Source organism: Armigeres subalbatus, unplaced genomic scaffold, assembly GCF_024139115.2.
Source record: "Armigeres subalbatus isolate Guangzhou_Male unplaced genomic scaffold, GZ_Asu_2 Contig1345, whole genome shotgun sequence".
NCBI classification, from domain to species: domain Eukaryota; kingdom Metazoa; phylum Arthropoda; class Insecta; order Diptera; family Culicidae; genus Armigeres; species Armigeres subalbatus.
In genome coordinates, this window is record NW_026942116.1 from 82,523 (window position 1) to 147,948 (window position 65,426).

General features: G+C 41.2%; 2 protein-coding genes across 4 annotated transcripts; one reads left to right on the forward strand and one right to left on the reverse strand.

Annotated features, from left to right (window-relative positions):
- Window positions 1-29,961: 29,961 nt before the first annotated feature.
- Window positions 29,962-33,106, reverse strand: LOC134202682 (TBC domain-containing protein kinase-like protein). Its single transcript, XM_062677699.1, has 4 exons — window positions 31,841-33,106; window positions 30,880-31,682; window positions 30,547-30,818; window positions 29,962-30,481 (listed from the first exon to the last, which is right to left on the reverse strand). Exons 1-4 carry the CDS (start codon window positions 32,911-32,913, stop codon window positions 30,017-30,019), a joined length of 2,613 nt encoding a protein of 870 aa, XP_062533683.1. The 5' UTR covers window positions 32,914-33,106; the 3' UTR covers window positions 29,962-30,016.
- A 24,257-nt stretch (window positions 33,107-57,363) lies between these two features.
- Window positions 57,364-59,760, forward strand: LOC134202683 (protein zwilch-like). 3 transcript variants are annotated; one of them, XM_062677701.1, is made up of 5 exons: window positions 57,364-57,499; window positions 57,561-58,089; window positions 58,165-58,713; window positions 58,783-58,856; window positions 58,918-59,760. In XM_062677701.1, the coding sequence occupies exons 2-5, from the start codon at window positions 57,600-57,602 to the stop codon at window positions 59,707-59,709; spliced, it is 1,905 nt and encodes a 634-aa protein (XP_062533685.1). In that variant the 5' UTR covers window positions 57,364-57,499; window positions 57,561-57,599; the 3' UTR covers window positions 59,710-59,760. The 3 variants fall into 3 exon arrangements, with proteins under 3 accessions (XP_062533685.1, XP_062533684.1, XP_062533686.1); XM_062677700.1 differs by having other exon boundaries at window positions 57,380-57,491; XM_062677702.1 differs by having other exon boundaries at window positions 57,414-57,499; window positions 57,587-58,089.
- The last annotated feature ends 5,666 nt before the right edge of the window (window positions 59,761-65,426 follow it).

Sequence of the window (65,426 nt, forward strand, 5' to 3'; positions counted from 1 at the left end):
CGTGACGGTCTCGAATTTGGAAATTTTCATTTGTCACCCTGTATCCGAGTCTTCCCCTTAGACGTAGTTTACGTCAAAAATCCGACAAGAAATAAGATGGGTTTTGTTGATTCCGTGCCGATAGTTCGTACGAGCCAGACGTGTGTGCTGTGTCTCATCGCGGATTGTGTTCGGTAGTGCGAGTTGTATTGTGTGGTGCTATTCCTACCTACGGATCCAAGGCGATCGCTGTCGGCGAGCGAAGTAGCTGCTTCTGGCGACGCCAGTGAAGCAGGCTATTGTTACTGCTGCAACCTACAGCAGCAGGCGCAGATAAGTGGAAGAGATTGCTTTATTGTTCTCCCGTCACAGAGCGGAACTAATAGAGACACAAATTGAATTAGTTTTTTTTCTTGATATTTTTTTTTCTAATAAGCTATTAGTGGTAAGTTAGCATAAGCAATAATTATCCCTCCACCTTGCGAGGTGAGAATGGAGGCAGAGACAGTAGGAGGCAATGGGCCTCCAAAAGATAGTACTCGCACACGATTGTACCATGCGGCTTCGCCTGGGCCTTGGGTTGTTTACTTTCGGCAGAAAGTGAAGAGCCTAGATTTTCTGGGCATAAAACGAGATTTGACGCGTCGTTTTACGAAGCTTGAATTCAGCCAAATCAACAGGAACAAACTACGCATCACCGCACCTACATACCAGGTGGCGAATGAAATTGCTGGCGACAGGGCGTACAATGTTGAATAAGGTACACCGGGGCAACCCAAGCAGCACAACTTGTTTCACTACTGAACATTTCACTGTGTTGCAACTATTTGGAAAGAAACAATATTTGCCTATGTGCCATCAAATATAACTTTCTTGCAATCTAAAAAGCGCAAGAGGTGGAGCCTACGGAAACATCCTTCGATTGCAGTAAAATTACAATAATGTTGCAAAATACTACAGCGGAAAAAAATAAAATGAAAATATAAAACTGGATTCGATTTATGGATCTTGTGATTGATAGTCCTTCACTCTACCACAGCACCATTCAACACTTCGAAGGGACTGCATGTTGACTCACAATAAAAACCATACGATTATGAAGTTTTGTACTCGGGTTTTCTGTTACTTGATTTCACCATCACCGGAAAAAAATGTGAGTTGTCAAAACGTTGAACGATGCTAAATTAAACATGAAGGCACACTCAACTTATCTGCAACTTAATTCAAACAAACAAATAAATTTTGAAAGACGCATTGATGTTACATGGTAAAAAATATGCAACTTGATGATTTTGTTTCGTGTTTGCAACATAAAGTGCAGTATTCTTTGGTTGTTTGTTTTCAAATGTCAAACACGTACTACATTGCAATGTTAATGAAACATTGATCACAACTCGAATGTTTTTGACATCTTGATGCAACTTTTTCGTGCTTTGATGTTTTTCCAATGCCTTTAATGAAACTGAATAGAAACAAGGTGCTTTTTGGAAGATGTTGCGTGTGCTACTTGGGAGTTGAAATGCGGGGTAAGTTGAAACAGAATCTGTAATTCAGAAAGGAAATGACCGAATGTTCTGATATTTTTTTTCAACAAACTACTCGCCTAAACGCACCTTCTGACTTCCATTCTCGAAAGATTGCAGCTTTTAAAACCAATCCCTGCCATTGTTTATTTTTCGCTCTTTGCAAAATCCAAACCAACTATTTGACGTGCCAATAAAGCAGGTCTCAAAACGATGTTTGGAAGAGTTTTTTCATCAAATTTTCACGGGAGGTAATCATTCAATGTTGAATAAACATAATGATTATGAAAAATCGATGAAAGACCCGTTTTAATTTTTGTATTTTGGTTATTTGATATTGCCCTGCATGTTCAACTCATCGGGGCAAATAGGAATGCGTGGTGTGGGGCAAGTTGAAACAACGATTCAAAACGTCATCCTCGCAATTAAAAGTATTTTTTTTCCAAAATTCAACATGGCCGTAAATACATTCAAAAAACATAAATTTGGAAAAACATGCAAACTTCTGAACATAAATTTAATTAATTTCCGCCCATTCTGTCATGAATGCAACCTTCCACTAGAATAAAAAGGGGTCATGTTTAAACTGCAGTTTTGAGATTCTTAATCTTCTGAGCACTGACTCTCAGAAAATAAAACATACCTATGTAAACATTTTGTTAACTCCACCTTTCACTTCCCCAGCTGCCTATTTCTCCAATCGAAGAGTTTATGAGAGATATGATGGCTGGAATTAATGTGCATTTATGAAGAAGCCAAAACAGAATTAATCAACTGCGCAATATACAAGTGAACCAAATAATGGAGCATCCTGAATAGTAATCCGAGTGGTCATTAGTAGGAGAAAATCAATTTGAAAAAATTTTCAGCGTAGTGCGCTGCCCTTCTACGCATAATTGTCCCATGTTAGTTTTTGTGGATTTTGACTTTTCATCACAAAGCCTATTTCGATGTATACTTTTAGAAAATTCTAACGGATTTCGAACTTTGTTCGGAAAATCATTGAAAACAACATCAAGCCTATTTGTCCCATTGCTTAATTTCTACGCATAATTGTCTCGAGGTGATTAAATTCATCATTATGGCGTACTCTGTTATTTTATGGAGCAACACACATTGAAATAGCATTTCCTGTTTAGATCTTCCAATCTTAGCCTGTTCCACTGGTTAATAGAAAAAAATTTGTACAATACTCATTCCAAGCAACATAATCACTTCAACCACGTGAATGGTTCACTTCCATAGATAAAGCATGTGGAGACCAGTGTTGTAAAATGTCATTTGCATTCGTTTATATATTTTTTCCAGAACTTGTTAAGAAGTTAACTATCGGCTCCTGAGGTATGTCGAACTTCTTCTTCTTCTTATTGGCATTACATCCCCACACTGGGACAGAGCCGCCTCACAGCTTAGTGTTCATTAAGCACTTCCACAGTTATTAACTGCAAGGTTTCTAAGCCAGGTTACCATTTTTGCATTCGTATATCATGAGGCTAGCACGATGATACTTTTATGCCCAGGGAAGTCGAGACAATTTCCAATCCGAAAATTGCCTAGACCGGGACCGGGAATCGAACCCAGCCACCCTCAGCATGGTCTTGCTTTGTAGCCGCGCGTCTTACCGCACGGCTAAGGAGGGCCCCATGTCGAACTTATAGCCCTTTAATGTGCCTACAACATTGTCTAATAAGACATTGCTGTAAATATGTAATCTGGGGCGTGGGAGGCAAAATGTCATTCAAATGACATTATGTCAAATGACACGTGACATTTTGGAAAGTTTTCACTCTCCAGCCTAAGATGTTATATTTAGAGCAATGTACCCGTGGACAAAAATATAGCCCTACTCAAGCGTTATGAGTACATCCAAAAAAATATGAAGTAAATCAGCCTTCTGAAAAAAGTTATGAACAAATTAGTCAAATGACATGCAGATGACATTTTACAAGCCTGGTGGAGACATATGTCAATCGCAGCAGTCATTCACAAAATTATGCAATGAACGGGGCTGATATGCGTAGAAACCACAAAACAAGTGCTCTATTTCTCGGCATAACTGTCCCGCCAAACTATTTTCATGATCGTTGTCGCAATTTCTATTTGTGGGCGAAAAATAAGAATGATTTTAATAAAATTAAGTCTTCTGAATGGTTCTGTGATGTAATAATCTTATATTTCATTCAGGTTATACGTCAGCAATGAAAATTAGGATTCAATTTCAAATGCCATTTTCTCATTTGTCGTTTTTTGAATTTGGTACAAGCATGAGTAGAACGGCAGGCTGCGTTCTCCAGAATTTTGTCTCTGAAAATACGCTTGTGGCTTTGTTGTACATTGCCCTTATTCGCATAAGAGTCTCCTGTCACTTTCGCCGACTTGAGTAATATGCCGTTGAATTTATCAAACTTTTATACATGGAAAAATACAAACAAAAATATAATAAATTGAAAAAAATGGTATCTTTCCAAAGAATTGACATAATATTCTTTATCCGTATTTATTGCTGTGGGACAATTAAATGAACCATACTTAAGTTTATTTTTTGTGTAAAAAAGTACCTATCATAATCTGGAATATGATTTTTATGCGAGTAAATATCAAGATGAGACAACAAAAGTGGGATTTGTTTTCAAATTTCTAGAACAAAGCCTACTATATTATCAGTTTTTCTTAACCAGGAGACAATTTTAAGCTAATTTCTGAAAGAAAATCAAAATCGTCAAAAACTTACATGGGACTCTTATGCGAATCCTGGCAGTATTATAGTCCCCTTTTCAACCTCGTGCTTATTGAGTTCCACTGAGTACATACATTTTGTTATTAATACGGAAAAATTACCTTACGTTTGAATATAACGCAGTGTTTCAACTTGCCCCGATTCGCGGGGCAAGTTAAAACGATGCATATAAAAAAATAATTTAAATATAAAAAATATTTATAAAAAAGTTTGACAAGGTTGTTTATTTTTTATGTATAATATTTGGCCCGAGCTAGCAAACACCGCAAAAGGATTCAAAATATATCAAAGGGTGATTGTTTTACAGCACTTCGAATTTCAACTTTGAAAAAACCGTTTCAACTTGCCCCGGTGTACCTTATTTAGTTTATGTGCCCTCGCGGGAGGTCGAGATAGAAGGCGTAATCAACGCAGCGAGCTTGACTTGCAAGGATGTGCTTGCAGGGAAAGGTCGCCTAAAGAACGCCCTGCAATCTACCGTGGATATTATGGACTGCAAGGAATTGCATTCAGCAGCCACGGTAGATGGCAATAAGGTTTATTCCAAGTCAGGCTCGCTTCGGGTGACATTCGCCGGTTCGATGCTTCCAAAGTTTGTCGATATAGAAAATATGTTGTTTCCGGTGCGTCTTTTTGTGCCAAGGGTATTTAATTGTACCAACTGCAAACAACTTGGTCACACTGTCGAGTTTTGTGACAACAAACCACGTTGTGGCAAATGCTCAGAAAGACATCGGGAGGAGTTCTGCCAGCAACAAGCAACAAAATGTGTTTATTGTGGTTTGAACCCTCCCCATGGTTTGCAAGAATGCCCGGTGTACAGAAAGCGCACCCAAAAAGTGAAGCGCTCGTTGGTACAGCGCTCCAAGCAGTCGTATGCGGAAATGGTTAGGTCGCAAGACACATCCGCCACAGCCACTGCATCGACTGCTATTTCAGCCACCGTTCGTGTAAGTGATTATTATGATTCCATATCAATCGACGAATTGGACTATGAGGCAGCCGACATGGATGATTCTGCGGAGGTAAACGTGCCCGAAAAGAGGAAGCAACCGTCTTTCCCGGGATCGCGCCGTAAGAGAACAAAAGTCATCCATAAAAGCTTGCCAAAATCTGAAGGCAATGGGGGTTTATTTAAAATCCCTAAGCAATCTGTCCCTACTGCTTCTATTGATCCTAGTTGCAGTAAGACATTCCCGCCATTGCCTAAATCCGATGTTTCGAAGAAACATCCGGCTAGGAGAATCAACGCAAGAAAAAACAAATTCGCACTTCTAGAAAAAGTATTCCGTCCAAGCGAGGATTGATCTCCTTTAAGGACCTTGTGGACCGTTTTCAAACTTGTTCAATATTCCGAATTCATTGAGGCCAATCATTGACCTCTTTATTCCAACAGTTGAAAGTTATCTGAAGCAATTGACTGTTTCATGGCCCCTTCTTGCAGAAATTGTATCTTTCGATGGATAATACGGCCAATACCGAAGATACAATCACTGTACTGCAGTGGAACTGTCATAGTCTGAAAAATAAATTAGACGTGTTCAAGTTTTTGATTCGCAATTCCGATTGCGATATATTTGCACTCTGTGAAACATGGCTTTCTTCTGAAGATGAAATCAACTTCCACGATTTTAACATTATTCGCCAAGATCGGGATGATCATTATGGTGGCGTTCTTTGGGGATCAAAAATGCTACTCCTTCTACAGAATTCCCATTCCGACTGTTCCCGGCTTAGAAATCGTCGCATGCCAAGTAAATGTGAAGAATAAAGATCTTTGCATAGCTTCAGTGTACATTCCTCCAAATGCCTCTATTAATCGTCGACATTTTTGGAGCGCTCCTATCATCTCCAGTATTGATATTGGGTGATATGAACGCACATGGTATTGGATGGGGCGAAACGTATGACGATTATAGAGCGCCTATTTTCTATGATTTGTGTGACGATTTCAATTTGAATATTTTGAACACTGGTGAAGTAACTCGAATAGGACCAAATGGTCAACAAAGCCGTATTGATCTGTCTTTATGTTCAAATTCACTATCATTAGATTGCACGTGGAAGGTTATTCAAGATCCCCATGGTAGTGATCATATGCCGATAGTTACCACAATTAAAAGTAGCTATCAACAATCTGAGCCAGTTAATGTTCCTTTCGACCTCACGAAGAACATTGACTGGCAAACATTTGCATCGCCGGTATAGATTGGTATTGAATCAACTGATACTCTTCCACCTTTGGATGGTGCGTAAATGCGTACTAGAAGCTCAGAAACGACGCGTTCCAAATACATCTGTCATAAGAAGACCAGCCACTCCTGGATGGGATGATGAATGTACTAAGTTGTATTCTGAGAAATCTGATGCCTTCAAGGCCTTCCGTAAACATGGAAGGTCACTGATTTTTGAAGAGTATTTGAGGCTCGAAAGAAAGCTCAAAAATCTTCTCAAGGCAAAAAAACGTAGCTATCGCGAGAAACCTCAATGACAACACTTTGAAAAACGGCCCGCAACATGCGGAACCGCATTTCCACCAACGAGAGTGAAGAATACTCCAATCGATGGATATTCAACTTCGCCAAAAAGGTCTGTCCAGATTCCGTACCAGCAGAACCGCTATTTCGAGAATCAGTCACTGATCCCGGTTCTTTGGGTGGACCATTCTCAATGCTGGAACTTTCTATGTCTCTTCTTCCATCGAATAACTCTGCTCCGGGATGCGATAACATCAAATTCAATCTTCTTAAAAACCTCCCAGATATCGCAAAAAGACGATTACTTGACCTGTACAACTGTTTCATGGAGTACAACATTGTGCCACCTGAATGGCGACAGGTCAAAGTAATAGCTATTCAAAAGCCTGGGAAACCAGCGTCCAATCACAATTCATACCGACCGATTGCCATGCTATCATGCATGAGAAAATTATTGGAGAAAATGATCCTTTCAAGAGTCGACCATTGGGTCGAAGAAAATGCATTGCTTTCAAATACTCAGTTTGGATTTCGAAAGGGAAAGGAACAAACGATTGTCTAGCGTTGCTCTCTTCAGATATACAACTGGCCTTTGCGCACAAGGAGCAATTGGCTTCAGTATTCTTGGACATTAAGGGCGCTTTTGATTCAGTTTCCATAGAAATACTGTCAGACAATCTGCACAGTAATGGATTACCCGTTATTTTGAATAATTTCTTGTACAATTTGTTGTCAGAAAAACAAATGAACTTCACACTCGGCACTCTGACAACTTCCAGAACTAGTTACATGGGCCTTCCCCAAGGTTCATGTTTAAGTCCCTTGCTTTATAATTTCTATGTCAAAGATATTGACAATTGTTTGGAAGGACAATGCACGCTCAGACAACTTGCAGATGATGCCGTGGTCTCTCTAAGAGGTCCATGTGCAGCTGTCTTGCAAGGACCATTGCAAAGTACCCTGGATAATCTGACTGTTTGGGCCAGACATTTAGGGATCGAGTTTTCACCGCAAAAACTCAATTGGTTGTGTTTACTAAGAAGCGGTATCCTGCTCAACTGAAACTCAAGCTGTTGAATGATGACATCAACCAATCTTTATCTTCTAAATACCTTGGGGTCGTGTTTGATTCCAAATGCACCTGGAAACTCCACATTGAGTATTTGATACAAAAATGCCGGAAAAGGATCCATTTTCTACGTTCTATCTCCGGAACATGGTGGGGTGCTCACCCAGAAGACCTCATCAAACTCTATAGAACGACTATTCTCTCTGTTTTAGAGTACGGTTTCTTCTGCTTCCTCTCAGCAGCTGATTGCCACCTGATCAAATTGGAACGAATTCAGTATCGTTGTTTGCGCATTGCCCTTGGCTGCATGCATTCAACGCATAACATGAGCCTGGAGGTGCTTGCTGGAGTCACTCCTTTAAAGCACCGTTACTGGGAGCTCTCACTTAGAATACTCATCAAATGTGGAACAAGTAACACACTTGTTCTAGATAACTTCGATAATATGCTTGAACTAACTTGCCGTTCAAGATTCCTGAGAGTTTATCTCAACTACATATCGTCAGATCTTTGTCTTCCGTGTTATAATCCCCCTCGAGTTCACTTCACCAACGACAGTTCCTCAATTGTATACGATCTGTCCATGAAACATGCTATTCAAGGAATACCAGATCATCTTCGACAAATATCTATTCCTCACTTTTTCTGAAAAATATGAACATGTCAATTGCAACAACAGATATTTCACTGATGGTTCTCGCATCAACGGATCCACTGGCTTCGGTGTTTTCAATGTAACTTCAACCACCTTCCAAAAACTTCAGGAACCGTGTTCGGTTTATGTTGCTGAGCTGGCAGCAATTAACTTCGCTTTGGGGATAATTTCCAATCAGCCCGTAGACCATTATTTCATCTTCTCGGATAGTCTTAGTTCTATCGAGGCACTCCGGTCGATGAAACCTGTTAAGCACGCATCTTACTTTCTTTCAAACATAAGGGAGCAGATGCGTGTTTTGGTCGAAAGATCATTCAAGATTACCTTTGTTTGGGTCCCATCTCACTGCTCAATCTACGGCAATGAGAAGGCAGACTCGCTGGCAAAGGTGGGCGCACAGGAAGGTGAGGTTTATGATAGACAATTCACGAGCAACGAGTTTTTCCCATTAGTCCGTCAGAGTACTCTTCAAAGTTGGCAAAAGAATTGGACACACAATGAACTTGGACGGTGGCTATTTTCCATAGTTCCAAAAGTTTCTGGGCGAGCGTGGTTCAGAGGTGAGGACTTAAGTCGAGGCTTCATTCGCGTGATGTCGAGACTTATGTCCAATCACTATTCACTAAACGCACATCTGTACAGAATAAACCTTGTTGATAGCAACTTATGTAGGTGCGGAGCCGGTTATGATGACATCGAACACGTAGTTTGGTCCTGCTCGGAAAATGACGCCTCCAGAGAGCAATTATTGGATACCCTTGTGGCCCGAGGTAAACAACCCTTCAGGGAAGTTCGAGGTGTTTTGGGAGATCGTGATGTTGTCTATATGCAGGCCATTTATAGTTTTCTTTGTGCTTCTGACATCAAAATTTAATATTTTGTTTTTTTTTCTTCCGTCTTCAATTTTTTTTTTGTTTAGTCTCTGCCTTTTTGTTCCGTAGAGCTCCATAGCTCTTGCCATCCGGAAGATGCTCCCAGTCGAACCATTCCTCGAGCATGACGACACGCCACATCGTCACTGACGCCAAATGCCCGGATGAGAAGCTGAAATTTCCTTATCCCAAATCCTAAGCCCCGTCCATCCTTAAACATTGTAAACTAACCTCGAGTCACCACGAGTACGCTGGCTCCTTCCCCTCTCTTATTAACTGTATAATAAAATGATATTGATTGTATATATCACAAAGAACCATGGCTCCGTAAAGTGTTATACACGCCTGAACCTACCAAATAAACGAACTTGAAAAAAAAAAAGATGGGTTTTGCCCTTCGATAACCATAGGTTGTCCGGTAGTGCTGGCAGAAACATTGATTTCTTGCATATGGTTTGAACAATAAATTTTCGAAACGTAATAACATTTTTTGTAGACCTTCCAGCTACGTACCTCCTTCGGCAAAGTTTTTCGGCATCTTTCAGACTATATACTAACGCATTAAGTCACGTGATTAATGATAAATTGAAACCGCTAAGAGCAAAAATGTAAAAACGTACGTTTTCCCATACTAATCTCCATGTAAATTTAAAACGCGATGCGGCATGCGAGGTCGTAACCAATCGAGCCCATATTTTGCACAGTTGATTGGGGTTTGCGTTTTCCCATACAACTGCGCCCCACTCTAGTATATACTCTCATATGATATATAAATTAGACGAGTTGGAGATAGTAAATTTTCCGATTAATGGCCACCCTTTTCCCCATAAAGCCATGTCCATTTAGAATCCGAAATCATTTATTGTATTTCAGCGGCACATAAAGTGACCGCTGCAAGAATTCTTTTACATCGGTTTGTCTACCTAGGCACCCACTTGCTATGGTATAAATTTCACGAAGTTTCGTGCAGCGTGTCAAAAATTATTCCAGATGGAAGCCGAAAGGAGAGAAAAAAGTCTGCACACCCACGTTGATAATCCTGCTCATCGACGATGGAACCTACGTCAAAATGGATTTCGGACAGCTTCCTAGAGAAAAATTCTACATTGTGACGGCACGAGGAGTAGTTCTTGCGAAGTTTAAGTTTGATTTTCGGACAAACTTGCAAAAAAAAACGGATGATTATGGCAAGGGATATGCAACTGTGGGGCAAAGACCTAAGTGTTTGTGACGAATAAGACGATGAACTCGAAGCTGTACCGCGGTCGACCTTCCATAAAGCCCATAAAGGTCCCGTGAAGTTTTGGCCAGATTTGGCGAGTTGCCACTACAGCCGGGAAGTCATCCAGTGGTACCGGGATAATAAAGAAGATTTCATCGATAAAAACATAAATCCACGCAACTGCCCACAGCTCCGGCCCATCGGAACATTTTGGGCAATAATGAAGCGGAAGCTTAGGAAAAGTGTAAAAAGTGGAAAAACGCGTCCCGAGCTGTGTCAGATGACCAAAATGTGGAACAAATGTGCCAAGGAAGTTGACTCCGGAGGTGTGCAACTTCTGATGAGAGGAATAAAGAAGAAGGTGCGAATTTTCACTAGAAACAAGAATAAATTATTTGTATCAATAATTTTTCCTTAAAGTACAGTGAATTACTCTTGTTTTGATGTATTCTTTGTACGTCAATCCGTTACCGAGACACAAATGATTTTATCATTCCGGTTTCTAAATGGACATAGCTTTAGTGCGTTGGTTCCGCACGGTCCAGAACCACCCACGACGATTGTCCGTGAGGCAGTTGAGTTTTTTTTGTGTTGCGGATAACTCAATAGCCAACCGACCATTGGATTGCCGGATAGTCTCTTCTGTCCTCAGTTGGTCAGTTACTGGTGGCTGTGGATTTGGTTTCAAAGGTTTTCGAACTTAGGCTCGATGCCCACGTAGCGTCTTTTCAACGCAGCGTGCACACAGCGTTAAAATAACGCGGTGACGCTGCGTTAACGCTTTTTTCCGATACACACCTGCGTCTTTTTAACTCCGTGTGCACCAGAGTTGAAAAGACGCTATGTGGCTTCGAGCCATAGAAGGAAATAGTGCCAAGCACTAATATTCATGAGTTTCCTTTAATAAAAGTTCAAAATATGCAATAATTCCAATTACAACATTTTTGTAGCTTTTGGTAAAATTATGATTCAACAGATCTGAAAAAGTTGTACCCAACACCCCCCCCCCTCCCCCCGGTTTGAAATCCTTGCTACACCCATGGTTCGCTCTCAAGGACAGCGGTAATCCCCGAATGAATATCAGGGCAGCAACGATAGCCTAATGTATATCGGCATACAAACCTAATGAAGAGCTTAACCTAGAGGAGAGCTTGATCAAAGTGTAAATACGTTAGAATAGTTTTATTAGATGTCTGAACGGGATCAGTACAAAATGCCGAAACACAAAAGGCTGAACCACAGAAAGCCGAATCACAAAAGGCCGAAAACCCAGAAGGCATGAAAACCCGGAAAACCCAGAAGGCCGAATGATACAAAAGGCCGAATCTCAAAAGACCGAATAACACAAAAGGCCAAATCATTACAAAATTTTCAATCTTCCAACCAAGAGAACTTGGAATACTCAAAAATTAAGGTTTACTTTTATTATGCTGCCCCATAAAGAAAAACTTGTCCACGTGTTTTGCAACTACTAGCAGCGATGCACTATGGTCCAGGATACAGATTTACTATATTTTTTAGAAAAAACTGATGTTCTACAAAATTGTTCGGAATAGTAAGGTAATTATGGTGCTACCAAAAAATAGGGTGGCCCATCATATAAAACAAAAATTGAACATATTTTTGCCTTTCGCGTATACAGTCAAACCTCCATGTTATATGACTCGATATCGACTTAAAGAAGCAAACTATGCCATATAAAACAATATTTTCTGGGTTACTGTGATGGTCCCTTCAAACAGCTTTCCAAAGATTTACTATTCCTTATCTCGATATTTCCATGAGTCGATGGTCCCTTCAAAATCGACTCATGGAGGTTTGACAGTACTAAGTATACGTAAAGACTGTAGGATCACTCCAAAACCGAATTTTTGATAGAAGGCTCGGAGACCCATAGTGTTATATACCAATCGACTCAGCTCGACGAAGTGAGGTGATGTCTGTGTTTTTTTTTCTTTCTAAGCAATGGAGGGGAAATCTGCTCAACAGACATCCTGGGTTGTCTAGGAAGTGCGGGGTTAGGGGACTCGCTTTTTTAGAAGAACACCATGGTATCGTGCCAGCGCATTGCCGGCTTTCCAGGTGGCCTTACCACGCCCTATGTCCTCGGAATTGGGAATGGTCGACTTCGCGCTTGCTTTCCTCTGCACGACTGGTATCAAGAATGATGATGCCGCGTGCACCCCAAATTGACCTCTCTGCGATAGGGCCTATTCGCCAGCACACAGAGGGTCTTGCCGACGCAGTGCCTACGCCTGCCCCAGCCTTGACGACGACCCCTTTCCGTCCTCGGGCTCGGAACCCGTCCGATTGGCCGACGCCGCGAAAGCGACGATACCATGTTTTTCTTCACGCGGCCACTTATTCGATAAAAGGATCGAGTTCGACCACAGGGCATGACCATGAAGCCGACTCCGAACCTTTGGACCACTTCTTATTTGCGCCTGAACTAGCCATCCTTGAGTCCACGCGCCACCTTATGTGTAGCTTCGAGACGATTTGGGCGATAGCCGATAAAACGGCGTTCCAGCCAACTTCATCTTTACACATCCTCCGAACTAGGTTGTCCGGGGTAGTGTCCAGACCACATGTGGCAAGCATGTGGTCACGCATTGCGCGAAAACGTGGGCACACGAACAACACGTGTTTCGCCGTTTCCTCTAAACCTGCGCACACCAAACACTCGGGCGAGGCCGAGCAAGCCAGCTGCGTTACCTGCACTGTGATTTTGCAGCACGCTTAAACGCCGGGCACTTCGAACCCCCCATGGGGTGCTTGCTGTTCACAGCTTTGCTGGAACAAATCAAACAATTGAGAGGGTTCGTGCAGAATTGTGCTTTATGTCCCTCCAATTCGCAGCGTCGGCAGAGATTGCTTCTGTCAGGGCCTTTGCAGTCCCATTGCTTGTGCCCCGGTTCCAGGCACTTGAAGCAATCTTCGGGTTGCTCGTATATGCCCACAGGGCACACCGACCATCCCACCTTGACGCTCCCTAACTTGACTACCTTGGAGGCGTCCGCTGCAGATAGCCAAACCAATGCTACCTGCGTCCCTGCCGGACCTTTCCGTAGCCGAACTGCTGCGGTGGGCGTCTCCACCTCACACTGTCGCCGCAGTGCCGTGACGAGCTCTTCGACTTCGGTAATCTCGTCCAGGTCTTTAACCCTTAGATTCACATCCGTCGTGAGTGCTCTCACCTTGACCGTCTCGCCAAGGACTTCCTCCGCCAACTTCTTGTAGGCGGCGCCCTTTTGCGAGACGCCCCGCTTCAGCTCGAGGATCATCTCGCCCATCCGGGTACGTCTTATTCGACGTACGTCGGCGCCGAGTTCACCGAGCTTAACGTCACTCCTCATCGCCTTCAAGACGTCCGAGTACTTAGCCTCGTCCGTCTTGATGACTAGGGCATCGCCCCTGGAGCGATTGGTGCCTACCCAAGACTTCTTGTTACCCTCATTCGTCGGGGCCTTCTTTTCGGCCCTTGACGTCTTCGGTTTCCTCTTGTTCTTGACCAGGGTCCAGGAAGCGTCATCCCCCTCTATTTCCCTGGTCTGGTGCGGCTGAGAGCTCTCAGCCTGCCGTAACCCCTTACCACCGTCTTTCCTGGGTGGACGGACCTTTCCAGGTCCTTCCTCCTCCGGTTTGGGAGGTACCTGACCGGGGTTCAGCTTCCCAGCCCCACTACCCTTGTTCGGGGTAGTAACCCCCCGCGTTTTGGAGCGGCCCCCACGGAGCTCATCCCCTGGAGACTGTCTCCCCCGTTTGTGTGTCTACTCCGTTGGAGCAGTCACCCCCGACGTACCCGCAAATACTTGAGCCTCAGTCTGGGTAGACTTTGGTACCACCGTCTTCGCTGGCACGCCCTCGGTCGATTCGACCTTGCCCGAGTCCGCGAATCCTTGGGCCTCAGTCTGGGTAGACCTCAACTCCACGGATTTCACGGGTTTACACTTGGCCGTCCCGACCGCCGTTTCCAGCTTGGCGTCCAACATCGACTTTCGAAGTTTCAGCAAGCTCCTCTTGAGTTCCTTACTGATATTATGCTTCGATGACGCAAAGTCGATGATGGCATCCAGCTGTTCCGTCGCCACCACCTGAAAGCCCATCGCATTTGCGGTTCATCGCCTTCACAAGCCATGGGCCGTCTATAACCTCTACCGGCGGAGCCTGGGAGATGGTTAAGTGATCCACGCTGGCGCTGCGCACTTAGCTGCCGACTATTGCCTCTGGCCTCCTAGGCGGAGACCTGAACAACCCACCTCTTGCGAAGGGGTTGTCGCCTACACTACTACACACTTAAATTTTTCTACCGATCTCGGCTGTGCAAATCTCGGTTTAAGTTCGTTCGCTGATATATCGGCTGAATGGGTATATAATTACGGCGGCTCCTTTGAGTACCGCAGTAAACAAATTACTTTTTCAGCTGAGATGTCGGCAGAAATTCATGAACCGAGCGCTCGGCTGTGCGGCAAAAGAATCAAAAAATGCCGAGCGGATCTGAGTGTGTACCACTAGTTGAAGAATTGCCTTGGTTTTCCATTTTGGTCCCACGAGTTGCTCGGGAAAAGAGGTCCACCACGCCAGAGCCCAGCATGACGCGGTAAGGGACAATTACTGTGGAGGGTGCCCAGGTACCCCACAGGCTCCGTTAAAGGCCTAGCTTGTTATTTCACCCCCCTGGCCATGCATCCCCTCGGCACGGGTCGCTTGACGCCTTGGGATTAGGGGTTAGGGACGATGGTTCCGGTCTAACTCCCAGTGGCCATGGGGAGGGGTCGTCAAGCCCTTGGACAAAGTCCCTGCTGTCCCATGTGTGTATGTATGTGTGTGTGCAAAAAAAAGTTGACACACTTTTTTGGACTTACTCTTATTCTATTTGCTTGCAACAGGTTTCATTCGACGCAGAATCTTGCCTTATTTTTCTCTATTGAAAATTGGCCCAATCGGTTATTGCGTTCCGGAGTTATTAACATGGATTTTCTCCCCATTTTTTCCAAATTTCAAAATCGATTTTTTTTCAAAAACGGTGGCAATGCACTCAAATGAAAGCAAATAAATGTGAATTGTTGGAAATAGCTGAATCTATCTCTCTAAAGTGCTATTTTGACTTCTCTTATGTGCATTTCTTGTATGTAATTCTTATGTGTTTTCTTGTTTTATAATACACGAGAAAGGCACCATCATCGCTAGGTGGATTATTCTGGGTTTTTTATATCTCGGAATACTGACATGTTATATTCTACTTACAAAGTTGCAGCTCCAATAAATTTTGCTAAAAAAGCTTTTTTTGTAGCTCTTAAGTTGGCTGATTCAGAGCAATTTTACCTAATTGGATTAGGGTGCACCTCAAACAAACAGTATTTTTGATCTACTTCTTTTGTTTTAGATTTCTCGATTTTCTCTTTTTTAGAGCTAAAAAAAATGCAACTTTTGGTGGGTCAATATGCTCAATATCTCTTTCCGATCAAAAGTTATAATCGTTTTTATGTCAAAATTACATTTTTTTCAAAAGTTGATACAATCTTGCTTGTCTGCCCTAACCGGAGAAATCAACTTTTGAAAAAATAAATGTAATTTTGACAGAAAAACGATTATAGTCCCATCCCGATTTTGGTAACACCCGTTTTTGTCTACCCCCGATTTTAGCAACACCCGTTTTTGGCAACATTTTCTTCCCGATTTTAGCAACAACCTCAAAAAATTTGTTTCATTACTTTTTAGAGCTAAAACCTTTCTATTAATGTGTAAACAAAACGAAAAGTGAATATCATTAAGGTTTATATGCGTATTATGGGCTCTGTACGAATAGTGGGCACTTTCACTGAAATAATGAATCACCACTCGTATCACCGATCATTGCAAACATTTTCTATTGAAACTTTTCTGAAACGTTTTTCATGTTCTTATTCACACTACCCTAATATAACCAGCCCTCCGTAGAATGTCGTAGTATTTGGCATTCTCACTGATTTTGTCGTCGACAAGCTGTCTGACACCGTAGTACATAGTACAACACCTATTAAACGAAGCCCGCTGTTTACATCACAATGCAACCAATACTGCATGAGTGATCCAGGAGCAAGCAAACCCCACACTGAAAAAAACCTTTGTAGTAGAAATTACAATTTTGTGGTAAAATTAAGAACAGTACCGACGTTTTTCAACCGAAGGGACAAATCGCTTAATTTTACCATAAATGTAGTAAATCTGATTGATATTATTTTCAATTTTACCACAAAAATTGTTATTTAGCATAGACTCAAACAAAATTGTTGATTTTACCACACAATTTTACTATATTGTCAGTAAGAATAACCATGTAAGTGATTGAATATACTATTTTTATCGTAAGATAGACCATATTTTAGTCATTTTAAGAGATTGGCACTTCGGTTGAAAAACGTCGGTACTGTTCTCAATACTACCCCTAAAATGGTAGTTTCTACCTGGGTGCTGCGGATAGAGCAGCTTTTCTGCGTTCAAGCGAGTAGAGGGATATTTTGAAATCTCTCCCATAAACAAAATTATTTTGCAGTTACTTGGCTGTCAAACATTTCCCGCTCTTCGAATTTCTCTTTCCACGCTGCATGAGGGCGCACAAATGCGTTAGACTCTACATGACTGCACGGCTGTTTACATACATTCTTGCTCCAATCAGATGCTGAATCTCGTGAAATTTCGTAACGAGTGCTTTTTATTTTCATTCCTACTAATTTTACCAGAGGAGCGGCATCCAATTTTTTTACTATGGATTTTGACAGGTTTTCCTGTTCGTTCTTTTTTGGGGGATAAATTTATCCCCCAGTGTCAAATTACCCCAATACTGATTTATTTTGCAACAGTATGTGCGTGAATTTTGAATGTTTACGTTTTTACATGAGAATATGATGCAAAACGCCCATACCACTCAATAATGCAACTTGAAACAATCATAAGAAAATTAAGAAAAATTGAACGAATTATCAATTAAAACAATTTTACAATCGATTCAATGCTACAAACTTAAGAATGTTCAACTTATTTGCTCACTTATTTAGAATGCTAGTTGCACACGGTACTGTCTATGCATTTGTTCGTTTTATATCATTTTCACCTTCGCAATTGTTTATGTTGCATTCGCAGTGCACTCGTATTGGTGATTCAGAAAAGATGTGACAAAGATGGCGTAGCTTGTCATCCCCGTGAATTTTACACTCGAAATATAATGTGAGAATATTAGTTGCAAAAAATACAAAACTCAAACAAAGTTTATTTTTATTTATTCCCCAAATAATAACAATACTTCTCAATATTAGATCAGAAACGAACATAACCACAATCTTCAATGTTTGGCTCCGGCACAATAGAAAATTTTGGCTTCAGTTTGACAACCAAATCGATTCTATCCGCACCACCCAGGTTTCTACTATAAAATTTTTCTCAGTGCAGTAGGTTTAATTGCTAGCGAGTAGCACATTCGATTTTCTAAATGCGGTATATACTGCCGCTAACCGCAAGTCAGACTTATCTGGATATGGCATCCATATACAGATAAGTCTGACTTGCGGTTAGCGGCAGTATAGCCATCAAGTAGTTTTGCTCATTATGCACCTCTTTTCTGATATCAACAGAGAAACTGTCATTTTATCATTTTATCCGTCTTTCTGCTGCATTCCTGTTCAGATAATAAGCAACAATTTATTTAAAGAGTCTTATTGTTTAAAATTGATGTAAATTTGTATAGCAATTAATATAAGAACACTGTTGGCTTTTCCAGTTTCCTGATGTGTCAATGGACCAATCAATAAGCAAAAACTGCCGCTATGAAATGAGCAGATCGCGCCACCGTAGACATGTTCTGTCAAACACACATGAATAGAAATATGCGTATACAGTGCCGCCGTTGTTTTGATGCGGTGAGTGCAAAATGAGTTACCTTGATTGATCCATTGCGTAACGATCGAGCCTTTTGATTCCAGCATGTTTGCCAACAGTTCAACAGTCATGGTAAGAGTTTGGTAACATGTAAGGCTCTCAAGCAGGCATTGAAAAAAATCTATGAGAGCTATGAAATTGGACGTTCGATGATTCACCGTTTAATGATCTTCAACGCTCACTAATGGTAGCCTATTGAGTGAAGCTTGGTAAGGGTCTGTTCAAATATTACGTAACGCGAAAACCGTTGTTTTTAAGAACCCCCCACCCCCTCGTAACAATCTGTAACAAAATTTAGAACTACCCCCACCCCTACACGGTTAGATGACTTTACCCATTAATGGGTACTATGTTATTGTTGATATTATTCCCACCGTGAAAAATTCACCCATTTTCTTGAAAAAGTGCCACTACCCATTTTAATCTGGGAGCTGCGGATAGAGTCGAAACGAGTGTCAAAGAATCTCCAAAGTAAGCTGTCAAAAAGTATCCATCGCATCGAGAGAGGTTTTGTGCATTTTGAGCGTAGACGAGAGAGTACACGTATAAATCAACTCATACTAAATATAGCTCATTTTCACCTAATTTCAATTTACTGACGTCATTTTAAATATATCGACGGATTCAACATAACTAGAGGGTATGAGTTAATTTAACATTCGACACGTTAATATATACAATGCGGTAAATTGACGGAATCTTTGTAATTAAATTTATAAAGATAAACATAATGATAATTCAACGTGAGAAAATCGTAACGTGTACAGTGAACACTGGGAGGAAATTTGCGAGTTTCAAGCAAAATATCTTGAAAATTTGATTCGATCGAGTCCGCAGCTCCCAGATTTTAATGAGCAGTGGCGCTTTTTAAAGAAAATGGGTGAATTTTTCACGTTGGGAATAATTGTATCAACAATAACATAGTACCCATTATTGGGTAAAGTCATCTAACAGTGTATGCGTAACGCGTAACAAATGTATTTTTTGAAAAATCTTGTTTTTGGTAGAATTTGAACCACGATACAATAAATTATTATTTTTGTGTATTTTATGCTATTTTGAAGACAATAACTATTCTTTGAAAAATTAAAATATTTTTCACAATTGTTACGCGTAACAATTTCTCGAATGACCCCACCCCTATATTTTGCGTAACAAATCGTAACAAAATAAAACACCCCCCCACCACCTATTGCGTTACGTAATATTTGAACAGACCCTAACACAACAATGAGCGTCGTTACGATGCGCTATGAGAAGAAGCCATTCAAGCATTCTACAAAGACTTCTAGAGTCTGGAACAGGCATTGAAAGCGTGAGTGAAGCGGACGAGCATTGATTTAATTCAATCATAGCATCCAATGCCAGTGAGTGAACAGCCTTGCTCAGATGCAGCGATGTCGCTTCTAGCGACCAACGATCATGTTCACAGCTTATGTGAGATCTATTAGCATCATCGTCAGCTATCGTCAGTAAGCGATGCTTTTGCGCTCTCCACCCCTATTCGTGCGGGGCGTTTCGGGTAGTAAGTTACCATGATCTCAAGAGAGCAAGATACACGTAAATCGGTGTCGTCTACACTCACAGCTTGTAACTCACGCGATTCAACGTTTATTGCGAGAGCACGCAAAAAGCCGTTACTCTCAATGTGTACAGTTGTAGACATCAAGTTAATCGGAACATGTACAACTTACGATCAAATGGAATCGAATCACGATCATTGCTGCAATGATCGTGATTCTTCCTTTCAAATCGGACATGTGCTTTCGCTAGGGGCTGCCCGTTCACATGCGGAACGGCATGTTCTTATGTTTTTTACGGTGCAAATAGAAGGAAACACGTGTGCGCGTCCGCGTGACTCTTGCGTATAGTCTTCAACAGCTTAAACTGACATTTAGAAAATTCAAATATCCTTCTATCAGTTGCATTAACTTAATGGCGGTTATAAAGTTGTTAAAATAGTGAAACATAGAGAGTCAATTTCCCGATACTTTTCTTATCCCGGAAAAATATTAAAAACATAGTTTCCCTCGAATACTGCGAAGCCAAATACTTCCCGAATAAGCCTAAATTCAAGTTAAAAATACCGGGAAATCACGGGATTTTTTTTGTTATAAAAAGCTAAACTGAATCCTGATAAGGGATCTATTTAATAGCAAAAAATCGTTGTTGAAAACAATTTGAAATGTTCGTGAGTTTGGTGCAATTTTGTTTTCGTGACGTATTGCTTGACAATAGTTTGCATTCTGCTTTAAACGAGTCACACTATATGTCACAAATCGCAACACCAGCATACAGCAATGTCAAATAATTCAATTCCCAGTTTTCATTCAAAAGTTATTACGAGGCCTTCCCCTTTAAAAATTTGAATTTGTTGCAATTGTTTAATCGATTCAACAAGTCTTATGAGGAATTTATTTGATCAAGAATGTTAACATCTATTTTTGGAAGCATAATTTTGCTTTATATTTTTATAGCCTTTTTTAGAAATAAGTTTCTTCTCCAGGTTTCATATCATTTTCATAACACACTTCAAGTTTTTACCAATTTCGTTGCCAGGATTGAGAAGCAGAGGCGACATTTCAATTGATAATGTATCCATCTTTTTTTTTTTTCAAAATCTAAAAATCGAGATTGCAACACATTTTTTACTGAAATTAGAAAATTGATGTTCCTCCATTAATTAGACCTGTGCGCCATCGCCGCTTATATGTGCAAAAAGATGATTATTTTAAGCACCAGTATTAATTTTATTGAGTTTTTGGACTACGGAACCCAGTAATTTCAACAGCGAAATTATCATTACCGAGAGTTCGGCATAAACGAAAAAGTCAAATAAATATGAACATAACTGAATTTGTCAGTAAATGAGAATTTGTTTTTTGGAAACCTATTTTACTGACTGGACAGTATATTCAATCAATGTTCATTTGCATAAAATAAAAGTATAAAGTAATAAAGACTTTGACAGTTTTTGATTGATAGAGATTGAATGAAAAAAAATATCTCTTTTTGTTATCATCATCACTTACCATATGTAGCATAATATGAAAAATGTTTAGTACGATAACTCAGGAAGCTTTGGCTATACTCCATGATAATTTCTTTTGAAAATTTGCGAAGGCAGAGGGCATTGGTGCATTTCAACTTGTTTTACACAGCTATGCGATTTGTGGCTGAGTTTTGCAAAACACAAAAAAGTTCACTTTTGGAAACGCAGGTCTAACCAGCACAATTTACAAAATAATTTTTAGCTCAACGGGTAAGACATAAGCAACAAAACAAGAGCGAGAAGCTCTACAACCGCGTTTAGTATTTTCAAAAGGCTGGTCGGCAAATTTTAATTTTTTACCGGTGGCGCTGTATAAATTTCTACCGACTTTTTGTGCCGTTCAGCATTTTATGGATTTAATGATTCATTCAGCAAACATAAATAAAAGTCAAAATAATCAACAGAATTTGTTACCGAGACTCGGGAATTTATTACTGACAAACGTTGTTGGTCTACAAACAAACTGGAATTTCAGTAAAAAAGAAATTTTCCAGTTGAAACTCGGCATACAAAATACCGAACATTGAAATGCTGGTTAAGTGTATATACATTTTTCAAATCAAAATCTTCCACATAATGTACATTTTCACATCTGAGTTTCAAAGCATTGTAAATTAAGAACACGAAGTGTCCATTCCACTCGAGCTCATTACGCTATAAAACTCTTTTACCCTCTTGATCTTAATAACCCATTTTTAACAATAATAGGTCCAAACCTGCCAAAACCATTATTTTTCCTTCAAAAATTTGTAAAAATATTTGAAAAACACGAGAAAAAAAATCTGCTAGAACATACCTATCGGAAAACAATTCTCGGATAATTCGAGTAAAAAAATCGAAAGGGAGGGACAAAAGTTAAAAATAATTTTTGTATCGTCCTAAATAAATCAACGAACTTGTTGCTTTCAGTGAATGAATTAAATTATATTTTTCACATTGTTTCAGAAATTAAAGTCACGAATTGTACGTTCTTAACGTTCTTAACTTTACTGATTTTGAAGGTTGCTATAAAATGTTCCTCTCTTTAAGACAGGCCACAGACTGGTGTGCGCCAATTACCGAGGAATAACCCTATTTTATTTATCGAATAACCTTAATTCGGCGTACAAAATTATGGCCAGAATTCTGTTCAACAGATTGAGACCGCTTGAAAAGTCTATCGTCGGCGAATACTAGACAGGGTTTCATTAGAGACGAACAACGACGGCTTACTGGTAATACTTGCTGGAAACAGAAGTATATTACGGACTTATAGGATATTTTTTCCAATAACATGCTCGTATATTAATAATGGCATTCGCAAAGAACAATTCCGGCATCATTTGTGTCCTTTTTGCTTTTCATGTTGTTTGTTAAAAAAAATCCCAATTAGCATCGCACCATATTCGCACTTAAATTGAAAGCTACTCAGAAAGAATTTTGCTTTCAAATTTTGAAGACATTGCTTCTTCCCACGTCAATAGTTTGAAGATTTTAAAAAGTAACTAACTATCGAAGTTTTCGAAACTACAGGAAATTTCGCTGCAATAAGAAATAAAATGGGAACAAAGTACACATAATGTTAAATAATTAGTTGAGGAGCTTCAATCTACAAGCAAGGGTCGTACACATATTATGTAAGCACTTAGGGGAGGGGGTGTCGGTCAATATCTTACGCTCCATATAAATAAAAAATCATTTGTATGAAAAAAATCTTACATGGGGGGAGGGGGGTTCGAAAAACCCAGAAAATTTGCTTACGTAATAAGTGTACAACCCCCAAGCGCGCTCAACGTCCCGCGTATAGTCATGCAAAGCAAACAGAAAGACACTCACGCTCTAGGGACAAATAGTTGTCACGATTCGTTCGTAGGTAGAACAGCTGGAGTAACTCATTTCTCAGAGCAAGACTCAATCTTGCAATATTTTGTTATGTGCGACTGTCCAAGATAATAACACTCAATCGTGAAAGATGGGAACTCAATGTTGTTCGTAAATTGTACAGATCGCGATCTGTACAGTTTAGGATAAGCTTCTAATCGGATCATGTTCGTCCGATTTCCATCGCTGATTATGAGCGATCGGTGCTGTGTAAATAGCGAGCCAAGCCAAACGTGCTATGGTATCCAGGGAAGCTACGACTGGAGCATTTGTATTACGCTTACTTTACTAGAATAAAACCAAAACAAATCAGGTGTTCTGCTTTATGCACTCTGCCTTCAAGTTGCTGAAGAGAAAGGAGAGAAAGTATCAAAGCCTCCATGCAGTGTATCCGAGTTCCATTCTCATAACGGACTTAATTTTCCTAATGTCTAAAAAGATTTTTTTAACAACGTGTGGTAACAACACTCATTGTTAGGTTACCAAGTGATTTGCCTCGTTCAGTTGCCTCCCATTGGTGAGCGATGAAGATCTTTAAAATTGAATCAACGAACGCCAAATTTCAACGATCTAGAATGCATCAGCGATTAGACCGCAGGAGAACATCAAGTTGGCATGCATTTAGCTAATTTTTACTCATGATCTGATTTTGGGATGGATGGGAGGCGTTGATACTTTCTCTCGATTATCTTATCACCTTGAAAAAAAAAACGAATAAAGCAGAACGTATGATATGGTTTGATTGTTTGGCTTCATTCGTACTAGAGCAAAAATCGTAGCTTACATGGATACCTCACTACGGCCTGCCTTGTCAGACGGTGTTTGTTCATTGTTTATCTCAGCAACGATCGCTCCCACTCGTGGTTTGGCTTCCATCCACGATTGCAATAGATCAATGCTCACAATGCTCACTCACACTTTCAATGCCTGCTCTCGAGTGTTCTGTTTGGGATGGCGAAGTATCGGAAGTGGAGTACCTCCTGTAAAGTTCCCATGAGATCGCTGGTGTAATCCTAGCTGCTTCGATAGGCGAGTGATGCGTCACATGTGGTTTTATTATTACTTATTCAGCCTAAGGCCGGAGTGGCCTCTGCGGTACATAACAGTCGTCTCCGTCCACTGTTGTACGTTACCAGTCACGAAGTCTTCGGAGTGTGGGGGCAGCAGGGACTTTGTCCAAGCGCTTGACGACCCCTCCCCATGGCCACTGCGAGTTAGACCGGGACCATCGTCCCTAACCCCTAATCCCAAGGCGTTAAGCGACCCGTACCGAGGGGATGCATGGCCAGGGGTTGAAATAATAAGCTAGGCCTTTAACGGAGCCTGTGGGGTACCTGGGCACCCTCCACAGTAATTGTCCCTTACCGCGTCATGCTGGGCTCTGGCGTGGTGGACCTCTTTTCCCGAGCAACTCGTGGGACCAAAATGGAAAACCAAGTCAATTCTTCAACTAGTGGTAGTAGTGTAGGCGACAACCCCTTCGCAAGAGGTGGGTTGTTCAGGTCTCCGCCTAGGAGGCCAGAGGCAATAGTCGGCAGCTCAGTGCGCAGCGCCAGCGTGGGTCACTTAACCTTCATCTCGGCTAAAAAAACGCCGGTAGAGGTTATTGACGGCCCATGGCTTGTGGAGGCGATGAACCGCAAACGCGATGGGCTTTCGGCCTTCGAGGTGGCGACGGAACAGCTGGACGCCATCATCGACTTTGCGTCATCGAAGCATAATATCAGTAAGGACCTCAAGAGGAGCTTACTGAAACTTCGAAAGTCGATGTTGGACGCCAAGCTGGAGAGGGCGGTCGTGACGGCCAAGTGTAAACCCGTGAAATCGGTGGAGTCGAGGTCTACCCAGACTGAGGCCCAAGGATTCGCGGACTCGGGCAAGGTCGAATCGACCGAAGGCGTGCCAGCGAAGACGGTGGTGCCAAAGTCTACCCAGACTGAGGCTCAAGTATTCGCGGGCACGTCGGGGGTGACTGCTCCAATGGAGCAGACACAAAAACGGGGGAGACAGTCTCCAGGGGATGAGCTCCCTGGGGGCCGCTCCAAAACGCGGAGGGTTACTACCCCGAACAAGGGTAGTGGGGCTGGGAAGCTGAACCCTGGCCAGGTACCTACCAAAGCGGTGGAGGAAGGATCTGGAAAGGTCCGTCCACCCAGGAAAGACGGTGGTAAGGGGTTACGGCAGGCTGAGAGCTCTTAGCCGCACCAGACCAGGGAAATATTGGGGGATGACGCCTCCTGGACCCTGGTCAAGAACAAGAGGAAACCGAAGACTTCAAGGGCCGAATAGAAGGCCCAGGTGAATGAGGGTAGCAAGAAGTCTAGGGTAGGCGCCAATCGCTCCAGGGGCGATGCCCTAATTATCAAAACGGACGAGGTTAAGTACTCGGACGTCTTGAAGGCGATGAGCAGTGACGTCAAGCTCGGTGAACTCGGCGCCGACGTATGTCGAATAAGACGTACCCGGATGGGAGAGATGATCCTCGAGCTGAAGCAGGGCGTCTCGCAAAAGGGCGCCGCCTACAAGAAGTTGGCGGAGGAAGTCCTAGGCGAGATGGTCAAGGTAAGGGTACTCACGACGGAGGTGAATGTAAGGGACCAGGACGAGATCACCGAAGACGAAGAGCTCGTCACGGCTCTGCGGCGACAGTGTGAAGTGGAGACGCCCACCGCAGCCGTTCGGCTACGGAAAGGTCCTGCAGGGGACACACGTAACATTGGTTCGGCTATATGCAGCGGACGCCTCCAAGGTAGTCAAGTTAGGGAGCGTCAAGGTGGGATGGTCGGTATGCCCTGTGGGTATAAACGAGCTACCCGAAGTTTGCTTCAAGTGCCTGGAACTGCAAAGGCCCTGACAGAAGCAATCTCTACCGACGCTGGGGATTGGAGGGACATAAGGCACAATGCTGCACGAACCCTCCCAATTGTTTGATTTGTTCCAGCAAAGCTGTGAACAGCAAGCACCCCATGGGGGGTTCGATGTGCCCGGCGTTTAAGCGTGCTGCAAAATCACATTGCAGGTAACGCAGCTGGCTGCGCCGAGCCGAGCACTCGCCCGAGTGTTTGGTGTGCGCAGGTTTAGAGGAAATGGCGAAACACGTGTTGTTCGTGTGCTCACGCTTTCGCGCAATGCGTGACCACATGCTTGCCACATGCGGTCTGGACACTACCCCGGACAACCTAGTTCGGAGGATGTGTAAAGATTAAATTGGCTGGAACGCTGTTTTATCGGCTATCGCCCAAATCGTCTCGAAGCTACACACGGAGAAAAATATGTGGTAGAATCAACCTGATTCTGCTTCAAATCAACAATATTTTTGCATTGATTTATGAATAACAATATTTTTGGTTGATACAACCACAAATAGGGTTGAATCAACCATGCGCGATAGTTGATTCAACTCTCGGATATATTTGTTCCAACCATGCTTTTCAGCTGTCACTGTCAAATATTACATCAGAAAACAACAATATTAATGGTTGTTTTTACTTTCGAAAATGCTACGAAACTACTTTATCGACACTACAAGACATCAACAAAAGAGAAAAATGTGACAGAAGCAGAATCGAACTAGTTACAAGGGGAGTGAGAGTCATCCAGCTTACCTCTGCTTCATGCTTACTTCTTGTAGACATGACGATTTATGTTGATCAGTTTCTACCGGGCGGGTTCCGAGCCCAAGGACGGAAAGGGGTCCTCGCTTGGGTCCTCGTCAAGGCTGGGGCAGGCGTAGGCACCGCGTCGGCAAGTCCCTCTGTGTGCTGGCGAATAGGCCCTATCGCAGAAAGGTCAATTTGGGGTGCACGCGGCATCATCATTCTTAATACCAGTCGTGCAGAGGGAAGCAGCCGCGAAGTCGACCCTTCCCTCCTTCCGAGGACATAGGGCGTGGTAAGGCCACCTGGAAAGCCGGCAACGCGCTGGCACGATACCATGGTGTTCTTCTAAAAAAGCGAGTCACGATGTTCGGTGCTGCAAGGACACGCAGCTAGCCTCGAGGGTGCGTTGTGCACTGGCCCCCCTTTGAAGCATTACTTCCTGGTTGTACCGAAGGGACTATGGGCTTGGCGGCAATGGAAACGGTTTAGCGGGTCGGGGATGTAGTCCTGCCTCCCTCGTTTGCTGTTGGAGGTGATCCCTAACCCCGCACTTCCTGGACAACCCAGGATGTCTGTTGAGCAGATTCCCCCTCCATTGCTTAGGAAGAAAAAAGAAAAAAAAAAGTCTTCGGAGTGTCCATAAATCGTCTTCCACCTGATCGATCCAAATTGATCGCTGCACAACTCGCCTTCTTGTGCTTGTCGTAGAGAACCATTTTAACTCCAAGTGCGCGTTGGTCCTCCACAAGCATTGTCCAGGTCTCGTGTCCAAGGAGGACTACCGCCACCTGTTTAATAAGGGAGTCTGTTTGGTTAGGCGGCGAACTCTATTCGATCGGTTTGTTTTTTGGAGTCCAAAGTACGTACGCTTTCCTGCCACGTTGCGTCTCCGAATCGTTATCGGAGGTCAAGTGAGCCCAAGTACACATAATAATGAAAGTAGTGCATGGAGAACTGTAGTCGAGTGTAGTTAACCCATATACTCACACTACTTCGAATACGCTTAACCAATGTGCAGAATGCAGATTTTCGGTACCATTTACTATAACAATGAAATGTCTTATGCCTTGCGTTCATTTTTTCCATAATGTCAGCGAAAATTGTGCACAGAACTCTACTCTTAGTCACACCGACCACAAGAAAGTTTGCCTACAATAGAAACGTTGTTTTATCATCACAAATTTATGTTAGGTCGTGGCCGACGCTATTGTTAATTTCAAATATTATGTATTATTCAATTAGTATTATGAAATTGGCTCATTAGATACATTATCAATTGATTACCATTCTTGAGTTTGTTTTAATTTAACACACTCAACATACTTTGTAGTACATTTTCTAAGTATTTAGCTTCAATCATGCAAACAAAAAACCCAGATTAATCCACCTAGCGTTGGTGGTGCCTTCCTCGCATTTAGCTAAGATATCAACCTTATATGGGGTTTATATGGTCCGATGTACCATTTTCTCCATAACTTTCAAACGCAATGACCGATCGTTATGAAATGTGATCAACAAGGCTTTGTCCCCTGTCGAATGAAACTTGTTGCGAGAAAATCGGTTAAGGATTACTATTCGAAAAATTGTCTAATGTTTACTATAGCTTTTGTGCACACACATACACACGGACAGATAGACGTGCTCAGCTCGTCGAGCTGAGTCGATTGATATATAATACTATGGGTCTCAGAGGCTTCTATAACAAGTTCGTTTTCGGAGTGAAATGATAGCCTTTCGGTACAACTAAGTTGTACGAGAAAAGCAAAAAAAAAAATTTTTTTTTGAATTTTTTTTCCCATTTTCGGCAACATTAAAATCCGGTCGTGTTGCCAAAATCGGGAAGGAACTGTATAACTTTTGATCGGAAAAAGATATTTAGGATATTGACCCACCGAAAGTTGCATTTTTTTAGCTCTAAAAGTAACCCGAAGACGACTTTTTCGAGAAATCTAAAACAAAAACAGTAGATCAAAAATACTGTTTTTTTTTAGATGCACCCTAATCCAATTAGGTAAAGTTGCTCTAAATCAGCCAACTTAAGAGCTACAGAAAAAGCTTTTTAGCAAAATTTATTGGAATAAGTTGCGCTACAACTTTGTAGAGCATAACATGTCAGTATTCCGAAAAATAAAAAAAAATATTTTCAATTTTTTTTTACTATAGGCCAGCCTATTTTTTGGTAGCACCATAATGATGGCCTTACTTTTCTAAAAATTTTGTAGAACAACATTTTTTCCAAAAAAATATAATTTCGGCGTAAAATTGTATCCTGGACCATAGTGCGATGTAATCAATCTTATTCAGTTGAGGTACGTCCGTTCAACGTCGAAGTTCAATCTTTCAACTGAAAGAAGTCTCTCAGTCTTTTTTCTTCCTTGTAGTAAACTAATCATCATCAGTAGTATTGGGAAAAGTCAAATTCCCAAATCTAATGCAAGAGCCCGAGTTAAAATCCACTGGATTCATGGCTCACAGAATCGAATCTCCGATTCGCATCAATGTAGGAGTTGTGCGCTTCATGACGCATGGTTGTGCCATGCGCATGCACTATACTCACAATCTAATTGCGACATCAGAAGCTAAACAAAATCATCTTTTCCAATGATTACGTTTTAACTAAAAGCTGTAAAGCTCACGGTAACGCGTTGTTCTCAATTGTATTTCATTTTCTCCTAATTTAAAAGAAACTGACTTTTGGCAACAAATCACAAAATAATCCGAATAATCTAAATTATATTAAGCATTTGAATAAAAAAAAAGTCCGAATGAACCTTGGCAGACCAACAAAGTGGACCGGAGCGAGCGCGCGGCTATTCGTGATTCGGCCTTTCGTAGTAGACCCGTCTGAACTCTGTTGGAGTTTGAAGATGCTTATCGTTGGTGGCGGTGGAATAACAATTCTATCATATACTATAAGGACGACAAACTTTTAACTAATCTATAAGGACTTCTTGTGTATATCACAACTAAATTAAACATCAATAGTTGTGGTAGATAAGTAGTTGCTATATAACATATAAATAGTATCACGTCAAACATTGATAGAAAATAAACTGCCTATGATTTTTCAACAAAATCAGCAATATTCGGAACATTCTTGGCCAGCGTATTGATGTAGTCGAACGTCTGCATCATTAATTTATCATCGATGCGGTACAGGAACTCGAAGCCCCGATTAAGGACGCAAACGCGCGAAACCTGACAGTCCACCAAAAACTGCGCAAACAGCAGAGCATTCTCGTGCGATGGACTCACGATGACTACCACCTTCCGGCGGAGGAATGCCTCCAGCTTTGGAACGCTGAGGGCGTCCAGGCGGGGCTCCTTCAGCGAGACCGAACTGAACGGAATGTTGACGCTGTTTTCGATCGCCACTCGTTTGTGTTCCAGATTGGTTCGCAGATCGAGCACCACCACGCTGGCCGGTCGGTCGCGCATGAGCCGTATCAGATCGTACTTGCTGATGCGGGGGTACAGTTCCGCCTGGACCTCCCGGTGGTCGTCGTCTGTGTATTTCAGGTCCTGGAAAATGAAAAATAAAAGAATAATTTGCAAGTACAAATGTTAGGGTTTCAAAACAAACTTACAAAATCGTTGGGAGGATCATCATTTAGGGCATACTTCCGGTAGGTGATGCTTTTCGGCGTGAACTGGTACATCGCTTCGGAATCGTTGACGCACGTCTCCATTACAATGTCCGGCAGGTCGCTGAATAGAAGGATGCACTCGTTGAAGCCCGACTTGAGAAGAGTGCTCTTCAATTGCTTTAGGATGGCTATGCCGATAAACAGTGGGTACGAGTGGTCGCCGAGAATCAATTTATCCCACAGGTGGAATATTTTATGTAGCGGAAAAACATCTGCGCAATAACACGAAACATGTCAAAATAAATATCAATGGAAGAACGATTTGATACTTACGACTGAACATCGTCAAGAACCACGGTATTGCGCACATCTCCGGAATTAAGTGAATTTCATGCAGGTGCTTGGCCAGCATTAGTCCCTGAAAGAATACCAACTGGAACAACATGACCAGATATTCTTTGATGATGGACGAGTTGTCCTTCAGGAAGAACAGATGCAAATACTTCGGTATGAACTTGTAGAGACTGAGAAAGGCTCGCTCTTCGTTGTTGAAATTCAAATACAGAAAAGGTGCAGTCAGGGAATCCAGCCCTTGCCAATAGACGTACTGCGGATGGGCCGTAACCCACGCTTTCAGTAGCCGTTTCAATTTGGTGTGCCCTTCCTGGGACGAAAGCAGCTCATTATATTGGTGACAGCGTGGAATGTCCACTTCGATTTGCCGATCCGTCAGAGTTGGGCTGCATTTGTCCAGCTGTTCGTAAAGACCATTTTCCACCACCCCCAACAAGCAAGCCCACACGTGACCGCGGAAAGGTGGTGGGATGTCCTTGCTGGCGAAGCTTTTCAGTAGGTCGTGAGTGTAAGGATAGCCGTGAAGTAGAGTTTTGAGAAGCATAATACGATGGAACTGATACACAGTGTCGCGCTCCCGAATCACCAGCGGGAGATCTGTTTTGAAGATAGGAGATTCCAGATAAGAGTTGGTAGTGTAGATTAACGGAAGATAGTCCTCTTCGGGAATTTTCGAGAATCGTTCCAGCAGTGTGTTGAAGTTGAGAAAGATGTTTTGGCAGTCATGGAGGAAACTTTGACTCTTCGGTGGTGATATCGATTTGCCGTTCAAGAGAATTAAGCTGAAATAAAAGTAAACGAAATAAAAATTATTCGTCATCACCTATTGAGTTGATTACAATAAGGACAGAACACATATTATTTCCATCTTATTTCTCCCCAAATATGTGATATTCAAAAATGTATTGATAAAAAAAATTGATGAGCTGTAAAAACTTACTTCGGTAATGACAAAATCGGGGCTTCGCTTTTAATCAACCCTTCCTTTTTCAATTCCTGCTGCACATCGCCACCGGCCAACTGCCAGAGGTAGTAAATCTCCGCCAGACTTCCGCAATGCTTCTCCAAGAGAGTCATCCCTACCGGGTCCGGGGCCGTAAAGATTTCCTCTCTTAAGAAATCAAACGCTTCATCCCCCAGGAGCTCAACTGACGATGGACGCCTTGCTATGGAAACAGACAAACACGCCTCGATAACCCGCCGCAGAGACGCATCCAATAATTCGAATTGCTCTTCCTTTTTATGTTCTCGAGCCAACTTCTCAAACACATTGTTTGTGTTAAGAAAGCTCAATACTTTTCTTGTAATCTGGGATACTTTCAAATTCTCCCACAGTTTACACCCTAAAGCCAATTCCGCCAGGATTATTCCTACAGACCAAATGTCACTTTTGATATTTTCCTGCGAACCCAGCAGCACTTCCGGGCCATGATATTTCACATTTCCAATAGGAAATGAAACATATTTCCCCCCGTAAGTCATATAGTACAGACCATAGTTGTACAATTTCACGCAAAAGTCCCTACTGATCAGGATGTTAACCGGTTCCAAATTCCAACACATCAACCCCTTCTCGTTCAAATGGCTCAATGCCCTCAGCATCTGATATCCAATCCTCAACAGCACTTCCTGCTTGTTGTTCTCCCCGATGAACGTCTCCGTCAGTGGACACCCTGCGTACTCCTGCACGATAATCGTCCTTTCGTGCTTTCCCCGCACGACATCCAAATACTCGCACAAATTTTCGTGCTTCAGTGCCTCGCTTCTCAACAGCTGTGACCGGCCGTAAATTCCAATCGAGTTCGGTGTCAACGGGAGCCCGTTGCTTCCGCAGCACTCGTCACTGGGATGCGATTTGGCAAAGAACGTCGACACCGAAATCCGGTAGTTTAGCTTGGCCGGGGCCATTCCGCTAGCCACGCCCGACGACGGCAGCGAATTGCCACGACAGAAAACGCTACTGCTACGGTTTTGCTCGCGGTGCTGCTCACTCGGTGACGTTGTTATGCGCATAACCACCGCACTAAATCAAGGGAAGATAGAAATTTCCGAGCAAACAAAAGCGGGTGATTGAGGAAATCTGAATAAGTAAACTATGGAGGAAATGGACACCGATAAAAGTTGGAAACACCCCTTTTTTATCAGAACTTGGTGCTATCAGGACAGTAAAATATTGCACTGTTTATAAATATTCAAACTGATAAGAGAAATTTTGACAGCTCAACTTTTTATTATGGGTTTGGCAAAGAGGTCAACAGATCATACACTGAAAATTACATTGTGGTTAAAAATCCAGCTTTCCACATACGTAAAATAATAACCTTATAAGGGAATATAAGGAAATGATTAGTTCTAGAGTGCTTTGAGAATAGGTCGTATGTGCAAAAGAGAACCTCTCTTCGGTTACATTCTCTTTCGATTATTATTGCTTTTTGCATTGAAACTTTTCGTTTCGTCACTGAAACCATTGACACTTGTCTTCAGCGACTGCTTCCGCGATAGAGCATTTGCATATTTCATTCACTCATACATCTATATTGCTGTCAAAATGTGCATTTGACAACTAAATTTTCAGCCAAAAGCTCTATTTTTTGACACCGGTGCACTCACACAACTAATCGACATCAGTTGTCAAAAAATCAGGAGTACCAACTTGACCACTATCTCCTTGTCGCCGAGTCTGGCGCTGAGTGCTCGGCGCGGAAACCCAACGGTGGGTATAAAATTTTGGGGCTTATGCGCAATACAAAGCTATACACAAATTTATGTTGGATTTTTTGGCGACAATAACTTTGTCTAGCGTGCTAAAGTGAAAATGTAGCAGAAAATGCTAAACTTGCCGATCTATTAGCGAAAGAGAGCGTGAACAAAGAGAATCTCTCTTTTGCACATACGACCTATTCTCAAAGCAATCTATAGAGTTCTAGATTGCTTTGAGAATAGGTCGTATGTGCAAACGAGAGATTCTCTTTGATCACGCTCTCTTTCGCCAATATGGCTAGTTTTGTATATTTTGCTACATCATTGCTACATTGCCAAAGAGAGACTCTCTTTTGCACATACGACCTATTCTCAAAGCAATCTAGAGTTTTGGTTTATTTCAAGACAAAATTTTCAAAACGACTTATCTGCTTTTGTAAACAAAGATTCAAACGACGATTTGACGAATCTGATAGCTCTCCCACGCGAACCAACACCATCTCTAGGTAGGTGAAGGTTTCCGCTACCTGTTTGATGGTGTTGGTTTGCGTGGGAGAGCTACAAGGAGAGCTATCAGATTCGTCAAATCGTCGTTTGAATCTTTGTTTACAAAAGCAGATAAGTCGTTTTGAAAATTTTGTCTTGATTTAATGTTTGCATTGAACATTTATTAGCATTTATTGTTTAACTAATAGAACATTGGCGCATGATAAAGAATATTTGTGATAAAACATGTTCGAGTAAGTACGAATAAAAATTGCAATCCGTCATTCCTCCGGATTTTCTAGACTGAAATTAAATCAGCGTTATATTCTATGTGTGCAAATCATATAAAAATGATTCGACAGGAGTTATCACGACTTCATATGCAGCATTTAAAATGAATTAATCAACAAGGATATTTATTAGCCATCTATATATAATACATAGGTAATCTTTTTACATGTCATTGGAACTGCCAGTGAATTTTATGTGCAAAGGTTGATAGTTGATAATTATCAGTTCCTGCACATAAAACTCAATAGCAGACTATAATAGACATTTTTGTCGTGGAATATTTGTGGTTGGAAGATTTCGCCGTTCCGCCAGTAAAATGTAAGATAATTTAGTTTAATATTCAGAATATCTTCTAGTGAGTTTTTATTTCTCAATTTCTCCAGTTGTACCTACACTAGTGCCGGAAAAACCTTCTATCCGTGATGGAATCGGCTTCGAAATGGATTGCAGTGTGCTCGTTTCATCATAAAAGCTGAAAGTTGAAATACTTCTGAGCTTGGACCACAACACGGTGGCAATCAGCGTTGTCTGGTTTCGTGGTAGCTGATAGATCAGAAGTTTCCATCCTTTGAAGACGATCCCAAGCAAGAAGACGGAGTGGAAATAATTACAAATGATTAATTTTGACCTGCAAGTGGACCATTCTTATTCGTTCATGGTAAGCAAATATGTAAATAGGCTTCAGTAACTGATGGTGAATAATTTGGGAATGATTCTTCTAGTAAAACCGTTTGGCTGCAGTGGGAGCCAGAAATTATCGCCGTGGTCCTGGCTAGCAAGTTGATTGCCGATTGTTGACGAAAAATGGAAACTCTGGAAGACGTTTTTCATCAGGTGCCGGAGCTGTTGTACCTGCAACCAATCCCTGAGTCACTTCCAGCCAGTCTGCCGCAGTTGCCATCGAGAAAATCATCGGTACCAATGAAACGTGCCAACATTTGCTACAACTCTACGGTACCCCTACCTTTGGGACCGATGCCCGATCAACCTTCGCAGCATTACTCGCATCCGCACTATACTATCCACTCTCCGGATCACCAAGAAAAGCATCGCTAGTACCAATCTATATAGGGTCGACCATTCATTACGTAAGCATTTTTCTGGGTTTTCGAAACCCCTTTCCCTTGTAAGATTTTTCCCATACAAATTATTCTTTCCCAAGTAACACCGAAAACATCATTATTAACGAAGATCTAATTATGATGTTGAATAAAGGTCTGGAAAATGAAATACAAAACATGTTATGTAGAGGAAAGCTATGATAAGGTTTTTGCAAAACATACAGCAATTTGATCAGAGAAGAAGTTTCATACTACATTCTCACAACTTGCTGATAACATGTCGATTTTTGACATTTGTTTGGTTTTTTTAGATGTTTCGTTTTACATTCTCACAACATAAAACATGTCTACAGGAAGATTTTACGAACAATGTCATAACATGTTTGTTTTTTGACATTTGTTTCGTCAGAATATATACCACAATGATAGAAGTTTAACGTAGTTTCAACATCTTTTAAGATCAATGTTATGAACGTTCTCCATCGACCCTGTTGTTTATCGACAACTCGCCATAATGTTTTTCTTTTGCAGATTCGAGAATTTGTTAACATATCAATTTCAAAATCATGCTTTGGCATACACAGCAAAAAATGTTGTTGAATATTACATCGAAATCGCTGCAACCACCTGAATCCATCGATTGTTTAATATTACACTGCACGATGTACTCAAGAGCTTGCTGTGTAATAGCCAGGAGCGATGTAATTTGCATGGATGTAATAAAAAAGACAACGTAACCATAGCGATGTAAAAGAATAGGATGTAATACAGTCCGATATGCATGTTAAAAAATGTTAGAAACAACTCTTTTCGAAGGGGTGCGATTGTAAAGATGATTAAATATTGCGCATAAGCCCCAAAATTTTATTCCCACCTTTGGGTTTCCGCGCCGAGCACTCAGCGCCAGACTCGGCGACAAGGAGATAGTGGTCAAGTTGGTACTCCTGATTTTTTGACAACTGATGTCGATTAGTTGTGTGAGTGCACCGGTGTCAAAAATAGAGGTTTTGGCTGAAAATTTAGTTGTCAAATGCACATTTTGACAGCAATATAGATGTATGAGTGAATGAAATATGCAAATGCTCTATCGCGGAAGCAGTCGCTGAAGACAAGTGTCAATGGTTTTAGTGACGAAACGAAAAGTTTCAATGCAAAAAGCAATAAAAATTTAAAGATTTTTAATCATGACTTTAATATTAATATATAGCATTTTTACATATTTTATGGTGCAAGCACTGCGGTAGATGAGCCGGCTAATTGAAAATCGCAGGCCAGTTCCAGGCGAGTTACCGAGAAGTGCGTAAGACGATGGTCTTGGAAGAATTCAGATGCTGAAAACGAAAAAAAAAAACAAAGTTATAATAACAAGTGAGAAGCAATGACATTTATTTGATTGCCAATTGAGGCTACAAGCTTCCACCAGATAAAGATTATTCTTCGAGCAGTTCCTACTGGAATTCCTCCTGGCGGAATCACTCCACGAGTGCCTTCTGAAAATGCTCAAGAAGTTGCTCCTGCAGTTCCTTCTGGATTTGATTTAGGGGAAGCCAGAGTAAACGCGACATGCGACGTAAAAGAATAACAATCATTATCAACAACAGGCTGTCAAATTGCACTGTCGCGTCGCATCGCACGTCGCGTTTACTCTGGCTTGCCCATTAAAGGTTCCTGCTGGAATTGCTCCAGGAGTTTCCTCTGGGATTGCTACAGAAGTTCCTACTGGAATTTCTCTAAGCGTTCCTCTTGGAATTTCTTAAACAGTTCTTTTAGAATTCCTCCAAAAGTTCCCACTGGAATTTCTGCAGGAGTTCAAACTGAAATTGCTCCAGAGGCTCCTGTTGGAATTGATCCATGAGTCACTGCTGGAATTGCTCCAGGAGCTCTCACAGGAATTGATTCAAGAGCTCCCACTGGAATTGCTTCAGAAGTTCCTATGAAAATTACTTCAGGAGTTCCTCTTGAAGTTGCTTCAACAGTTCTCTTAGAATTCCTCCAAGGGTTCCCCTTGGAATTGCTCCATGAGTTAATGTATGAATTACTCCAAGAGTTCTTTCTGGAGTTGCTTTAGCAGTACGCCTAGAATTCCTCCAGGACATTCTTCTTAAATTGCTCCTGCAGTTCTCATTGAAATTGATCCAGGAGTTTCCACTGGAATTGCTTCAGCAGTTCTCTTAGAATTCATCCAGGAATTCTTTCTGGAATCGCTCCAGCAGCTCTCAATAGAATTGCTCCAGTTGTTTCCCTTGGAATTGATCCAGGAGTTCTAACTGGAATTGCTTCAGCAGTTCTTTCAGAATTCCTCCAGAAGTTATTATTATTTATTTATTCAGACTAAGGCCGAAGTGGCCTGTGCGGTATATAAGAGTCTTCTCCATTCGGCTCGGTCCATGGCTACACGTCGCCAACCACGCAGTCTACGGAGGGTCCGCAAGTCATCTTCCACCTGATCGATCCAACTTGCTCGCTGCGCACCTCACCTTCTTGTGCCCGTCGGATACCCATCGAGAACCATTTTCACCGCGTTACTGTCTGACGTTTTACTACGTGACAGGCCCACTGCAGTCTTTCGATTTTCGCGGTCTGAACGATGGATGGTTCTCCCAACAGCTGATGCAACTCGTGGTTTATTCGCCTCCTTCACGTACCGTCCGCCATCTGCACCCCACCATAGATGGTACGCAGCACTTTCCTTTCGAAAACTCCAAGTGCGCGTTGGTCCTCCACGAGCGTCGTTCAGGTCTCGTATCCGTAGGGGACTACCGGTTTAATGAGCGTTTGTAGTTTGTCTGTTTGGTACGGCGGGGAACTCTATTCCATCGGAGCGTCTTGCGGAGTCCAAAGTACGTACGATTTCCAGTCACTATGCGTCTCCGAATTTCTCTGCTGGTGTCATTTTCGGCAGTCACCAGTGAGCCCAAGTACACAAATTCTTCTACCACCTCGATTTCGTCATTACCGATGCAAACTCGCGGTGGGTGGCTCACATTGTCTTTTCTTGAACCTCTTCCTATCATGTACTGTGTCTTCGACGTGTTGATGACTAGTCCGATCCGCTTGGCTTCCCTCTTCAGTCTGATGTAGGCTTCCTCCATCTTCTCAAAGTTACGTGCCATAATATCTATGTCGTCGGCGAAGCCAAATAACTGGACGGACTTATTTAAATTTGTACCACTCGTGTTAGTCCCTGCTCTTCGTATTACCCCTTCTAAAGCGATGTTGAATAGCAGACACGAAAGACCAACACCTTGCCGAAACCCTCCGCGGGTTTCGAAGGGACTCGAGAATGCCCCTGAAACTCGAATTACGCACATCACCCGATCCAACGTCGCTTTGATCAACCGTGTCAGTTTATCCGGAAAACCGTGTTCGTGCATTAGCTGCCATAGCTAGTCCCGATCGGTTGTATCATATGCGGCTTTGAAGTCGATGAATAGATGATGTGTGGGCACGTTGTATTCGCGGCATTTCTGCAGTACTTGGCGAATGGCGAACACCTGGTCCGTGGTAGAGCGTTCGCCCATAAAACCCGCCTGGTACTGCCCCACGAACTCCCTTGCAGTTGGTGCTAGTCGACGGCATAAAATTTGGGAGAGTACCTCGTAGGCGGCGTTCAGCAATGTGATTGCGCGGTAGTTGCTACAATCCAGCTTATCGCCCTTTTTGTAGATGGGACACACGACACCTTCCATCCACTCCTGCGGCAAAACTTCCTCCTCCCAAATCTTGGTAATGACCCAGTGTAGCGCTCTAGCCAGTGCCTCACCACCGTGTTTAAATAGTTCTACTGGTAGTTGGTCAGCCCAAGGGGCTTTGTTGTTCTTCAGCCGGCCAAATTCCTCTTGGATTTCCTGGAGATTCGGAGCCGGTAAAATTATGTCCTGCGCGCGTTCTCCCAGGTCCATCACCATACCGCCATCTTCCTCCAGAAGTTCATCTTGTTATTTCCCCAGCGTTCACTGGAAATCATCCAGTAGTTCCTTCTGGAACTGCTAAAGAAGTTCATTTCGAAATTGCTCCAGGAGCTCCTCATGAAATTGCTTCTACAGTTTTCTTAAGATTCCTTCAGAAGTTTCTCTCGAAATTACTTCAACAGTTCTTTTCGAACTCCTCCAAGACTTCCGTTTGGAATTGCTCCAGGAGGTAAATTAAATTGTTCCATAAGTTCCTCTAGAAATTGCTCCAGGAGTTCCTTCTGGAATTGCTTCAGCATTTCTCTAAGAACTCCCCCAGGAATTTCTTCTGAAATTGCTCTAGCAGCTCTCACTGGAAGTGATCGAGGAATTCCCACTGGAATTGCTTCAGCAGTTCTATTAGAATTCCTCCAATTATTTCTGGAATCGCTCCAGCAGCTCTCACTAGAATTGCTCCAGAAGTTCCCCTTGGAATTGATCCAGGAGTTCCCATTGGAACGGCTTTAGCAACTCCTTCAAGAATTCGTCCAGGAGTCCCCTTGTAATTTCCACAGGAGCTCTCACTAGATTTGATCCAGGAGTTCCTTCTGGAATTGCTAAAGAAGTTCAAATCAAATATGAAATAGCTTCAACAGTTCTTTTCGAATTTCTTGAAGAGTTCCCCTTAAAATCGTTCCATGACTTCCTCTAGGAATTGCTCCAGAAGTTTCTTCTAGAATTGCTTCAGCATTTCTCTTAGAACTCCTCCAGGACTTTCTTCTGAAATTGCTCCAGCAGCTCTCACTGGAATTGATCCAGGAGTTCCTTCTGGAATTGCTCAAGATGTTCCTATCAAAATTGCTCTTAGAATTCCCCCAGGAGTTTCCTTTGGAATTGCTTCAACAGTTTCTTTAGAATTCCTCCAGAAGTTCCTTTTGGAATTGCTCCAGGAGGTCCATTGATCCAAAAATCCCAGTAGAATTGCTTCAGCAGTTCTCTTAGAATTTCTCCAGGAGTCCGCCTTAAATTACTTCAGGAGTTCCCCTTGGGATTAATCCAGGAGTTCCCACTGGAATTGCTTCAGATGATCTTTTTGAATTCCTTTCGGAATTCCCCTTGGAATTGCTTCAGGAATTCAAACTGGAATTAATCCAGGGGTTTCCACTATAATTCCTCAAGGAGTTTCCCTTGGAATTGCTCCATGAGTTAATGTTGGAATTGCTCCAGTACTTTCTTCTGAAATTGCTCCAGCAGCTCTTACTGAAACTGATCCAGGAGTCACCACTGGAATTCCTTCAGCAGTTCTCTTAGTATTCACCCAGAAGTTCTTTCTGGAATCGATCCAGCTGCTATCAATAGAATTACTCCCAGAAATCCCCTTGGAATTGAACCAGGAGTTCCCACTGGTTCAGCCATTCTTTTAGAATTCTTTCAGAAGTTCATCTTGTAATTTCCCCAGAAGCTCTTAATGGAATTACTCCAGGAGTTCCTCCTGAAATTGCTTCTACAGTTCTCTTAGATTTCCTCCAGAAGTTTCTCTTGAAATTCCTTCAACAGTTCTTTTCGAACTCCTCCAAGACTTCCGTTTGGAATTGCTCCAGGAGTTCCTCTTAAAATTGTTCTCTAAGTTCCTCTAGGAATTGCCCCTGGACTTCCTTCTGAAATTGCTCTAGCAGCTCTCACTGGAATTGATCTCGGACTCTAGAGTTCCCACTGGAATTGCTTCAGCAGTTCCCTTGGAATTCATTCAGGAGTTCTTTCTGGAATTATCCCAGCAGCTATCACTAGAAGTGATCAGGAGTTCCTTCTGAAGTTTCTCCAAAAGTTCTAATCAAAATTGCTCCAGAAGTTGGAATTGCTTCAACAGTTCTCTTAGAATTCCTTCAGGAATTTTCCTTGGAATCGATCCAGGAGTAGTTTCCCTTCGAATTGCTTCAGGAGCTCTAATTGGAATTGATCCCGGAGTACCCACTGAAATTTGTTTCAGCAGTTCTCTTGGAATTCCTTCAGGAGTTCATTCTGGAATTGTTCCTACAGCTCTCACCAGATTTGATCCAGAAGTTCCTTCTGGAATTTCTCCAAACATTGCTTCAGACGCTCCTCTTAGAATTCCCGATTTCCGTCGGAATTCCTGAAGGGTTTTCGTCGGTATGTCTAACGGATTCCTGTCGGCATCCCCGAAGAATTTCTTCGGGATTTCTGAAGTATCCTCGTCGGAATCCATGATGGATTTGCATCGGAACCTCTGAAGGATTCCCGTCGGAGCCCCGGAAGAATTCCTGTCCGGATCCCTAATGATTCCCGTCGGAATATCTGAAGCATTCCAGAAGGAATCTTTGAACGATTCTTATCAGAATTTCTAAAGGATTGCTATTCGAATCCCGGAATCCTTTATGTATTCCCATAAGCCCTGAAGGATTTCCATCGGAATCTCTGAAAAATTCCCGTCAAAATTCCTAAAAAAAACCGTCGGAATCCCTGAAGAATTTCTTCGAAATTCCTGAAGGATTCCCGTCGGAATCCTTGGAGGAGTACGGTCAGAATCCCTGAAGGGTTTCCGTCGGTATTCCTGAAGGATTCCCCTTGGAATCCCTAAAAGATTTCCGTCGAAATCCCTGAAGAATTTCCTTCGGAATCTCTGGAGGATTTCTGTAGAAATCCCTGAAGGATTTCCGTTGGAATCCCTGAAGGGTTTTTGTCGGTATCCTCGAGAAATTTCTTCGGAATCTCCAAAGGATTCCCGTCGGAACCTCTGATAGTTTCCCGTTGGAGCCCCTAAAGAATACCTGTCGAAATCCCTAATGATTCCTGTCGGAATCTCTGGAAGGTTTTATTCGGTATTCCTGAAGGATTCTCGTCCAAATCCCTAAAGGATTCTCGTCGAAATCCCTAAGGGATGCCTTCGAAATCTCTGAAGAACTCCAGCCGGAATTTCTGAAGGATTACCATCAGAATCCCTAAACAATTCCCGTCCAAATCTCTAAAATATAATATTCCTGTCGAAACCCCTTGAGTATTCCCGTCGAAATATTCCCGTTGGAATCTGTGATGTATTCCCATCGGAATCTCTGAAGGATTCATGTCGGTATTCCTGAAGTATTCTCGTCGGAAACACTGAAGGATCCCCGTCGGAATCCCTGAAGGATTCCCTTCGGAAGCTCAGAAGGATTCCCGTTGGAGCCCCTGAAGAATTCCTGTCTGGATCCCTGAACTATTCCCGTAGGATTTCCGTCGGAATCTCTGGAATATTCCCGTTGGAATCCCTGGAAGATTCTCGTCGGGATCCTTGAAGAATTTCCGTCCGAGCATCTGAAGAACTCCTATAGGAATATATGAAGCATTCATATCTGAATTTCTGAAGGATTGCCATCCGAATACCTGGAATATTTCTGCCAGAATTCTTGATGTATTCCCATCGGAATCTCAGAAGTATTCCCATCGGGATTCTTTGCAAGTTCGGAAGGATTTTCGTCGGAATTCATGAAGAATTTCCGTCAGAATCCCTGAAGGATTTCAATAGGAATCCCTGAAAGATTCCCGTCAAAATTCCTTAACCCTGGTACATGGTTTGATTTGACCATGGTGCCAATCCGGCCGGATTTATTAAGGGGGGGTCCTGGGTCAGATGCAGTCAAAAACGGGTCATTTTTTAAAAACCATTGATAAATGAACAAAAGTGACCAGAATACTGATGCAAACGTGCTCAATCATCATTGACCAGCATCAGAAGTTAGTTTTGATATATTTGAATGACCAGGACATTGTCCCGGATGTTCCGGGAACCTGGTTCCCTGGGGTATCCCTGGGGCGGTGGATACTTTTCAAGTGGACACAACCCAGTCTTGCGACATATCAAACTTCATGGTTTTGGAAGAGAATCCTTTTTTTTTGTGTCTTTATTAAGGAGACTTTCAGCCCGAGGCTGGCTCGTCTCCGGGAAGAGAATCCTAATAGATGAGTTTTTGGGAGGTTTTGGACACATTGGCCACATCCGGAAGTGTTCCCGGGATCCTGGTTCCCTCAAGGAAGTGGACAAATTTCGATTAGCACCGAAACCCATCTTGCGACATATCAAACTCCATGATTTTGAAAGACAAGCTCAATAGATGAGTTTTTGAGAGGTTTTGGACACATTGGCCACGTCCGGAAGTGTTCCCGGAAATTTGGTTCCTCCAAGAAAGTGGACAAATCTTGCCTAGCACCAAAACCCATCTTGCGATACATCAAACTCCATGATTTTGAAAAACAAGCACAATACATGAATTTTTGAGAGATTTTGGACATTGGTCACGTCCGGAAGTGTTCCCGGGAGCCTGGTTCCCTCAGGGAAGTGGACAAATTTTGATTAGCACCGAAACCCATCTTGCGACATAAAAAAAACTCCATGATTTTGAAAGACAAGCTCAATTGATGAGTTTTTGAGAGGTTTTGGACAGATTGACCACATCCGGAAGTGTTCCCGGGAATTTGGTTCCCCCAAGAAAGTGGACAAATCTTGCCTAGCACCAAAACCCATCTTGCGATACATCAAACTCCATGATTTTGAAAAACAAGCTCAATAGATGAAATTTTGAGAGGTTTTGAGCCCATTGGCCACGTCCGGAAGTGTTCTTGGGCGCCTGATTTCCTCAGGGGACCGGACAAATTTCGATTAGCACCGAAGTATTGCGGCATGTCAAACTCCATGATTTTAAAAGACAAGCAAAATATATGAATTTTTGAGAGCTTTTGGACACACTGGTAACGTCCGGAAGTGTTCCCGAGAGCCTGGTTCCCTCAGGCAAGTGGACAAATTTTGATTAGCATCGAAACCCATCTTGCGACCCATCAAACTCCATGATTTTGAAAGACAAGCTCAATAGATGAGTTTTTGAGAGGTTTTGGACACATTGATCACATCCGGAAGTGTTCCCGGGAGCCTGATTCCCTCAGGGGACCGGATAAATTTCGATTAGCACCGAAACCTATTTTGGGGCATGTCCAACTCCACGATTTTGAAAGACAAGCACAATACATGATTTTTTGAGAGATTTTGGACACACTGGCCGCGTCCGGGAGTGTTCCCAGGGGCTGAGTCGAGTGCGTATACGACACCTGTTTCTCTCAGCGAAGCGGTCAAATTTCGATTGGCTCCAAAACCCATCTTACGACATATCTAACTTCATTATTTTGCTTGACCATCAAAATCATGGAGTTTGTTACGTCACAAGATGAGTTTCGGTACTAATCTAAATTTGTTTACTTTCTTGAGGGAACCAGGTTCCCAAGAACACTTCCAGTCGTGGCCAATGTGTCCAAAATCTCAAAAAAAAAATCATGTATTCAATTTGTCTTTCATAATCATGGAGTATGATATGTCGCAAGATGGGTTTCGGTGCTAATCAAAATTTGTCCACTTCTCTGAGAGAACCAGGTTCCCGGGAACACTTCCAAACGTGGCCAATGTGTCCAAAACATCTCAGAAACTCATTTATTGAGCTTGTCTTTCAAAATCATGGAGTTTGATATGTCGCAAGGGTTTTTGTGCTAGGCAAGATTTGTCCATTTTCTTGAGGGAATCAGGTTCCCGGGATTACTTCCGGATGTGGCCAATGTGTCCAAAACCTCTCAGAGTTTGGCATACCGCAAGATGGGTTCCGACGCTAATCGAAATTTGTTCGCTTCCCCGAGGAAACCAGGCTCCCGGGAACACTTCCGGACGTGGCCAATGTGTCCAAAATCTCTCAAAAATTCATCTATTGAGCTTGTCTTCCAAAATCATGGAGTTTGACATGTCGCGACATGAGTTTTGGTGCTAGGCGGGATTTGTCCACTTTCTTGAGGGAACCAGGCTCCCGGGAACACTTCCGAACGTGGCCAATGTGTCCAAAATCTCTAAAAAAAACCCATCTATTGAGCTTGTCTTTCAAAATCATGGAGTTTGATGTTTCGCAAGATGGGTTTCTGTGCTAATCAAAATTTGTTACTTTCCTGAGGGAACCAGGCTCCCGGGAACACTTTCGGACGTGACCAATGTGTCCAAAATCTCTCAAAAAATCATGTATTGTGCTTGTCTTTCAAAATCATGGAGTTTGATATGTCGCAAGATGGGTTTCGGTGCTAATCGAAATTTTTCCACTTCCTTGAGGGAATCAGGTTCCCGGGAACATTTCCGGATGTGGCCAATGTGTCCAAAATCTCTAAAAAAAACCATCTATTGAGCTTGTCTTTCAAAATTATGGAGTTTGTGTCGCAAGATGGGTTTCGGTGCTAATCGAAATTTGTCCACTTCCTTGAGGGAACCAGGTTCCCGGGAACACTTCCGGATGTGGCCAATGTGTCCAAAACTTCTTAAGAACTCATCTATTGAGCTTGTCTTCCAAAATCATGGAGTTTGATATGTCACAAGATGGGTTTCGGTGCTAATCGAAATTTGTCCGCTTCCCTGAGGGAACCAGGCTCTCGGGAACACTTACGAACGAGGCCAATGTGTCCAAAACCTCTCAAAAAATCATGTGTTGTGCGTGTCTTTCAAAATCATGGAGTTTGATATGTCGCAAGATGGGTTTCGGTGCTAATCAAAATTTGTCCACTTTCCTGAGGGAACCAGGCTCCCGGGAACGCATCCGAACGTGGCCACTGTGTCCAAAACCTCTCAAAAACTCATCTATTGAGCTTGTATTTCAAAATCATGGGATTTGATATGTCGCAAGATGGGTTTCGGTGCTAATCGAGATTTGTCCACTTTCTTGAGGGAACCAGGATCCCGGGTACACTTCCGGATGTGGCCAATGTGTCCAAAACCTTCCAAAAACTCATCTATTAGGATTCTCTTTCAAAACCATGAAGCTTGATATGTCGCAAGACTGGGTTGTGTCCACTTGAAAAGTGTCCACCGCCCCAGGGAACCAGGTTCCTGTCCTGGTGATTCAAATGTATCAAAACTAACTTCTGATGCTGGTCAATGATGATTGACCACGTTTGCATCAGCATTCTGGTCACTTTCGTTCATTTATCAATGGTTTAAAAAAAATGACCCGTTTTTGACTGCATCTGACCCAGGACCCCCCCTTAATAAATCCGGCCGGATTGGCACCATGGTCAAATCAAGTCATCAAAAAATAGACATGATGACGCTTCTTCCCTGAGAATTTCATGGCAATCGGACGAAAAATGAGCCTACACGGGTTATTTCAATTTTGATTTCTAGGTCAGACCGAAACGGGTTAAGCATTCCCGTCAATATCCCGTCGGAATCCCTGAGAGATTTCCATCGAAATCCCTGAAAGTCTTCCGAAGGATTAACATCGGAATTAACAAGATTTCCAGTCGGTATTCCTAAAGAATTTCTTTTGGAATCTCTGAAGAAGTCCCGTCAAAATCCTTGAAGGGTTTCCGTCGGAATCTCCATCGGAATCCCTGAAGGATTTTCGTCGGAGTCCTTGAAGAATTACCATCGAATTCTCTGAACGATTCCCGTCAAAATTCCTGAAGAGTTCCCGACGGTATTCCTGAACGATTCTTGTTGAAATCCCTAAAAGATTCCCGTTGAAATCCCTGAAAAATTCCCGTCGGAATCTCTGAAGGATTGCCATCGAAATCTCTGAATGGTTTTCGTCGGAATCTCTGAAATATTCTCGTCGTTATCCCTGAAAGATTGTCGTCGATGCCTCTGAAGGATTCTTCTTGGAACTTCTGAATTCTCGGAATTCTCGAAGGATTTCTGTTGGAATGCGAAAAGGATTCCCGTCGAAATCATTGAAAAATTCCTGTCCGAAACCTTAAAATATTCCTGTCCGAATCCTTGAAATATTTCCGTCAGAAACCAAAAATTCTCTTCAGAATCCCAGATGAGCTCCTGTCTCAATCCGAGAAGGATTCCCGTCAGAAGCCCTGAAGTATTAACAACAGGTTTCCGTTCGGATTACAAAAAAAACATTGTGGCATCCGAAATCGTTTCAATTTCCAGGAGGATTCTGTTTAAAATCCTAAAAAGTTTTCATGTAAAACTTGTAGACATCAGCATTGTAGAAAAAATCGGAGTACCTGCCAGATTCCAATCGCAATCCTAATACAACTATGTTCAGAATCCCAGAAGGATTTTGTTGAAAATTCTAGAAGGATTCCTTCATATTTTCCAGAAGGGATCAGTTTGTGAATCTCACACACTTAGAAAGAGTTCGAGATTTCGGTAAATTAAACTAACAAAACTTTCCGGTAATTCTACAAATTTCATATATTTCGGTGATTTGACCTGTGTTGACGTACATTTAGCTGAAGTTCGGAAACGGCGTTATCTGTCACCATTTTCACCGGAAATATGGTAAAACTAAAATAACACCGATTAATCGGTATTTTGTTCACCGATGCTGACCTTTCGGTAATGTAAAACGTCAAACTCAAAGTTCAACGTGATTCATGTCCGCGTGCTTGCTGGTAGGATACATTTTTCCTTCTTGCATTCTTCCCCAGCTGTTACTTGAAAATTCGTGCTTTCAAATTAATGGAACCAGTAGTTTGGGTGAGTAAATTATTATTTCTAACGAAATAAAGACCATATATTTTGTTCATGCCTTTTTGCTTTCTCCGTGCAGATAGCAGCTCATAGCAGCTCCTCAAGCAAAATGGCTTCCGTTCTTCAGGTGGTTCTAGTTTACCGAATACATTCTGGCGGCTGGCGTCTGGCATCAAAATGTCTATTCTTCCTTGATTCTTCCGATCAAATAGATCTCGCCATGATCCCGGCGTTTGAAGGACTACGATGCCCCTCCGATAGCAGCTGGCGAGACTCTACATTCTGCTTTGTGTATTCCATTACAAACCAATTTCTACCAAAATGTGAAACCTTGCATTAAACTGTTTATAATGAAATAAATCATGATTGAAAGTCAAAGCATAAGCAAAATAATGTGTTTTCTTGTTTCTATAATTTTTTATTCATTCTTCATAACTAAAAACAAAAAGCTACACACTTAGGAAAAGTTACCGAATTCGGTGATTCATTTACCGAATTCTCAACAATGAACTTTCGGTAATGACTTCAGTAAACCAAAAAGATTACCGAACGATTTGTAAATGCAACGAAGAGCTGGAATGTCAAATTTACCGATTATTCGGTAACGTATTACCGAAGTACTGTAAATTATAGCTTTTTGTTTTTTAGTTGTGAAGAATGAATAAAAAATTATGAAACAAGAAAAACATTTTGATCAATTTTTAAAACAGAAAAAAACACAGTTCAATTCATGAAAATTTCAAAATTACAATACTTCGGTAATACGTTGCCGAATAATCGGTAAATTTGACATTCCAGCTCTTCGTTGCATTTTACAAATCGTTCGGTAATCTTTTGGTTTACCGAAGTCATTACCGAAAGTTCAGCTGTTGAGAATTCGGTAACTTTTCCTAAGTGTGCAGGATTGCGTTCAGAGTACCAGTAGGATTTGGAACCCAAGGAGATAACACAGGTAAGTCTATGTCCTCCGGAAAACTATCTGCTGAACCCTGGAAGTATATCTATATTTGAAGAGCAGTACCTAACAAATATATGCCGAATCATGAAATCAGGTGCTCCGCTGGCCGGGTCATAGAGGTATATTGACGTGTTACATTGTGATATTATTCACATATGAATATGTTCATGTAACTCTAACTCGCATCAATAACATCAAACCTGCTGATCATGGCCAGGATTCTTAATATTTTTAATTGTGAAAAAGTTCAACTAGGTAGTAGGGTGAATAAAAGATAAATTTAATACTTGCTTTGCTGAAGTAGTTGAGGAAGGCAAAGGTGTCGACCTTGGAACTCTAGTGGGTGAAATCGACCGTCTGAGCAAGTTGCACTGCAACTGACAGATTTCCCGGCAGCCAATCGAATAGGCCATCCAAAATTGTATACATCTATATTGCTCGAGGATGATCAGGAAGCCGCGGCAATTGCAAAGAACTGCCGGTTGATCGTTACTTCGATTGACGTTTGATGATGCTTGATAAAAATCCGGAAATGATGATGGCGACGAGGTAGCAAACATGGTCATATGTATTCACAGAATCCCAGACTCGTGAAGTTTCACACGGATCAGTCGATACGCTGCGACGACTGTCGAAAATCAACCATAAATAATGAGCAGGACCCGCAGCAAGAACGATGATCGGAACAAAATGTTCCTTATCTGAAACAGTAAATATAAAGACGTTCAATGCATGATATAAAGGCGTACAAGAACGAATACTTACCAGTAGCAGCGAAGTACTTTCCATCCGTACTGGAGCAGACATGAAGCCTCTAATTGTCGGAAGGGTGCAAATGCGGAATCCCGGAAAAGTTTGCATGACAACATCACGGGCTGTTGTGTGTGAACTCGACTAAAAAAATGGCGATCGATCAAAAAATCAGAATCTGAGCAGTGTTGCCGAGACTCAATATTGCATTCTTATCGAATGTGATATGGCATTCAAACTGTGTAATTGTACACGTTTGGTTATGACTGAATGGGTTGCATCTGTTTTAGTGTAATATTCAATATTTAGACATATAAATAGAACACAGAAGTAACGTAATGCAAACTGTTAAATTTGAACCTGTGTAATTTCGAAGCGGTGTAATATTACATTCAAAAATATACAAATATGCATTCGAATATCGCTCTTACATCAGATTTTCAGTTACATCTGTAAGATTACGTCGACGCATATTACAATCTTTTTTGCTGTGTAGTTATATTTTTCTCCAATCAATGGCGCATGAATTTAGGAGAAGTAAAATGAAAAGTTAGCCAATGAAACATGAGCCGCATATAATGTTTCGACTGAGACTTCGAAACAAATTTGATTTATTTATTCAGTTAGTATATATTTATTAATATTATTAAAATGGTGTTCATCATTTCATGCATGCTTGTTTTCATTCATTTTTTGTATAACATTTATTTCTTTGAACGTGTTGGTCAGCATTTTTATTTTGGTATTCAATTTGACAGAACCATGTTGAAAGTCGGTTACTGAAAACATCCTTAGTACTTAAGTTTAGTCTTGTGAATGTGTAATCAAAAACAAGGTTGCAACTGAAAGATGTTGAAAATATCGATAATTTTTGCGCTGTTTGGGTCGTGTGAAAGTAATCAAAGCAGTTTTTCATACCAAAACGTAACATACTATATGTTCGAAAGATGTATTTTTACACTCATACAACAAACCGTGTTACTTGGGTTGTTCATATGCAAAGTAAGAAAATGACAGACCCCTTCCTTCTAAGTGCTTACGTAATTAGTGTACGACCCAAAGATACACACCAAAATTTCATTTCTTGTTCCAGCAAAACGGTTTGCTGGTGCATGATCAGCAATAAATTTGGTTGCTGAAATCCAGCAAAAATAGCAAATGTCATGTTATTGCTGGAAATCCAGCAATCGTGCTATCTGTCAAACTAAAGTCATGCATCAGTGATAAAACTACGCTGCTTTTGCATAATTTAATAATTGGAAATGGATTCGGACGCTGGACTACGGCTTTTTTCAACATTATCAAACCATCTATCGTTTGACTTAGTGCTTTTTATTTGTATTTTGATGGAAGTATTTTAAATAAAAAGAGCGATGTATATGAGTGAACCAAAATTATTTTTTCTTATGAAAAATGAATCAGCAGCAGATTTAAAAATCCAATACAACATTTTTATTTCTTGATCACCATAACTGATATATACCATGAAAAGTTATCCCATTTTCATTATTACTAATTAATTGCGTTTTTTAATTCATGTTGTGCTGATATAATATGAATATTAATAAGAATAAATTGCTGGAAAAACAGCAAATTATTTTGTTTCTGGTTTTAGCGCAGACAGACGTTTATATTCATACATTTGAATTCGATTTTCTTGTGTAAATTTTCATATCTAAATACGTTGGAATTGCATAGCATGCTAGCGCCGCCTACACAACTTATTGCTACATGAAAACTGACGTTTTGCCTTATCGCCTTCTACCTCACCCGCGTTTACGACTCACCGAATAATGGAAGCAAAACAGAAACATTCAATGCAAAGATCTTTCCGCACGGCTGCAAAAATGCATTTTTATCTGCATGGCTTTATAAAATCGAATTTTACTATGTAACTAAGCGAATCACTTTACTTGTATTTCATGCCTTGAGTAAATGATTGCAGAGCTACGTATATAAATTGTGAACTGTTACCATGTGTTCGGAACTTCTGCTTAGGTTGTTTTGGATCCTTTTATACGCGTGATTTTTTGTTTGCGATTATACTTCGAAAACCGAGTCTGGATCGAGAATCGTAGATTTTTTATTGCAAAACCAACAAGTAATGTAGGACATGAAAAAGAATCTAAAAATCAAAAATGAAATAACCCCTCCTGAGTAGCGAATACTATCTCTGGCGTGCTGATCGTACCATTTTTCAACAGTGATGTACACAAATCAACAGCGCGCGTGGTCGTGTTTCATGCATTTTTAAAAAGAGTCCCATCGAGCAGATCCATGAAACTAAAAGTTTCTAACGGAATCGAAAAGCAAAACAGAAAAGCAAATAACGAATTCTGCTTTGACATGTGGCGCCATCTCTTCGCTTATTGCTACTTGGCAATCAGGCGGCCATGTTTTTTACACAAGTTAATGAGTCGAACTTGAACGTCTGTCTGCGATTTTACTGACCGTCCAGCAAACTATTATTGACATTGCTGAAAGTACAGTAATGTACCTGTCATTTTTATGATTTTCACGTTTGCTGGAAAAACAGCAAAATAAATTTTGCTGGATGGATTGCTGGTTTTACAGCTCGGCAAAATCCAGCAAAATTTTGCTGGATTCCAGCGAAAAAAAATTGGTGTGTATGAAGCAATGTCCTCCCAGGTTAAGGAAATCCAAAAGCGTTTCAAGCAAAACTCAAAATCGAGTGGCAGTGGAGCGATTTCACGAGAAATACGTGCGGTTCACGATCGAAGGGACCAGAAATATTTAGTAGCCCAATAGCAACTATCAGGAAACGTGCAAACATATGTGCCCTCTGAGAAGAAACGTTATATGAAAGAGTCATAGTCATAGAAAGTGTATATTTCAAGTGACGTCGCAGGAAGCCGGGGGAAGCTCACAAAATCATTACTCAAGAAGTTCGTCTCTCTTTGCGTTCGAGTTACATTGAGAGATGAGTTATTTGCTGATGAGAATTCACAATTTATTGGTTCCATTTTGTTTGGGACTGGATGCGCAACATTCGGAAGGGTATCAACGCAGCAGGAGTTGTGCTCGGGCGGTGCGATTAGTGAAACAATGTGCAAGATTCCATATCCGTTGTGCTGGTAGGCTGGTCGCCGAAGATCCGTCCGTTTTCGACCAAAAGATCAAGACGGAAAACATGAACAAGTGTCTGCCTGCAGTCGTTGAAATATGGCTTGACTTGGTTGAAATATGGGCTGAAAGGAATCCTCTGTTCAAATGAAGCAAAGTTTCGGGCTTATGTGCTGATGCTAAACTTGAAAAAATGGGAACTTCGTGTAAGAGGTAAACCAATAGGGCCAAAGAATTTGTAATTCGCAGGAAAGTCGATTCACGATGAAAGTCTATTTTGCCGTCGACAGGTTCTGCTGGTTGGTTCGACAGACTATGTACTTGCATGAATGATTGCATTCTGTTACATTGCTTGGGGTCGAAGAAGCCATTTGTGGTGAACCTTTTTAAAAAAAAGTCAATCCTGGAAGATCACTAACTCGAAACCAATTTAACTCACTCGGGTACATACGAGCAAATTTGCTCCGCGTCATTCAAAAATCCATCAAGCATCCCGTTTCATTGAGCCCCATAATTATGGACGACGAAAAAATCTCCGCGTCAACCTTTATCTCAGCGAAACCAATCTACCCCTAACCAACATCCTCCGGAAACTTTATCCAGTCACCCCGAAATTGATTCAAACGAGATCAAAAACGAGGATTTCGAAAGAAATATTTTATGGATTCTTTTGGAGATTCAGCAGGGAATTATTTGGGGATTCCACAGGGAATCTTTTAGGGATTCAATTGAGAAACGAAATGATATACAAAAGCTTAAGTAAAAAAGCAGAAGTAAATAAAAATAGAAATTTTTTAACCTTATAATTGTGAAATTCCGCTAAGACGCTCAAAAATAAATAATTACGTTGTCAAATGTTGTCGGGCAACAATTTGGAGTTGATATCGCAATAAAATTATAATTTCAATTGGAAAAACAATTATGCAACAATAAATTTCATTTTTTTGATCAAAAAATTATGACAATACAAAAACAATAGAAATTGTTGTTTTAGGTTTCCAAATGTATGAGAAAAAATGGATTTTCCTACTGTTACGGTAACTAACAACCCTACACTGCTAAAAATATCTGTATAAGATATATGTGTCGCCGATATAAATTTTTGCAATAGCTCCACCCTAATATAATCGATATAGAACCACACATAAATTAAATAATTGCTAATTCGAGACCACACATAAAGTTTATTTGGAGATATATTTTATTAGTAGATCGCGTGGAGAATGGTTATGTGTGCGTTGATATTTTCATAAGTTAAATCTATGGATTTTTGCCAATAAATATGTGTGGATTTTTAGTAGTGTATGTTTTTATTGTTAAAGTTCCAATAACAATAAATTTAATGGTGCTCCACAATAAATTGTATTGTATTTGTATTGTAAAATACACATTAATTTTTATTGTCAATTTAATTCTTTCGTATTGTAACAAAAAAGATACTGTTTTTTTATTGTACTTTTTATTCGGGTTGACAGTGCGAAGTTCGAAAACGGGGTGACAAGGATTATCACAGAAAGCTAAACAATTGTGAAAAGAGCAATACCATCGATTGTGTGATTTTATTCCTCTAACAGAAAATTATATTTAAAAACTTTTATTTAAATACATTGTGTTTTTGTTAACCTATTTTTTAAATAATACAAAAAACTAAACTAAGTACATTTGGCAGACCACATGAATAATATTTGCAGCTGCATTTAGATTATGTTGGAAAAGCAAATTGAATTAGATTAGATGTGCATTTGTTTTATGTGCAAGATTAATACAATTTATTTGCAAAGCTTGATTGCAAAAATCTATGAGCAATGTACATAAAATCTAGATGGTAATTAAGCTCAGTGTAAGTTTTCGGCAGCAACAGGAATCTTTCAGCGACAGCAGTTACTTGTATGGCACTTACGTCGGATCACTTTGGTCATTACATTCTTGATTCTCGTAATACCTGAGAACCTGCACTTCCTTGATGAATATTCCGAGCCAGTATGAATCCATACGAACCACTTTCAGTGACGAATAGAACGATAGTCTGTAAGACAAAAATGCAAGGAATAATAATGAGATTCTTCAACAGCCACGAGTGTTTCCTTTAACACATTAAACTTAAATAAATACTCACCATTATCCCCAAGGTATTCGATTGAGCAGATTAGTACTTAATTATCCGCAGCTAAATTGATTTGCCACCCATATCATTCTCGATGTTGGCCTGAGAATGTTCTTTGCTTTGTAAATTTTCTTCACCATATAATGTTGTTATTTTAACCATGCGTGTAGTAAAATTTACAAACGTGTTTTTATTTTAAATATGTTTTCGTTTATGTCAAAAACATACTTAAATAGGGTAAAATGCCTAATAGTGGACCCCTAGTAGCGAAATTTTGCTCTTCCTTGCATAAGGAGTGGAAATTGTCAAAATATTAATTTTGCGTGATATCTAACATCAAGCTCTGCATCTCCTCGTCACGATACATACATAACACTCTCAAATCCTCGACGTTATTCTTTGAAATTACCATTGTAAAGTTGTACTATATTTGCCCTATAGTAGACCCCTGGGGTCCATAATAGGAAATTGTTATCCTGTAGTCGACACTTCATTTGATTTTCATGTTTCGTTTCGGGACGTTCTTCTTCCTATTATGGACCCCCAAAATATTCCTATAATGGACACTCTCGTGTTTATTTTTTAGAATTGTAAAATCAACTAATTTTACTTTCCAGAGCATTTTCAATGATTGTAATCAAATCATAGGACTGTAAAGGTAGCCTCACACCTCGGGAATTTGGTTTGCGGATTTTTTCCCCATGCATTTTTGCATATGCGATGTTTTCGGAATTCGAACACGGAAAATCAAAATCCCGGCCCCCTTTAAAATACACGGGGACCAAATTCCGGCGGAAAATTTTCCCGAGGTGTAAGGTAGCCTTAAGGTAGCCTCACACCTCGGGAATTTGGTCCGCGGATTTTTTCCCCATGTATTTTTGCATATGCGATGTTTTCGTGATTTGGGCATGGAAAATCAAAATCCCGGCCCCATTTAAAATGCACGGGGACCAAATTCCGGCGGAAAATTTTCCCGAGGTGTAAGGCAGCCTTTAAGGTAGGTTCTCCCGATGGAATTTCATAGCAAAATATTTCCATTGTGCTGTAATAATGAAAAAAATGTCTGGAGGGTCCACTATTGGTTGGGGGTCCACTATTGGGCACTTTACCCTACACCGAAAAAATTCTTTATATTGAATATATTTGTCGCACACATAAATTTTTGCAATTTGGCGACCCAAATATATGCAATTTGTACCCACACATAAATTCAATAACTGCATATTAGAGACCACACATACATTTTATTTGATTATAGATTATACACGGATAAAAATAAAAAAGCTAAAAAGATTAAATTCTAATCTAAAACCATATTCGATCTATCCACTCATTGCTTTGCATAATTCTGCAAAAATCTATGAATGAATATTTTTAGTTTAATCCTTGGAATGATTATACCTTTTTTATCTAATAGAGATTAAAACTTGTTTTTTCGGTCAAAAGATTTTCTCTTCACGAAACAAAGACGTGTCAACCTCGGTTTCAACATTAAAAAGTAGCATGAGGGAGTTTCACATATTCATTATTTATTTATGCCTAATCAAAACTGTTAATAATTAAACTTTTTGGTTATTCCACCACGAATTAAACAACAGAAGGACGACGGTTCGTGACCGAAGCGCGAGCGATTATCCGCAAACTTTCCGGCGAAAATCTTATTTTCGGGCTCTTTCGAATGTACGGACGAAACAATTCCATTGCCGCACCTCGTGCCTCGCCTTGTGCCGCACGATGTGGTATTCGCCATTATTTTTGTTGATTGCTTAGCGGGGTCTGAATGGTGAATCAATTAATATCTGTAGAATAAATAAACTGATCAGTATTTCGATAAAAAAAAACAGTGGGAGTAAAAACTCACCTCAATGTACCAGGTGGAACAAAATAAATCTGCGAAAAAGTTTCCCAAAATTCCTGTTGTCGGCGAAATATTCACTATTACGATGGCCAAAGGCGTTGATGATTACGAGTAGCGAGCAGCATTCATTTTCAAAAACGTTTTAAAATGTCGGCTAATATTCGTATAACATAGTGAAAGATTATTGGCAGCTGCCATTTTCAAAGCGAAATCTGCTCACCAAGTCACAAGATTAAAAATGAATATCTGAAAACCAAATAAAAGCTTATATTCTGACAAATTATTTGGAAATATTAATTTATAAGCATTTGAAACATTAAAATCTGGAAAAAAAATTTCATGAATAAATAATAAGCTATTTAGCTTTTTCATTTTTATCCGTGTATTTGTACTTCGCGTGGAGAGTGGTTATGTGTGCACTAATTAGAACCATGAATTAAATTAATGGATTTTTGCCAATAAAAATGTGTGGAATTTTTGTAGTACAGTAATTTTAAGCGCTGTTCCATGGTTATTGTTACTTCAACATTATTTTCAGTGTAGGCTTGATAGACTTATGCAGGGGTTCATCGAATTCACTCACCCGATGGATTTTGACATTTGAGCGGGTCGTTTTCTCGAACAAAAGTTCATTTTGCGTTCATTATGCGACCCGCTCAAACGTCATAATTTCTTGGGGGAGTTCATTTTGCGTTAGTCTATTTGTTCGTGGATGCCAGGCTTACTCCCCCCTGGATAAATAGTTGACCTAAATGCGGTTCGCTTGTTTTACAGAAGACATTACCTGTCAGTATTTACATTAACTTTGATCTGCTTTGATCGCGCGCCACCGCGTCTCGACGCTTTTGTGTCATGATTTTGAAACAAACAAAAACATCAACGCCAACGGTCGAACGGTCCGCGATTCCGGAATCTGTAATATTGTACTTAAATAATTAAAATTTATTAATCATTCGATAACTTGTTGGTTACACCTTATTTCAGATCAAGGAAATTTACAGTTTTTCCAGATTTTCTTAAAAGATGCCTGTTGAAACAGCTAGTTTAGCTAACGTTTATGCGTTCCTCCGCGACACGTACGAATCTATTGATTTCCAACTTGCTCCTGCCCCGACGTACATCCAATCTGTGGCGGATGTCGTCGATGGAAAGATTGTCTTCATTTACAAGCAGGACGAGATCCGAAGCGGTGCCATGCTGACCGATGGGAATCACCTGAGTCCGAAATTGAGTGAGAGTGTGCAGCAGAACCGGCTGGACCTGACCGGGTCACCGCTGAAGGATGAGGTAAAACTGGAGAGTCTGGATATGTCCGTTGATCAGGCAGTGGTGCTGAGTCTGGCGAATCCGTGGCTTGAGAAGGAGGAATGCTTTGGACCGGTAACTGTGGAAAAGGGACGTTCCATACTGCAGGAAGTGCTTGGAAAGCAGATGGTAGGATGTGGCCAGTTGTGGGCGTTGTGCGATGGGAAAGACATGGACCGAACTTTGCTGATGCAAATTGAGCTAAATGGTAAGAACTTATTTGAACACCATTTATCAATTGTTGTCATTAATATTCTTTATTGAATGAACCTTTTTATTTTAGGTGAGAAGAAATTCGTCCGAGGAGCGGTCAAACTTCTGGGATATTTTCCCGAGAGCCAGCTGACGATGGTCCGGCTACAAAGGGTCCATGAGGCCAAAGCTGCCGGATTTTCAAAGGAGCTGGAAACGAGCATCGAATTATGGTACAAAATCCAGTCGCATATAAGCATCAAACTCCGGTGGATAACCCACTCACAGAACCCTTCGTTTTGCATCAACCAGAAGGCGGACATTGTCCTGCGGCAGTCGATTGTGGTAGACGAGACCCAATCGGTGGCGGAATATTTCTGGAGTCAGTTGCACTTCCTCGAGACGATCAAGGACCGGATACTGCAGATACGAAGCGAGGGTCGGCCCAATGCGGACGATGAAAGCTATGTCGGATCGTTGGATATTAGCGTGATAAAGGAAAAGACCCACAAGATTCTGACTGAATTCTGCGTGGTTGAGTCAACTGATTATAAGCTGGGTCAAATTGATTCCATTGTGGAACGGGTTAAAACCAGAACGGCAGTGGACGTTACCGATCGGCTTTGGAGTGTACTTAAATGTGAGTTTATATTTTGGGAGTGTATTTCAGCGAAAAAAATATTTAATAACATTTTGCGTTTTGTTGTAGATTGCTCTTGTTACGACGATTTGAAGGACGTTTTGACTTTCATCTTCAAAATAGCATCCAGAAGTAATTTAGCAGTAAGTACCTTTGCAGCTACAAATCAAAAGAAGAATATTGAACTAATAATGGTTCCAACAGAATATCCCAAGCAACAACAATCGCCTGGCGCAGTTGATCAAATCCATCGCCCAAGGCCGACTGGCTATACCGATTTTGACTGGTGCGGAACCGTTTGAGCTTCTGCTGGAAATCGGTCTCGAAAAAATCTTCAAAGACTATCAAATCATTTTCCACGAGAGCAAAATTTGCAACCTAGATCTCGACCGGGTCGGTCGAAATACAGGCGGGTCCGATTCGAGAGACGCGTCCCGCGCGTCCAGCGTTCGAAAATCAATGTACGAAGCTGTTCCGGTCACTTCGTCGCAGAGCCGTAAAACGGCAATGCTCTCCCGGGCTGGCACCAGCGAAGAACATGACGATGATGGCGCCATCCGCAACAGCTATTTCAACGCAGACGAGGCCAACATGAAGATCGGAAAACTTGCCCAGGTGCATTTGCTGTTGGAGCACCTTCTGTCGATCGAATCGCACCTCAAGCTGACCAGCATCTATCCGCAGGTGGCGGAGGAATATTTCTCGCGACCAACGGTAAGTTTCGAGGAAATGAGATCGAGGAAGTCGGACAAGCTGGAGATTCCGATTCTGAACAACACGATTATTGAGCTGGTGGAGAATAGCAGTCCATATATCAGGAAGGTTGGGATGACTAGCCGGAGCAAGTTCCGCACGGTGGAGAGCATTTTCTATCAGAGCTCGGAGCCAATTCTGCCCACCAATTTGTTTCCACAGCTGAAAGCCGAGGGTGGGGAAATTAAAAATGCCTATTGGTGTCTGGAGTATACGAAGATTAGTAATAACTGGAGCATGTAAATATTTTGTGTCTGTTCTTCTCAAGATTTAAAAATGTATATTTTGTAAGGATTGACGGCGTTATTTCCATGGAAAGAAAGTCTTTAATCATGAAAATAATCTTGCATTGTTCCTTTTACGGCCTAAACATCATCTGGCGATTGGTTTAAAATTCAACATAGCGTGTGTGAAGTGCAAAGTGCAAATCTTTGTGTTTTTAAAGTGCTTCGTACGGGATATCTTCTTTCGGTTATTTTTTCGTGAAGCGGAGCCGAGTATTCCGTTGGAGGAAAAATCATCACCACGCGGTATTTGTAATAGGAAGAAGAAAAACCGACGTATCAAGATAAGGCAGTCTTGTAGGTATGACTTGTAGCAGAGAAACACGGATTTAACACGGTTAGAACTAGGTTTATTAGGAATAACTTATTACTTGGTTGATATAGACGAATCCAAGTAAAAATAAGAAGAAGACACGACGGTGTTAACTTTGACAGATCCTACAGCTCAGCATAGGGAGATCATTTTAAAATGGTTATAATAAATTCTAGACAAAATGTAATTAAAATCTGATTGATGTACGGTACGGAAAAGTTCTGAATTACATATTTGAAAGCTTATCTCAATTTTTTGAATATTTTCCAAAAATGTATCTATCATACAGTTCGGAACTTTTTCCGTATCATACATCAATCAGATTTTAATTACATTTTGTCTAGAATTTATTATAACGATTTTAAAATGATCTCCCTATGCTGAGCTGTAGGATCTGTCAAAGTTAACACCGTCGTGTGTCTTCTTCTTATTTTTACTTGGATTCGTCTATAGAACTGAATTAGCATGGGTGAAAATTTTCCTTTTTATACCCTTTGATTGTTTATTTGTTGCTATGACTACCTCGACGACGACGCTCGGCTGTTTGTTGATATCCTGCCAACGACGGTTAACGCGGATCTCGGTAGACCCGGGTTACTTTGTTTTTCACAATCCGACGTTCCTAGGTTTGATGTCAGCAGTTGGAATTGGGTGGCTTCCAGAGGCTTCGTGAACAGATCATTCAGTTGATCACGAGTGCCAATGGATTCGACGTTCAGCGTACCTTTCTCGACCAGTGATGTTTCACGTCGATGTGTTTGGTACTCTTGCTATCCAGGTTTTTGGCCATGCACACACAGCCACGATTGTCCTCGAAAATGGTCACCGGGTTGGCAGCAACATGCAGATCTTCCAAGACGCCGCTGATCCATACGGCCTCTGTCGCTGCTGCACTAAGAGCGACATACTCCGCTTCGCTTGACGACAACGATACGGTGAATTGGTTTTTTGCTGCTCCACGACACGGTGCACCCATGCACCTTGAAGATGAACCCGCTTACCGACTTTCGGTCCTGAAGGTCGACCGCCCAATCGGCGTCAGCACGGCCGACGAGCGCTTCTGCTTCGCTGTTCCTTTGGTATTCGAGACAAAGGGTTTTTGTCCCGCTTAAGTACAGGGTTGTTACGACTACGCAGATTTCGCGATTTTCACGAATTTCGCGGATTTGACTCGGATTTACATAACGATTTTAGGATTTCGCGTGGATTTGGCTCGGATTTAGTTTTAGGTGGAAATTGCTAAGAAAAAATCTTAGGAAGTTTATTTGAAAATTAGTTTTATCATAAAAACTTTTATGCCTATCTAGATGGGCTTTATTTTCATTACCAAATGTTGTTGCGAACAAATTTACGTCTCAAGTTTATTAACATTATTTTTTGGATATGTCCAAGTCCTTATTTAATGGCATGCATTACACTCTCAAGCATCATTTAAACAAATGTTATGAGGAGAGATACGCCACTTGTTGTCATTTTAATCCATTCTAAAACACGACGCACATAAACCATGTCTATTGAAGGACATGAGCACCCATTTTCATCTTGTCAATTTCTTTGTAATTCCAAGATATTTGTCAGTTTCTGATTGGTTGTTTCTTTTACGATGAACCACTCAGCATATCATTTTTCAAAAGTCGTTAGGAATTCTTTCATAATATTGGAACATTTTATATTTCCTTTATAACATTCATCTAGTACGAATGAAGGTTTATACAACAATTGAAAACATAAAAATGTTCTGTGATTTAATGCTGATGCTTCATTTTAATAATTTCTTCCGCAGAAAGTCGATCAAAAATTAGAAGATGATTCTCAAAAGTTATTTCTGGGCTCTGGCGGGTTTTTTATGATATTTTCGGTTAACTCCGGCGGTATTTTACAGAATTACCAAAAGAAAACGAAGAAACTTCCTAAAGAAATTTCCACAAGGACCCTATGATGATCCTTGTATAAATTCCTTGCAAATAAATTTCCACAGCGTAAAGAGGATTTCTGCAGCATTAAAAACCCGAAAAATTATAAAGATTATATATATGGAGGAGGTTCCTGGAGCGGTGACCGCAGGAATGACTATAGAAAATCGAAAAGAATGCCGTCTTGAATTTACAAAAGAGTTATAGCGATGGTCACAGATATTTCTTTAATAAGTGCTCAAAAATTGAACCGGGAGTTTTTCCGCAGGAAGTCACTAATCAATTTCTGCAAGAATTTCTAAAGCGATTTCCGTAGGAATTCATGAAGGGATTTCTGCAAGTAAGCTCTGAAGATATTCCGCAGGTTATTTGTGGAGAATTTACTTGAACTCACGACAAAATTCCCAAATGAATTACAAAATAATTTCCCAGGGGAATTTTTGTAAGAATACTCGGAGAAATTCCCACAGATGTTCTCGGAAGAATTTCCACAGACAATTTGGAGCAACTTCTGCACTTCAGCAGATCCAAGGGCAGTTGGAATTCGGCAAACATTCCTATGAAAATTTCCGGAGGATGACCCGCAGAAATCTTTGGGATGAATCGGCGCACGAAAAATGAATTTCTACAGGAGTTCTCGGAGTTTTTAAATGAAATTCCAGTAAGAATGGTAAAAAAAAACTGCGTGAATTTTTAGAAAAGCTTGTTACAAGAATTGAAAGAGAAATAACGGACTAATTTCTGTTGGACTTTACGCAAATTATTCTGCCGTATTTCCAAAGAAATTTCTTCTGAAATTTCTAAAAATATTCCTCTGGAATTTTTGAAGGAATTTACGCTTGATTCTGACTTAAAAATCAACGGAGCTTGAGCAACTATGTTAGATTTTGTATTATTTGTTTCTTGATATGAATTCAAATATTTGTTTCACAGAAGTTTTGTGTAAAAACGGAGCTTCATTGTCTAATTCCTTAATATCTAAGCAAGTTTGTCTTGTGATCAATAACTACAACAAAGCTGCCTTATTAATTACCTTAAAGAAAATTGCGGTTTTGCCAGATATTTTAATATTTGGCACGTTTATCTTTAATTAATTATGATCAAATCTGGTCTTAACATTCATTTGTAATAAACGTACCTTGTACAGAATTTTATAAAGTTCTATCAACAACAAAAAACTGATAATAACGGAACAAATCATGCCAAAGCCATCATCTAATCCAAAAAGCGGTGCTTATGCAAATAGTTTTGACTGTTTAGTTCTTGTTCCCTTAGATTCAGTACTTCTAGTGGCGAATAAGGCCATTTAGAAGGGTTGTAATATTTACTGCCGGTTTATTAGTCCTATTAGCATTTTGATACAAACATATGTTGCAGTTTTAAATCATATTTAAAATCAGTAATAATTGTAAAAAAAGAACTTTTAGAGAAGACGCTCAATAAATTGTTATACAAAAATTGACATTTAACGTGTATTTGCTTAGAATTTAGATCTGGATCGCGCGGATTTGGCGCGGAATGGATTTCATGTCGCGCGGAAATGGCGCGGATTTGATTTTAGTCGGCGCCGATTTGGCGCGGAAAATATTTCAGGATCTCCGTAACAACCCTGTAAGTATCGCACCACTTGCTTCAAGGAATAGAGGCAATAAAATATAGAGGACGATTGTCGCTGCAGTTCCCTTTGTTATCGTCCCCAAACATGTTGGGTACCTACCTGTCAAAACGAACTGATTTTTCCTTCGGTGACATTTAGTGCCCTATCCTCGCCAGCAAAAGATGTTTCGCAAGTGACGACAGCGATAATCTTCCTCTATAGTATGTTAGCCCTATTCTTCAAGGCGTTCCAATGTACGGTCGACGACAAAGCATAATGTACATCAGGCTTCCAAGCAGCTCTCGATAGGGTTCACCGGCAATGTCCACCACGTAGCAGTTGGAGGCCTTTCTCCATCGGAATCCTGGTCGGATTGCACTCGCTCATCCCGAAACGATTCAGCTAGATTCCTGCGACAGTCTCAACGTTCCTTCGCTACGGTTAGAGTCGATCCGCATACCAAGAAATGCCGCAACTCGCCGCAGTCTGTCATTGCGAACACGGATGCCAGCTTCTTCTTGACGGCGTTGATGGAACTCAAGTTCCTTCCCGCAATCAGGAGAACATCGGCGTACAGAATAATGTACACCTTGTCGCCGTCTCGGCACCGTACAGGCAGTAGTCCCTCTTCGATCGAACAAAGTACAGCTTCTCGATCTGGCTGGTGTACTTCTGGTTCCAACACCGCGGCGATTGCTTCAGCCCATACAGCGACTTCTGCAGCTTACACACCGTCCCCGGTGCTGCCGTTACATCGTTAGCTCGCCATTAAGGAAAGCGGTTTCTATCTGAGGATACTGGTCGTAAGAACATCATACGTTTCTCCTTTGAAATTTCGCCACAAGAAATTGTATTGATTTTCATACGATTCTCTTATGGAATGCATTTCATAAGACAATCTTATGAAATATTTTCAGTTTGTTAAAACAAGTGTAACCCGGGTTCGAACCATGGACGTCATGATTAGGAGGCGTGCCTTCATACCACACGCCCATCGACGCTTCGAAAAACTGTTTTGTTGAAAACCCAACAAAAAGTTAGAATTAATCGAAAAAGGATCCTACGATTTTCATAGTTCAATTCGTATGAAACATTCTCATAAGTTTGGTCGTATGAAAATCTTACGGCCAGTATCCTCAGTGTACGTCCATCTGGTGGAAAAAGAATCTGTCGCGAAAGCCTACCGCTAGGATGATTCTGATTGTCGCTAGTTTGGCCACCTACGTTTCCTCGTAGTCCAGCCCGGTCTCTGCAGGGAACCTTTCGCTACGGGTCGAGCATTAGCCGCCACACCTGGTTCTTCTCCATGGACTGCAGCTCGTCTTGAATGGTTTTTAGCCACTCGTCACTGTTGGCCAGAGTGGACACTCGATACGAGGACAAACGCAAGGAATAACTCGACGTGAGGAAACCGTGGAATAAATATCGGAACGAGCGCGATAAGAATAACGTGTTATTTATTTGACTTCTTGTAATACACACACAAAAGATAAAACTCAAGATCTGTATATCTACAGTCCGTGCTGCCAGTATACATGGTTCTGTGTATCAGCGCTTAAGGCGTACTTATACTAACACTCCTCCTCGCTGTGTCACGGAACAAGCCCGAGCTGCACGGCGAACTGTATCATCTTCTTCGGTCCTAATGGTTTTGTGAATAGGTCCGCTATCATCCGATCAGTAGGACAGTATTCTAGCTTAATGACATCACGAGAACACAGGTCTTTCGCATGGTGAAGTTTCGTGTCAATATGTTTACTTCGCTTGCTTTGTCGGTCGAGTGACACGAAGTCGATGCAACTACGGTTGTCTTCAAAAATGATCGTTGCTTGCCGTGAGATAACTCCCAACTC

Excerpts from the sequence above, each read along its gene's own strand:
- LOC134202682 (XM_062677699.1), bottom strand. The coding sequence starts at position 32,913 with ATGCGCATAACAACGTCACCGAGTGAGCAGCACCGCGAGCAAAACCGT. Across the intron at positions 31,683-31,840 it reads CCGATTTTGTCATTACCGAA|CTTAATTCTCTTGAACGGCA; the intron begins GTAAGTTTTTAC and ends CTTTTATTTCAG. Across the intron at positions 30,819-30,879 it reads GTTCTTGACGATGTTCAGTC|ATGTTTTTCCGCTACATAAA; the intron begins GTAAGTATCAAA and ends GTTATTGCGCAG.
- LOC134202683 (XM_062677701.1), top strand. The coding sequence starts at position 57,600 with ATGCCTGTTGAAACAGCTAGTTTAGCTAACGTTTATGCGTTCCTCCGC. Across the intron at positions 58,090-58,164 it reads GATGCAAATTGAGCTAAATG|GTGAGAAGAAATTCGTCCGA; the intron begins GTAAGAACTTAT and ends TTTTTATTTTAG. Across the intron at positions 58,857-58,917 it reads CATCCAGAAGTAATTTAGCA|AATATCCCAAGCAACAACAA; the intron begins GTAAGTACCTTT and ends TGGTTCCAACAG.